Source organism: Ictidomys tridecemlineatus, chromosome 10 (assembly GCF_052094955.1).
Source record: "Ictidomys tridecemlineatus isolate mIctTri1 chromosome 10, mIctTri1.hap1, whole genome shotgun sequence".
In the NCBI taxonomy this organism is placed as follows: Eukaryota; Metazoa; Chordata; class Mammalia; order Rodentia; family Sciuridae; genus Ictidomys; species Ictidomys tridecemlineatus.
The window spans coordinates 5,855,213-5,927,301 of NC_135486.1; the positions used below are offsets into that span (position 1 = coordinate 5,855,213).

The window sequence follows — 72,089 nt, forward strand, 5'->3', positions numbered from 1 at the left end:
AATCATAGAATCATCTCAATAGACGGAGGACATGCTTTTAAAAAATTTAACACCTTTTTCTGACTAAAAGAAAACAAACTCCCAAAAACTAAGTGTAGAAGGAATTTAATTCAACTTACCAAAGGCCATATTGAGACAGCCCATGGGAGAGTACGCAATGGTGCAGAGCTGAAAGCTATCCCTCTAACCTAGGGAACAGGACAAGGTGCCCACTCTTGCCACTTCTATTCAGCGCAGCAGTGGGAAGAAAGATGCCAGAAAAAAAATCAAAAGGGGAAAATAAAAGGAGCTAGAGAGTAAAGAGAGCCTAAGTTTGTGAGTGGAAAACACAAGGTGCCAATGTGGTCACTGACTGCCATAAAGTTGAGTAAATGCACCAAGATGATAAGGGCAGGCAGAACATAGGTGTGACACACGGAGGGAATGCCGGCAGAGGAAAGAGTTCACAGAGAAGTCCAAGGCCAAAGGAAGGCAACAGAGGCCAAGCTGGGCGGAGCCTCAGCCAAAACCTGGAGGTGAACAGGTGAACTGCAAGCACCTTGTTGCAGAGGGCGCTGTCAGTCTGAGTCTAGGCACCACGTTGGGTGTCACAGAAGAGTGGGAGCTGAGCATTCAGACCTCAGTTCTTGTGTCCCATGAAAATCAAGCAAGCAAATTTTATTGTAGGTTAATAAGCACACTCTCCAGACAGAGTACAGGTCTCCAAGCAGAGAACGACCAGGAAACTTTTCTGCTTCCAAACTGATAACTGTCTGGTGTTCACCAGGAGAACCAGAGTCCACCTTCTGCAGCCTTTGCCTGTCAAATGTGTAAAAAAAAAAAAAAAAAGGCATTTCAGAGAAACTCTGCGCCTTGCTGTGCTATTGGTTCATGTTTCACTTCTCATTATTAAACTACTACCTAACAGTGAGACACTCTTCCTGGATTAGAGAGATAGAAAAGAAAAACAATCTAGAATTCTCATGGAACCACAAAACACCGCAAATAGCCAAGGCAATCTTGAGAAAGAAGGAAACTGTAGATATCACACTTCCTGGTTTAAAATGATACTATGACACTCTAGTAATTAAAACAATGTGGTGGTGGCATAAAGGCAGACATAGAGACCAACAGAACAGGATGCAGTTCCCAAAACAAACCCAAAAACACATGGTCGTCTGATAAGATTGCCAAGCATATACAACAGGAAGGAGCCTCTTTAATAAATACGGCCAAGAAACTGGAAATCCTCATGCAAAAGAATGCCTTTATCTTACACCATATAGAAACATCGACTAAAACAGGTTAAATAATTAAATGTAAACATGGGTTAGAAGACTTACTATTGCTAAAATATCCACACTTCCCAAAGCAATCTACATGCAAACAGCCAACTTCTCATTATATCCTTCTTGACATTGGTCTTGGCAATGAAATTTGGGCTATGACACTGTATTAGCCAACTTTGGCATCGCTGTAACCAAAATACCTGAGAAGAATGAGTTAGAGGAGGATACGTTTATCTGAGGCTCATGGTTTCAGAGGTCTCAGTCCATAGATGGCTGACTCCATTGCTCTGGGCCCAAAGCAAAACAGCAAACATGGGGAAAGGACCCAGTAGAGGAGCTGCTCAGCTCATGGTGGGGTCAGGAAGCACAGGTGGGAAGGGTCGCAGGGAAGATGCACCTCCAGAAGCCAAGCTGGGCATAGCCTCAGGACAGCCCCCAGTGACCACCTCCTCAGCCATGCCCCACCTGTCTACAGGTACCACCACCTGTCTGCAGGTACCACCAGTCAGCCCATTCGAACTAGGACGGGTTGATCAGGTGACAGCTCTCACAGACCAGTCATTTCACCTCTGAGCATTCCTGCATGAGCAGGAGCTTTTAGGAAACACCTCACTTCCAAACCATAACAGGTACCAAAAGAACAGGCAGCAAAAGCAAAGCCAGACAAGTGGAACTCCACCACAGTACACGTCCTGCATACTGCAAAGGAAAGGCATCCTGTGGGAGGGAGAAAGACCGCGAACCACATATCTGAGAAGAGGTCAGAAGTCAAAACCAAATAACTGATTCTAAAATTGGCAAAGGACTAACATTCTCCAAATAAAACACACAAATGACCAAGAGGTAAAGGTGTTCAACACCACTAATTGTTAGGTAATGCAATTAAAACCACAAGGATTTATCACCCCACACCTGACAGGATAGCTATTATCATAAACAAAGCTGCACACACCAGGAAGGACGAGGAGACGGCCATGCTCTTGGTAGGAATACAAAATGGTGAGTTCTTATGGAAAACAGTGTGAAAAGTCCTCAAAAAATCAAAAGTATGATGGTATATGATGCACCAATCTCATTTTGGGGTGTACATGCAGGAAAACTGAAACCAGGGTCTCACACCTCCACTCTCCCCTTCCTTGTAGCATTGTTCACAATAGCTAAATATGGTGAACCAATGCCATCAACAGATGAATGGTTAAAGAAAATGTGAAATATACACACCACAGAACATTATTAAGCCTGAAAAAAGGAAATTCTGCCTTAAGTAGGACATGGATGAGCTGGGAGGAGATTATGCTATGCAAAATCGGCTAGTCACACACAGACAGACACAGCATGATTCTACTCACATAAACTATCTAACCTAGTTGAATTCATAGAAGCAGAGAGAAGGGCAGTTGGCAGGGGCTGAGAGTGGCAGGGAATGGAGAGTGGTCAGACTCTTTCAAAATGAAAGATGAAAAAGCTCAGGAGATCAGCTATAGAACACACAGGTAACTAATAATACAGTATTGTGTGCTTCAACAATTAAGATGGAAGATCTCCTGTTAGGTATTCTTAACCCCCCCCCCGCCCCCAACACACACACAGAGGAAACTTTTGAAGGTGATGATTACGTTCATTACCTTTTTTGTTCATTACCTTTTTGGTTTCATGTTTGTATTCAGTCCTAATAGACTCATCAAATTGTGTACTTTAAATGTGCACAGTTTTTTCTAAAAAAAAAAGATGAGGGTGCTGGTAAATGTTTAAGACTGGCTCAGAGTGCAGGCACCCAACCAGACCATTTGCCAATTTTCATTGTGTAAGTTTTCTCACGGTGACCAAAGTCTCTTGATATTCTCAAACTCAGAGTTGGAAGAGGTGTATACATCCTCTCACTACAAGCCAACTCCAGCACACCACTAGGACGCTTTGGACATTCTGCATTTTGTGGAGGAATTTTAAGGTAGACTATATGTTGGACTATATATTAAATTTATATAGACTTTCTTACATGGAGTGTGGAACTGACAATATGATTGGCAGGGCATGTGCCAATTGCTTGTGAGACACAGGCTGAAGCATCTGGATGACACCGATGTTTCCAGATTATTTTCAGATGGTTTGGCAAGAGCCATCGGGGTCGGGGGAGAGCGGTGGGGGGCAGAGCATGGGGGTGGGGGGGAAGCATGTGTGGGTGGTAACCTCTTTTATACATTGTTGTTCCTTAATGAAACAGGTTCTTCAACAGTTTCAACTCTTTATATTTTGCAAAAGAAAAAAATTAATTTGTTACCAACAGATTAACCTCTGGATCTGCAGCTTCTGTTGAGCCTAAAGCCTTGTGAGATTGGCAACATTTATCTAAACTAAATCCACAGGTGCTGCTTCCAGTCAGACTTTATCTGACCCACTTCTTGCCTTCCTGCCTTCTTTGCAATTTGTGACTCCTGATTCAGAAACTTCTAGAGGACTGTGTGGGAAAATGTCCCCAGACACAAGACCTAAGACGGTCTGCAATGCCAGGTTCCCAGCACTGGGTGGAGAGAACAGGAATGCGGGGTACCTCCACTGTGGTCCTCCAGTTCCTCTTGACTGAGTGGATGTCTGAAGGTTGTCTTAGGCTTTCCCAGACACACCTCACCAGCTCCCTCTGCTGACCCAATCTGAAGGATGATGCCGCTGGAACTCCCGGTGAATCCTCAATTTTAAAACCGCACTCAGGGAGTCGGGAAGCGCCAGCCGTGGAACAACCTGATCGGAGCCTCTTGATGCAGTCACCTAAATTGCTCTATCTTTTTCCACCGCACCCGATGCTCCAAGAGGCCAAGTTAGGAGTCAGGGTGAGAAGTTTGTGCGCAGTTGGTTGGGCGGGGGGCTGTCTGGCGCCCCCTGCCGGCGCCCGAGGCCCAGCGCGCCTGCCTCCCGGGCACTGCGCCTGGGACCGCAGGAGGCGCCCGTCCCTCCAATCCCAAGGCCGCTCTCACCGTCGCCCCGCCCCCAGGACCGCGCAGGCCGGACTCCGGTCCCCACCAACTTTTTAGAGCGAACGCTTCCTGCTGTCACCAGCCTGAGAGGCCAGTCGCTTGGCTTTGAGCAGAGAGGGCTGTGGTCAAAGTCAGCCTTAGGTCTCCTCTTAGGACCAGTAACTTGGGCTTCAGAGACAGGGGGAGAGGGACACGCTCTTGGGCCTTCGGCGCGGAGCCTCTGCTGCCTGGATCGAGGTGAGTGTCCGGGGTTTGTTTTTAGGGGAGATGTTCACAGAAGCTGCGTTTGCGGGGGACGCCGTTCTTGCCAAGCCCGTTCACTGGGGAGGAGGGTGACTGGAGCCTCCGGGTGCAGGTCCCAGCAGCACAGTTAGGAAGTCGGGAAGCCCAGGGCAGGGGTCGGGAGACCAGGGTCACGTTGGGGGTGGGGAGAAGTTGTCCTGAGAAGAACAGAGCCCCGGACTGCCGGAGTCCAGCTTGCCTCTGATGTCCTCTTGGGAAGGACAGCAGAGCCAGGCTCTGGAAACCGAGACCCTCCACAGGTGGCGGCGGGGAATCACGGTGCCCAGGAGGAGAACCGCGGCTGATGAGATCCCAAAGCCCACACATGACACGGTGTGCGAACCACCCACACCTCTCCATGTCCCAGAAGACGAGAGCTGGGGGTAGTATGGGGTGCAGATTCCTTCTGGCCCAAGGTCCGGTTCAGAAAGCAGGACTGCAGAACCCAAAGGCCAAGTGTCTTCTCTGATAAGCAGATGCTGATCCATAGTGGGGGGTGGGGAGAAGGGAGGAACTTTGGAAGGTGCCGAGGGGCATCAGGGACGGGAGGGGCGGGGAAGGGAAGGAGCAGGAATGGGAGGACATCATTACCTGTACACACCTGTGATGACACGCCCCTGTGACTGCACCAGGTCCAGCCGGAGCAAGGGAAGTGGTGCTCCATTTGTGAACAGTGTGTCAAAATGCACTCGACTCTCACGTGTAACTAATGAGAACAAATTTTTAAATTTTTAAAAATGAAAATAAAACAAAAAGCAAGGCTGCTTTCCGCCAAAGGACAAGCCGCCTCCGGGCACAGGGTCCCGCTGCGGCTCTCCAGACCACGGCGCTCCCTCCCTTGGAGTTCACGTGCGATTTTGTTTCTGGGTAGATTTTGGGGAACTATTTACCTGGTTTTCAGACACACACACACACACACAAAAACCCAATCCTTTCAAGCTGGAAAGGAATAAAGAGAAAATTGTTTTTTTACAAATGTGAAAACCAGGGCACACAGACATCTGCTGTTCAGTGCCAGGTCCCATCAGCTGGTGAGAGGCAGAAGCCAAGCAGATCTCAGACCTCTGTATTTCAGGTTTGTTGGTGACCTTCCCAAACTGACCTAAAGTATATTTTGAAAGGACTGCCCCTACTCAAAACTGTATAGTTTGTAAATACGAGTTAATTTTAAAAAATACAAGTCCCCAATTTTTTGGCCATCAGTAAGTTCTCTAGTCAACCTTTAACAGACACATGTTCCTGCCCAGTCCTGTTGTATCCCAGGGCCTGCAAGCTTCGTACCCAGAGCATGCTGCTGTCACAGGCCTTCACATGCTGTGTTTGACTGTAATCCTTTCTGCACCCGTGAGGGCCGTCACTGTGGCTTTTTGTTGTTGTTGTTGTTTGTTGTTTTAAAAGACTTTATTGCTTTTATGTAATCACTGAGTCCCACTTGTTTGGGGCCCTACACTTGGGTACCCTGGGCACACCTGTTGAATGAATTCATTTGCCACCTGACTGTTCAGTTCAGTGTGTTTCTCACTTTACCAATTCAATAAATGACTACTTTTGCGTGTGTTGTTAATGACAGAGCACAGCAGAGATCTGCCAGTGCCAGACTTTTACCCAGGGGCCTAGCAGTTTCATGCCTATAATCCAGCAGTTCAGGAGGCTAAGGCAGGAGGATCATGAGTTGAAAGCCAGCCTCAGCAAAAAGTGAGGTGCTAAGCAACTCAGTGAGACCCTGTCTCTAAATAAATATAAAATAGGGCTGGGGATGTGGCTCAGTGGTCAAGTGCCCCTGAGTTCAATCCGTGGTACCCCCCCCAAAAAAAAAAAAAGAAAATCCAGTTTCTTTTTGGTAGAGGCCATTTATTTCCTGTTAGAAGCTGGTGGACCCAAAGGGATCCACAGTGTTTGTCTCTTTGTTTCCAAAGTGTGTTGATGAATTTCTTCTGTCTGAGCTGTCTTTTCTGGGGAGAAAGGAGAGAGGGAGAGAGATGATAATGAACACTGAGTAAATATTTTATGCTAGGCACTTTTGTGTAAATGATGTCACCTTGTCTAATACACAGTCCTTTAGCTTAGATATTTTTCCAATCTTACAAATAATGTAGGTAAGAGTGATTCTGTAGTTTTTAAAGGTTTATATGTCAAGTCAGCAGCAGAGACAAAGTTCAGACCCATCCTACTGACTTCAAAAGTCTACTCTCCTTGCAGCCTACTTGGCTCTCCCAAATAAACCAAGAGTCTGAAAGAAGAGTAAGTTTCGCGACAGATAATGAGCTGGTTATGGAGATCGAAACCTTATGAAGGGCAGAACAACCAATAAATTTGTAACAGACAACCCCAGGAAGTCCCTCTGATTCTCACTGCGAGTCCATGAATCTGCCAGAACCAGTTGAGTCTCAGGGTCTGTGGGCCAGGAGCTTTCCTTGCTCTCCATAATACAGAAGAGACATTGCGTGTGTGCCTGGAGCTTCTGATCTGATGAGGAGGCAAGTTCAAGGACCACAGGGGCAAACTCCCCAGGCCCATGCCAAGTGTCAGCACAAACCTGAACATAGGGAAAGAGGTCCTGCAAGTCACAGGACCCCTCAAGCTCTCTGACCAACATCACGTGCACTTCCTGGCCTCAGAGAAAGAGACCCATGTGTGGAGTGGACTCTGCCTCTCCTTAGCAGGGCAGCCTTTGCTTATGCTGAGGAGGATGCCCGTGCTTCCCCCCCCCACCCATTGCTCTGTGGCTCGATGACTATCTGCTCTCTCGCCCACCCCCCACTACCAAGCCAGACACCACTGTGGCAAGTGGCACATGACTACAAAATCACACAGAGGACACTTAGCCAGATCCCAACTCAAAAAGTATCCTATCTTCAAAGGCAAAAGCCAATGAGAGTATTTTGTAAAGCAGTTAAATACGTGGAGGTCTCAATGACTGCTTGTGTGTTTTCTGAACTGGCCAAGGAAATTGCAGGGAAAAACAACCCTTGCAACTAAGTCCACTAGATGTGTTGAGAGCCTCATCACGACGTGAACCTGGGTTACTGGAATAACTGGTTACCTGAGGGAGGAGAGAAGCTGCACTGAACCCCAGCCACCCCTGCTCCAGTGCCCCTGACAAGCACAAGCCTCCTCGTTTCCACTTGACCTCACCTTGGACTCCAAAATGGCCCATATGGCTCTCCAGGGGGTTCTGTTCTCCAGTATGTCCATCAGTCCTGCCTCTGCACAGGGTTAAGGATCCCTACCCAGTCCATAGGAGTGAGACTTGTCTTTCTGTATCATTATCTCCATTCCTATCCGCCCTCCTGCAAATAAAAGGACTTCATTATTCTTGTGGAGGAGAGGTATCCCATTGTGTATATATGCCACACTTTCCATTTGTCAGTTGGTGGACCCTTGTTTCCATTTCTTGGCTATCACAATAGTGCCCCGAAGAACATGGGAGTGTGGCTGTCTCTTCAAGGTACTGATCTCATTCTCTTTGGATGTATGCCCTGCAGTGGGAGTGCTGGGTCATATGGCAGACTTAGCTTTATTTTTTTTAAGAACTGCATACTGTTTTCCATAAAGCTATGCTGGTTGACATTCCCAACAGTGTGCACATTCTCACCAGATGTATTGTCTTTAGTCTTGAAATATATAATTAACTATTATATATATATATATATATATGTAATACATATATATAGTTAGTTATAGGTGGACATAATACCTTTATTTTATTCTTATGTGGTGCTGAGGATTGAACTCAGTGCCTCACACATGCTAGGCAAGTGCTCTACCTCTGAGCCACAATCCCAGCCCCTGTCTTTAGTCTTTTGGATATTTAGCCATTCTATCTCAAGAGTAGGGTGAGGCGATATTGTGATTTTGATTTGCATTTTCCTGAGAGTTAGTGATGTTGAGCATTTGTTCATCTACCTCTTGGTCATTTGTATGTCTTCTTTTGAGAAATGTCTATTTAGGTCTATTGCCCATTTTTAATTGGTTCATTTGGGGGTGTTTTTGCTACTGAGCTTTTGGAGTTCCTTATAGATTCTCTTACACATTCTGGATATCAACCCCTTGTCAGATGTACACATTACAGAGGTCTTCTCCCACTCTGCAGGTTGTCTCTGCATTATGTTGATTGTTTCCTTCCAAGTGCAGTTTTTAGGTTTATGTAATACCATTTGTCTGGTTTTGCTTTCATATCCTGTGCTCTTGGGTCTTGTAAAAAAATCCTTGCCTGCGCCAATGTCTTGAAGCATACCGCACCGCCCCCCGGGGTTTTTTTTCTAGGAGCCTCATAGCCAGATCTTACTCACACTGAAGTGTTAATCCATTTTACACCGATCTCAGTAACTGGTATGAGACGGGGGTCTAGCTTCTCTCTTCTGCATGTGGATCTCTTAATTTTCCCAGCACTATTTAGTGAAAGGACTGTCCTTCCTCCCGTATGTGTTCATAGCCCCTTGGTTGAAAACTGGATGGCTATAAAAGCATGGCTTTACTTCTAGGCTGCATATTACCTTCTACATTCTTCCACATGTTTGCTTTAATGTCAATCCCATGCTGTTGATGACCAGTACATGTTGAAGTCAGGTAGTATTCTATATGCTGCTTGGTTCTTTTGGCTCAAAATGGCTTTGACTTCAAGGTTTTGTGTGGTTCCATAGAAATTTAGAATTGCCTTTTTTCCTGCCCTGTGAAGAACACCATTGTTTGGGGCAGTGGCTGGTTGGTGGTTTGTTTAATTTTGGGTATTGGGGATTGAACCCAGGACACTTTACCACTGAGCCACATCCCCAGCCCTTTTTATTTTTTTTATTTTTAGACAGGGTCTCACTACTTAGGGCCTCCCTAAGTTGCTGAGGTTGGCCTTGAACTTGCCATTCTCCTGCTTCAACATCCCAAGCCACTGGGATTACATGTGTGTGCCACAGTACCTGGAATCATCGGCATTTTAATATTTTAATTCATTGAATTTATAAATCACCTTGGGTAGTACAAACATTTTAAAACTATTGACTCTTCCAATCCCTGAAATCAGATATCTTTCCACTTTTTTAGGTCCCCTTCAATTTTTTTCATTAATGTTTTATAATTTTCATCATAGAGATTTTTTACCTCTTTGGTTAAATGTATTCCTAGGTATTTGATTTCTTTTTGCAGCTATGTACATTGGATGGTTTTCTTGATTTCTGTATCAGATAGTCTGTCATTGAAAAATAGTAACACTAATGATTTTTGTAGGTGATTTTATATCTTACAACTTTGGTGAACTCATTTATTAGTTCTAATCATTTTTGGTTGTGTTTTTTTGGAGTTTTCTGTATATAAAATCATGTCATCTGGGGCTGGGGTTGTGGCTCAGTGGTAGAGTGCTTGCCTAGCATGTGTGAGGCCCTGGGTTCAATCCTTAGCAGCACATATAAATAAATAAAATAAAGGTCCACTGACAACTAAAATTTTTTTTAAAAAATCAAATTATGCAAACAGTGATAATTTGACGTTTTTTCCAACTTGGATGCCCTTTGTTTTTTTCTCTGACTGACTGCCCTGGCTAGGACTTCCAGCACTATGTGGAAGAGGATGGTAAAGCAGGCATCCTTGTCTTGTTTCAGATTTTGAAAAGTTTTCATCTTTTCCCCATGCAATATAATGTCAACTGTTGGCTTATTATAAATGGTCTTTATTGTGCAGAGGTACATTCCTTATGTGCCTAATTCATTTAGCATTTTTATCATGAAAAGATGTTGAATTTTATTGATCCATTTTCCATAATCACATTTGAATATAATGAACCATCCTTGCATTCCAGGGATTAATCCCACTTGGTCATGGTGCATAATCTTTTAAATATGCTGTCATATTTGGTTTGCTAGAATTTTATGGAGGATTTTTGCATATATGGTCATCAAGGATACTGGCCTAGAGCTTTTTTTCTTTTTTTGGGGGGATGGTGGTGGTAGTGGTGGTCATTATTATTGCGTCCTTGTCAGATTTTGGTGTCAGGATAATCCCAGGCTCATCAAATGTCTTTGGAAGAATTCTTTCTTCTTCTATTGTTTTACATCTTTAAATGTTTGGTGGAATTCATCAGTAAAGCCGGGTACGGTGGCACATGCCTGTCATCCCAGCAGCTCAGGAGGCTGAGGCAGGAGGAACACAAGTTCAAAGTCAGCCTCAGCAATTTAGTGAGGCTCAAAGCAATTTAGAAAGATCCTGTCTCAAATTTTTTTTAAAAAAAAATGGGTCAGGGATGTACATCAGTGGTTAAACACTCCTGAGCTAAATATCTGGTACCAAAAACAAAAAATCAGCAGTGAAGCCAACTGGTTGTGGGCTTCTCCTTGATGAGAAGCTTTGTATTACTGATACCATCTCATTACTTGGTATTGGTTTGTTCATGTTTTCTATTTATTCATGTTTCAGTCTTGGTAAGATTTTTACCTAGAAATTTATCTATTTCTTATAGATTATCAAATTTATTGGCACATAGTTGTTCTTAAAAATCACTAATATCTTTGTATTTCTGTGGTGTCGGTTGTAATGTCTCCCTCTCCATCACTGATTTTGAGTCCTTTCTCTGCTCTTCTTAGTTATAGCTGAGGGTTTGTCTATTTTGTTTATCTTCGAAGAGCTAGCTCTTTGTTTCATTAATCTTATGTATTGCTTTTTAGTGTCTGACTCATTCATTTCTGCTCTGATCTTTATTATTTCTTTCCTTCTACTGATTTTGGGTTAGTTTGTTCTTGTTTTTCTAGTTCTTTGAGACGCAGCAATAGGTTGTTTAAGATCTTTCTACTTTTTTGATGTGGACATTGATTGCTAAAAACTTTTGCTTTTGCTGTTATCTCCTAGGTTTTGGTATGTTGTATCTCCATTTTCATTTGTTTCAAGAAATGTTTAGCTGGGACTGTGGCTAAAGTAATTTCCATGTATTTGTATAGTTCCCAAAGTTTTTCTTGTTATTGATTTCTAGCTTTATTGTATTTTGGTCAAAAGAATACTGTATATGATCTCATTTTTTTTATTTTTGAGACTTTTTTATGACCTATCATGTGATCTGCTCCCTAGAATGTTCTATGCACTGATGAGAAAAAAGTGTGTATCCATCATCTGTTGGATAGAGTGGTCTCTAGGTGTCTGTTAGATCTATTTGGTGTAGGATAGTTTGACTCTATTTCTTTGTTGATTTTCTATCTGGATGATCATTGATGAAAGTGGGGGAGTTAAAGTCCTCAACTATGGTTCTTCTGGAGTCCGTCTCTCTGTGTGTCTGTCGGTCTGTCTGACTCTCTCTCTCTCTAGGTCTATTAATACATGTTTTATAAATCTGGGTGCTCTGATATGAGGAGCACATATATTTAGAATTGTTTTTTCTTTATGCTGAATTGACCTCTTTATCATTATGTGATGACTTCGTCTCTTTTGACTGATTTACAGTCTAGTTTATCTGATATCGGTCTGGCCGCTCCTTCCTTCTTTTAGCTTCCACTTGCACGGCACATCTTATTGCATCCTTTCACTGTCTGTCCATGAGTGTCCTCAGAGGGAAAGTGAGTTTCTTGTAAGCAACAGAGTTGGGTCTTATTTTTGTGTCCATCTGGTCACTTTGTCTTTTAATTGAGGAATTTAATACATTTCCCTTTATGGTGATTACTTACAGGTAAGGTCGTACTAGAACCACTGTGTGACTTGTTTTCTAGTTTTTTTGTAGTACCTTTCTTTATTTTTCCCTCTCTGATAATCTTTGTTGGTGATTAAGTGAATACTCGAGTAGTGTATTATTATTTTACATTATTTTTGGTTTGTTTTGGATTTCTGTTTTTTTTTTTCTTCAGTACTACAAAAATATCATGCCACTAGCTCCTGGCTTACAAGGTTTCTCCTGCGAAGCCAGCTGTCAGATGAACTGGGGCACCCCATGTGTCTTGAGAAACTTCTCTTTAGGTTTTGCTTGAGAGGGCTTGATTATAAAATGTCTTGGGGTAAACTTGGGTGAGTTAAATTTGACTGGTTGACTTTGACCTTCCTGTTCTTGAACATTTGTATCCTTCTCTGGATTTGGGAAGCTTTCTCTGAATATTTCTTTGAATAAACTTCCTACAGGACATTTCTGAAGGACATTCCCAAGTCCTCCCTGAACCCCAGGAACCTTCATATTTGCTCTTTTTTAAAAAGATTTTTTTTAGTTGAAGATGGATACAATGCCTTTATTTCTATTTATTTATTTTTATGCGGTGCTGAGGAGCGAACCCAGGGCCTCACACGTGCTAGCACTGAGCCCCCGCCCCAGCCCAGTATTTGCTCTTTTAATGCCGGCCCAGGGTATAAGCTTTCTTCATGACTCGTCACTTTTTCCTTTTTTCTCCTTCAACTGTGTATTTTCCATGACCTGTCTTTGAGCCAGTTCTTTCTTCTGTTTATTCTATCCTTCTATCGATACCTTCTATCACATTTTTACCTTCACTGAGTGTAATTTGTCAGCTCAATAATTCAATTTTTTTTAAATTGCTTTCATCTCTTTGTTAAGTTTCTTAGAGTATCAAAACTCTGTGATTTCCCCCACACTGGTTACTGCCTGGTAAGTTTCTAGCCCCTTATTCTGAGTACCAGGTGAGGCCATGGTTCTCTGGAAGCTCTCAAAGCTTGTTCGTTTGTGGGATCATCCAGGTATTGAAGATCAGATATGTATTCTGTCTTCCCGGTCAGGCTTTGTTGGTGCCTGTCTTTCCAGAAATTCTAAGCCATCCAGGCCCAGGTGTAACCCAAATACCCTGTCGGTGTGTTGTTCAGAAGATGAGGCAAGACCTAGAGAGAGAAGCCTGTCCCACAAGCCTCTCCCTGGGTTGGCCTGATGCCCTGTCCACAGTTACTGGGCCTAGGGTCAGACACTGCAGGGTTCTGCCAAGTTCTGTCAGTCACCATGGATAGAACAGCCCAGCTCCTGTCATACCTATGGCCATCAAAGCCACCAAGCTTTGTCAGACCATGAGCCCCCACAGCCCCCAAGACTAGCACAGCACTGGAATGGGACCGAAACCCCTGCCATCAGCCCCAGCTGACGCTAGCTAGGAGCCCAAGAGAAGGGGGCTCTGGCTTCCCCTGGCTTTGGAGCAGTGGCGGAGGCTCCATTCACAGGCAGCCCTCAAGAAGGGGCCATTAGGACCTGCCCAGCGTTAGTTTCCCCTGCAGCACGAAGTTCCATGGCTAAATCCTGTGCTTACCACCTGCCTACCCCATCGAATGGAGTCTGGCCTCATCTGTGCTGCTCAGGGCTGGGGTGGCACTGGTAAAGGTGGTCCCCTGGCCACCTGGGCTGATGCTCAGCTGGGCATAACTGAGTCTCACAGCCACAAGGCCCTGTGCAATCCCAGAGGTGCACTAAGGAGCATGCCACAGTGGGTGGTGACAGAGGCCACAACGTGCATCAGTCCTACGAGGCTCAGTTCTCTTCGGCTGCCAGGTCGATTCTGGAGCCCATATATGAGCACTGGCCTAGTGATAGCTGTGCTGCCCCAGGTCGAGGGATGGGAAGTGGAGATAGCCCCTTGTCCACCAGGGCTCACACCTAAGCCTCAAAGCCACAGGGAGCGGGCGCTCTCTGCATTAGCCTATGAGTGTCATTTACCATTATCATCATCATCCCCATTTCACAGATGAGAAAAGGCACAGAGAAGGCAACACTTAGCCCAAGGTCACACAGATAACAAGCAGTGTGAAGCTAGGAGGCAGCCCAAAGCAGCCTGATTTTAGAGTCTGCATTTTTAATCAAATTGTGATTCTGCCTCCACTCTAAGGTGAAAAAAGAGTATTTCAGGCACTATAAAATTCCTGTGTCAAGGGCTCCCTTTCAACCTCGTCACTTGAAGAAGCTCTGCTTGACCTTCCTCCAACCCCATGGCCAAGAGAGTTGCAGTGATTGGAGCTGGTGTGAGTGGCCTGTCCTCCATCAAGTGCTGCTTGGATGAGAACCTGGAGCCCACCTGCTTTGAGAGAAGTGATGACTTCGGGGGACTTTGGAAGTTCACTGTGAGTGGTCACACCCTTCCATTTCCATCAGTCACACTCTGGCCACCGGCTTTGTTTCTGGTCAGACATGGTGGCTCTTGCCTGCCTTGGTGATCAAGTGAGGGAGTAGCTCGCTCTGTCCACAAACATGTGCATGGTGCAGGGATCGACACTGTGCAGGACACGGTCTCAGGGAGGAGCCTCGAATGCAGGCAGAGGGTGGCTGGGGACAGGGAAGAGAAGGGAGGAGACTTGAGTCTGATAGGGTATTGGGATGATTTCTGAGCCGCAGACATTCTAAAAGTAGCAGAGTGTCCCATCAAGTAAGCAGAGCAGCACTGGTGAACAGGGATACCTCCCAGCTAGGGAGGAAACCAGCATCAGGCGGTGGAGGCACAACCACCAGGTATTTTTCAGGTCTTTAGGAAGAAAACCTGCAAGAGTGAGGCAGGATCCCAGGCCTTGGAAGGTCTGGTGGGTAGGGGAATAGCTTTTGCATTATCAGAACAGAAAGAAACCAGGAGCTGACCAGTCTGTCTTACGAGTAGAATATGCTGCGTGCAGAGCTGTGCTCAGGGTAGGTGACTTGAGCATCAGAAAGTGGGTCTGGAAGTGGCTAGATACCTGCCTTAGGCCAGGAATGGCCCTGAGGACCATTGGTTACAGGGAGTAGCAGAGTATTCAACAGGGACTAAGGGAGAATAAGAAGGTGTCAGAAGATAGGATCCAGGAAGGACCAAGTACTCAGCGTTTCAGGGGGAAAAGCAAAAGCAGCATCCATTCACCTGCTATGAAAGAGGAAACCTTCGAGAAAGAGCTGGCATTTGCCCAATCTTTCATAGATGGTGGAGAAAATAGAAAATGCAGCAGGAGTGGTCCAAACCCTAGGGGAATAGGGTACCAGGGGGAAAGCAAAACAACATCAGCAACAACAACAACAACACCTTTTTCTAATACAGTCTGAGCCTCAACAGGACACCACGATTGGTTTGATTTCTTTCTCCTAAAGTAATACAGGTTAATTTAAAAAAATAATATTGAATTGAACAAAAGGAAAAATACAAATAAAATATAATAATAATGCCCACATGTCAGCACTATTAAAATTACAATGTTATTCTTCAAATCACAATGATAATCTTAATTTTCATTCATTCGATAATGTCCTTCTGCCAGGACACAGACAGGGACCCTGCCCTCCTTTGTTGAGTGGAGAAATAGAAACAGCAAACAGATCATTGCAACATGGTGTGACCAGTTCTGTGTTAGAAGTGCAAGAGACTTCTTAGGTAGAGTTAAGGAGAGACTGGAGGGAAAGATGCAGGTTCGCCTCAGCCACAAGAAGTTCACCGGTGTTTTTAGATCTTGTTTTGCTGAGTGATGGAGACTGAGAGCGGACACAAGCTGAGGGACGCGGGAGAACACAGAGGCTAATGGCGATTCTTTCCTGCAGATTGAGAAGGGATGAAGAGAGATGGGGTAAAGGGGACATAGGTTGTTTTCTGCTGATGGGAAGGAGCCAATAAAGAGACAGTGATTGAAAATATACATAGACAATAATTAGGAATATCAGCTGGGGTTCCCTGCTCAGAAAGGACTATGGTGGCTCACGCTTGTAATCCCAGTGGCTCTGGAGGCTGAGGCAGGAGGATCATGAGTTCAAAACCAGACTTGGCAAAAAACAAGGCGCTAAGCAACTCAGTGAGACCCTGTCTCAAAATAAAATACAAAATAGGACTGGGGATGTGACTCAGTGGTCGAGTGCCCCTGAATTCAATCCCCGGTTACCCCCACAAAGGAGGACAATAACCAGAGCAAGTGTGCAAGCAGTAGCCATGGCAAGGGAAGAAGGAAAAGACTGAGGATGACGTTGGTCTTGGGGGGCCCTGTTACCTTTCATCAACTTCTTGCAGTTTGAGGAAGATGCTGTATTCAATTACTCCAGTCGTGCTACTGCTTCCTCATCATTACAGCATGGGGACCCAATGTTGGGTTTCCTGGAACTCTTCAAAATGACAAGTAGAACAGTAACTGCTGTGGCGCCCTCTCAGCTGGGCTAGCACGAGCCACCAAGATCTCTGTTCTCTTCCGCCTGTCTCCTTCATTCTGTCCGACTAACTCTGCCTTCACCGCAGGAGGATTCCAAGGATGGGATGACCAGGGTCTATCGGACGTTAGTGACAAATGTCTGCAAGGAAATGTCATGTTATAGTGACTTCCCTTTCCAAGAAGATTATCCCAATTTCATGAGACATGAGAAATTTTGGGACTATCTACAAGAATTTGTTGAGCGCTTTGACCTCCTGAAATACATTCGGTTTAAGGTAAGATATGTTGGGTTATGCAAGTTTAATGAATGAGAGCTGGTCTATCAGGGGTGTTTAAATGAACATTTTCTTGATTTTTACCTCTGTATAAATAAGGCAGATAACAATGTCTCCTCCTGCTGTTCTTGTTTTACTCAGATCATTAAAATACTGAATATCCTGATTTTTCCTCTAAATGCTGAACTCTCATTTGGGATGAAATTAATTTATTTTGGGGGGGAAGAAAAGGAAAGTAATTTTGTTCACTAAACCCATTAGGAAGAAATGACTAGAAGTCTGAACCACAGAAATTACAATGGAGCAAATCTCATCTTCCTCAATCTTTCCCCTGCATCGGGGATTGCAGTTCATTTCCTTCCCACCAGGATTAAACACTTGCAATGGAAGCACTCCGAGGTCTTGGGTCCTGGTCTGGGTGCCACTTGGGGAGTGTGCACACGCTACCGCACTCCTCCCTTCAGTCCTCACAGGCCCCTGCGGGAGGGCCTGGTCCACTTCACATAGCAGGCCTGGGGGCCGAGCCAGGCACTGCCACGCTCAGAGGCTGGGGCAGGGAGCCAGTGTTTGTCTGTCACTTGTAGACCACTGTGTGCAGCGTGACAAAACGTCCAGACTTCTGCGAAACGGGTCAATGGGATGTCGTCACAGAGACGGAGGGCAAGCAGGACAGAGCAGTCTTTGATGCTGTCATGGTGTGCACAGGACACTTCCTGAGTCCCCATTTGCCTTTGGAGTCCTTTCCTGGTGAGTCGTTTTGACCCACAACCATGCCTACTCTTTGGGGTTCCTCTAGAAGAAACATTATGGATTTGTAGTTGAAATTGCCACGATTATAGACAACTTTCTATTTACTCTAAAAAAAATGTACAAAACTACTTTGAAAGGTACAAAGCACTGTGCAGATATCAGGGCTTATTATTTACTTATTAATATAAGTGTCATTGTTTAAGCTTTATCATACATTTCTAATTCAAGTTCAGTGATTAAATAAGGTTCTGAACTATTAGGTCTGTCATTAAAAAAAAAAAAAAAACAGGTTTTGATTTTGGAGGTTGAATGGCAGGACATTTGAATCAAGACTGCCTTGTAGCTCAAGAATTTAAGTGAGTATCAGGAAGTCTGACAGATTGTTTTAAGATGAAACAACCAGAAAATATACATGAAGAAGAATCTATTCACCCTTCAAAAGTCACCACAATAATGATCCATCCATTATACCTCTTAGATCAGGGCCATCCATATACAGGAGGTTTTGAAACTCCTTTTTGGAAATGCTTTTAACTCCAATAGCACATTCTTAGTATACTCATGATCAGCAAATCTCTGTCTCCAACCTTCATCTTTTGAGATCAAAACTGATTATTTGGGAAGCTCAAACCTATTCAGAACTAGGCATTGAAAACAAAGTCAAATGAGAATTACTAAAATGTTGTAGAGCTACTCTTCTGTCACTAATGGTTCTAAAGGCAACTGAATAAGTATTGAAATTTTTTGAGGGAGTGAAACCACTTAGAAGGAAAGGAAGTGTGTGAATAATAAAACTTGTTGATCTTGGCAACCAAAAAATGAAATATGAATATCATAAAAGCAATCATAATTAAACAGAATGTCCTTAACAATAAAGTGAGAATTCAATCCAGGCTTTAGTAAGAAGCAATATTGTATCTGTGGCTTGGGCGTAGGTGGCCCTGGAGGCTGAAGGAACACATAACGCCTCTTATAACAATGTTTCCATGGGAAAATGTCTGGCAAGTGCCAGACAACCTGTTCAGAATCTCAGGGCTGTTCATGTGGTGCAAAGTCCCTTTCAATTCCCAGCAGACTGGCACTCTCCCACAGGCCATCACCTGGTTCACATGAAATATGGGAGGCAGAGTGAGAAGATCACAGGTTCAAGTCCAGACTGGGCAACTTAGCAGGACCCTGGCTCAAAATGAAATTTTAAAAAAAGGGCTGGGGGTGTAGCTCAGAGGTAGAGTGCTTTCCTAGCATGCACAAAGCCCTGGGTTCAATGCCCAGTATTACAAAGGGAAAAAAATTAATGTGTAAACATTTTATGTACATAAATCACATTCTTTTTAAATTGTTTATTTTTAATGAACACATAAAAGTATACATATTTGTGTTCTGATAAATGTGTACAATGTATAACATTCTCTGAGGGTAAACATATCTATCTCCTCTTCATTTGTTAGTACTTTGTGGCTAAAACATGCAAAATCCTTTCTTTTAGCGTTTTTGAAATACATGGGGTGTTGTTATTTATAATTACCTTGTGTGAGAACATCAGAACTTACTTCACTATGCCTCCCCCTTCTCTCTTGCCTTGGATAACCACTATTTCTACTCCCAAAATCTAGGAGATAAACTTTTCTTACATTCCACCTATGAGTGGAATCATGCAGTGCTTGTGTCTTTGTGCCTGGCTTAACTCCACTCGCCATGAGAACCCCCAGGCCCCACCACGTTTCCTCACATGGCAGGATCCACCCTCCTTTGTGGCTGAGGGGCACCCACTGTGTGTGTATATATACAGCGTTTTCTTTGTCCATTCATCAACTGATGGACACTTGGGCTGTTTCCAGTCCTTGATCATTGTGAATCATGCTGCAATAAATCATGCAAGAGCAAATGTCTCTCCAATAAATCAGTTTCATCATGTATTCCTCTGGTTACACACCCAATAGAGGGATTGCCAGATCATGGGGCAGTTCTACTTCTCAAAACCTTCACACTGTTTGGCACAATAGCCACCCTAATTTGCCTTCTGCTGACAGTGGGCAAGGCTCCCAGTCCTCCACACCCTCACCAGCGCTCGCTCTTGTCTTGTTTATCACTGCCCTCCTAACTGCAGTGAAGTGGGATCTCGCCATGGTTTGACATGCATTTCCTAATGATTAGCAACTTGAGAATTTCTTTCCAGAAATTAGCCATTCATAGATCTTCATTTGATAGATATTTAGGCGTATTGCCCTTTTTTAAAAAAATCAGATGATTTGGTTTTTTTGTTTGTTTTTGCTGCTGAGTTGATGAAGTTCCTTATATATTCTGGATACTAACCCCTTGTCAGGTGTATATACTGCAGATATTTTTCCCATGCTGTAAATTGTCTTTCACTCTATTGTTTCTTTTGCTGTGCAGAGCATTTTAGTTTGATTTGTACACACTGACTTGTGTTGCCTATGCTTCTTTTTTTTTTTAATCAAAAAAAAAAAAAAAGAAAAATCCTTGCCCATTTCAATGTTGTAAAGCCATTCCTTTTGTTTTCTTCCAGTACTTCATGGTTTCAGGTCTTTTTTAAGTGTTTTGTCCATTTTGAGTTGTTTTTTGTGTATGGTGAGAAATCTGGTCTAGTTTCATTGTTCTGCATGTGAATATCCATTCACTGAAGAGAATGTCCTGTCTCTGCAGCATGTCTCTTCAGCACCTCTGTTGAACTGTGGGTGTGTGGGTTTACCTCTAGACCTAGTCTGTTCTGTATGCCAACCATGCCATTTTGATGACTGAGTCAGCTTTGTGGTATGTTTTGAAGTCAGGTAATTTAATGATGCTTGTTTTGTTTTCTTATTTCTGTTTCTAAGATTTCTTTGGCTAACTGGGAATTTCTGTGGTTCCAAATGAATTTTAGAAGTATTTTCTAGTTCTATGAAGAATGTCATGGGTGTTTAGATGGGGATTGCATTGACTCTGCAGGTTGTTTTTAGCAGTGTGGACATTTTACCAACGTTAATATTTTAATCCACGAACATGACATCTCTTTCCATTTTTTAAATGTCCTCTTCAATCTCTTTAATAATCAGTGCTTTAGAGTTTTTATTGTAGAGATCTTTCACCTCTCTGGTTAAATTTATTTAAATGGGACTGTTTTATTGATTTCTATTTCAGAGTATTTGCCATTGGCATATAGCAATGCTACTGATTTTTATTTGTTGATTTTGTATCCTCCAACTTTGTAGAATTCATCTATTATTTCCAATAGTTCTTCTGTGAAGTCTTTGGGCTTTTTTTAATATAGATATATAAAAGCATGTCATCTGCAAATGTGGACAATATGACTTCCTCCTTTCCAAACTGGATGGAGTTTTCTTTAGCCCGATTGTCCTGGCAAGGATTTCCAGTAGTACAATGTGGAATGAATGTGGTGACAGTGGCATCTTAGTCTTGTGCCAGATCTCAGAAGCCCTCAGCCTTTTCCCACTCAGTATGATGTTAATTGTTGGCTTATTATATATGGCCTTTATTATGTTCAGGTATGTTCCTTCTCTACCTAATTTGTTTAATCATTTTATCATGAAAGGAAATTGAATTTTATCAGAAGCCTTTCTACGTCTATTTAAATGATTAGGTAATTTTTGTTCTTTGTTCCTGTTGATGTGTTGTATTGCATATGTTGAACCATCCTTGCATTCCTGGGGTGAACTCTGCTTGATTGTGGTGAATAATATCTTTAGTGTGCTGGTGAATTCAGTTTGCCATCATCTTCCTGAGGATTTATGCATCTATTCATTTATTCATCAAGGACATTGGCCTATTGGCCTCTTTTCTGTTGTTGGGAGCTTGTCTGGTTTTGATATGGGGCCTCACAGAATTAGTTTAGAAGAATCTCCTCTCTTCAGTTTTTTGGGATGGTTTAGACAAGTGTTGGTGTTCATTCTCCTTTAAATGTTTGATAGAATTCAGCAGTGAAGGCACCTTGTCCTGAACTATTTTTGGTGGGAGACTCTTTATTATTGAGTCAGTCTTCTTACTTATTAACGGTCTGTTCAATTTTTCTATTTCCTCATGTTTCAGTCTTGGTAAGGTACATGTACCTGGGAATTTGTCTGTTTAGGTTTACTATGTCTTCATAATTCAGTCTTGATAAGGTCTGTGTGTCAACAAATCTGTCCATTTTTTTAGGTTATCAAATTTGTTGATGGATAGCTTTATATTTCTGTGGTCATTTGCAATCTCCCTGATATAAGTCTTCTCTTGTTTCTTAGTCAAGCTAAGAATTTGTTTATTTTCTTTATTCTTTTGAAAAACCAGCTCTTCATTTCATTGATCATTTAAATTTTTTAGTCTCCCTTTAATTTGTTCTAATATTTATCATTTCTTTCATTCTATTAATTTTTGGTTTAGTTTTTTCTTGTTGTTCTACTTCCTTAAGGTGCAATGATAGATAAATAGATCTCACATAAACAACCTATCTTTCTTTCTTTCTTTTGGTACTGGGAATTGAACCCAGGGATGCTTTACCACTGAGCTACATCCCCAGCCCCTTTTTATTTTGTGACAGGGTCTCACTAAGTTGCTGAGGCTAGCCTCAAACTTTTGATCCTCCTACCTCAGCCTCCCAAGTAATAGGGATTACAGGAGTACACAACCATGCCCAGCCTTCCTATTTTTTTGATGTGGGCATTGATTGCTATAAACTTCCCTCTTAGTGCTGATTCTGCTGTATCCTATAAGTTCTGGGGTTTTTTTTTCCATTTGTTTCAAAAGATTTTAAAATTTCCTTCTTAATTTATTCCTTGATTCACTGGATGTTCGGGAGTAAGTTCTCTATGTATTCATATAGTTTCCAAAGTTTTTCTTGTTATTCTAGTTTATTGCATCATAGAAAAAAAGATACTTTAATAAGATTTCAATTATTTAAATTTGTTGAGACTTTTCTTGGCACCTACAATATGATCTACTCTAGAGAATGTTCCATGTGATGTTAGAATAATGTTCATTCATTATTGGTTGATAGAATGTCCTGTAGATGTCTATTAGATTCATGTGGTCTAACTCTGCTATTTCTTTATCAATTTTCCATCTGGATGATCTGTCCAGTGATGAAAGAAAAAATGTTAAAAAGTCCCCTACTATTATTGCATTGGTCTGTCTCTCTCTCTCATATATATTCATTCATATTCTCTCTCTCTCTGTATATATATATATATATATATATATATATATATATATACACACATACATACACATATTTGCTTTATATTATATTTAGTGCATACAATATTTGGTACATATATATTTATAATTATTTCCTCTTGCTAAGTTGACCCTTTTATCATTATACTATTATGTATGGCCTTCTTTTTATTTAGTCTACTTTATATGAAATTAGCATAACTATTCCTGTTTTGTTTTGGATTGTCATGCAATATCTTTTTCCATCCCTTCACTTTGAGTCTTTATGTGTCTTTAGAAGTGCATTTCTTGTAAGCAGCATATAGTTGGGTCTTGTTTTTATGCATTCAATCACTCTTTTAACTGGAGAATTTAACCATTTAAACTTAAGGTCTTATTACTGCCATTATTTTCTAACTTTATTTCAATTCCTTTTTTCTTTCTCCCTCCCTCTCATATAGTCTTCCTTCGTGTATAAGTGATTCACTCTAGTAGTGTGTTTTTATTCCTTTCTTATTATTTTTGATACATCTATAGTAGATTTTTGCTTTGCTATTACAGTGAGATTTACAAAAAAAGAATTTTGTGATAATAAAAAGCTATTTTGAAATGAAAATAACTTAACATTGATCATAAAAATAGGGAGAGAAACAAAAAGAGAGAAGAAATACTAATTAAAAATTCTACCTTGCCCTCCATTCTTCTCTATATTTTTAATTTTTGTTATCTTATTTTCTATCTGTCTATATTGCCTATTTCTTAACATATTGATAAGGTTATTATTTTTATTTATTTGGGCTTTTAGTCTTCACATGAAAGATATGAATGGTTTTTGCATTATCTACTTTATTAGAGCATTCTATATATGCCATCACAATTACTCTTACCAATGAGTTTCTGATGTTTTCTTCTTACACATTAGCACCTCTTTTAGTTTAGAGAACTCCCCTTAGCATTTCTTGTAGGACAGATCTAGTGGTGATAAACTCTCTTTTTTGAGAATGTCTTTATGCCTCTTTAATTTTTAAAGGATGGCTTTGTTCGGTATAGTCTTTAAAATCACAGTCCTTTAGAATATATCTTTTAGGTAAAGTAACATACATCAACAACAACCTCCTTTTTTTTTTTTTTTTTTTAGTTTGAGATGCTTATTCAGACTCCTAAAGAAGAAGATGTTAATTACATAGTTGGATATGAGTGTAGCACTCATGGGAGAAATTATAATTGAGTATAATAATATAGAAGGGGCGTCATTATTGGGGACTAGAAATAACCTACTTCTTCCCTAGGATGTTCAGGAGAGTGCATGGGACATTTCTTACTATCTGCAAAGAGTTTTATTTCCCAAATTGCTTTGAAAGGGAATGCATACGTGGCAATATATGATCCAGTGCATTTCTAACTAGGCAGGGTGCACTTCAGGTACATCTGGGCTAACTGCATCCCAGGAAACAGGAGCATCATAAGCTTGTTCTACTTCCTGCAACTAGTGGCAGGAGCAAAGGGCTGCCATATTTCTGGAACTTCCTTTTTTTAACGAACCCTGTTCCTGCTTGCTGGGGAATTACAGCCTGCGGTATTTTAAACTGTCTAATCCCTTCCTCTCCTCAGGAATCCATAATTTTAAAGGCCGGATCCTGCACAGTCAAGAGTACAAGAGCCCAGAAGGCTTTCAGGGGAAACGCGTCTTGGTGATTGGTCTTGGGAACACTGGAGGAGACATTGCGGTGGAGCTCAGCCGAACGGCAGCTCAGGTACCACTTCTGAATCAGTGCCCTCCTCCCGTCTTCATCCCTGGCGTCCAGAGACACTGTTCTCAAGACAAGAACGCCTGTGGGCCAGTTCCTAATTGTGCTGACGTGGGCAAGTGAAGAAACTGAAAGTCTTCAGGGCCACTCTTTTAGAAGCCAATTAACAGAACTGAACCATCTCCAAAGAGTCTAGGAAGGGTGTCAATGCCAGGCCACAGGCATTTTTCAGAAGAGCTCCTTCAGGAACAAGACCAAGTGGGCAGAATGCTCCAACCCAGGCAGTTGTCCTGTTTTTAACTCACTCTGCAATTCCGGCAAAACCCCACATAAGACTAGAAAGAGGAGGTTGTTTTCTGGATGTCTCCAAGTTTTCTACTAGAAACCAGATTTGTACCTTGGTTTAAGATAAAAGCAATCTTTTCTTTGCCTAAGAAGTATATATAATGATTTTAGAAAGCCCAAACATAAAATCACAAAAATCTAAATCTATTCCACTTCAGCATAAAGTATAAGATAATGATTAGATGTAGAAAGAATATGTTGGCGCTTAATTCAGTTAAAATTGCTTTTCCAAGCCCTCATCTAAAATTTTATATTATTTACAATATAAATACCGTGTACCTCAAAACATTCTAATCCTATTCTTATAACTCTATAAACATAATGAAATTCTCAACATAACTAAATCGGGTAAAGTGCTTTTTAGAACACTGACAACAGGAATATGTAACTCATATGTAGATATATGAGACAAATTTATAAAAACTCTGTTAGAAGACCAGAATGCTGTAAGACCACTTAAAACACAGTTGAAAAAAAGTACTACAAAATGATGACCCGTATTCATCCCTATTGCCTTACTTTCTAGGTACTTCTCAGTACTAGAACTGGCACCTGGGTTATCAGCCGCTCTTCAGACAGAGGCTACCCTTTTAACATGATGATCACGAGAAGATGCTATACGTTTATTAACCAACTGCTGCCTCCATGTTTCGTAAACTGGCTTCAAGAGAGGCAGATGAGTAAAAGACTAAACCATGAGATTTATGGATTGAGTTTTACAAAGGGGTACTTCAATTCTTTTATTTCATAGAAAAATTTTTATTTATTTATGTTCTTTACTTTTTATTATCATGCAATAACTGCAATGCTGATGGGGTTCGTGGTGATATTTCCAGATAGATAGATAGATAGATAGATAGATAGATAGATAGATAGAGATATCTCCACACACCCTCTTCCCAATCTCTCTGAATCAATGTTCTACTTTCAGATTGACATTTTTAGCTTCTATGTATGAGAACATATGGTTCTTGTCTTTCTGTGTCTGGCTCATTTCACTTAACACAATGTCTTCCAGTTCCATCTGCTTCAAATGACAGCATTTCATTCTTCTTTATGACTCAGTAGTACTCAGTTGTACACATATATGCATTTCTTTTTCCCTTCTTCTATTGATGAACACCTAGGCTTACTCCATACCTTAGCTACTGTGAAGAATGCCAAAATAAATGGGCATGCAGGCATTGCTTTGGTATGATAATTTCACTTCCTTTAAATATGTACCCACAACTGGGGATTAGCTGGAGCACATATGGTAGATCTATTTTTAGTTTTTTGAGGACCCTTTATACTATTCTCCACAATGGCTGTACTCATTTACATTCTCACCAACAGTGTATAAAAACTCCTTTTTCTCAATAGCCTCACCAGCATTTGTGACTTTTTTTATTACAGCCATTCTAACTGATAAGGTTATAGTTTTTATTTGCATTTCTCATGGGAAATATTTTAAATCAATATTTTTTCTATATTATTCAGAACTTGAGATGTGCAATAACAAAAGTAGGAATTCAAGAAAATGAAGGGTGCTGTCATTTGCAGCTAGAAAATCAGAAAATTTAGATTGGCCCTGAAGACCCTTGAAAATGCTGCCATGTGAAAAATACAGTGTGGCAGCATCCGTGTGTGCAGCTGCTCTGTTCTCACCAGTCTACAATGAATGTTCTGGCAGAGTGAGGAGGAGGTCTGCACTCACAGTAGCATTTCCTGAAACGATGTGTGGTGATGCACCTCTGCACAGAGCTGCACACTGCCCGGGGGGGGGGGGGGACTGAAATGGGTGTAAGATCATTAAAATGTCATTTTTATCATGTGATGACCCAAATATTCTTTGGTAAGATACATTTCAACCTTCAACTTATTAAAAAAAAAACAACTAATGGCTCTTGATTTTATTTTTGCACTCTAGGAGTCTTATTACAGAAGTCAGGGCCTAATCCCACGTGATGAAGATTTGGGTCTACTTTTTCTTCTATTAGGTACAGGGTCTCTGGTTTAATTCCTAGGTCGTTGATGCACTTTGAGTTGAGTTTTGTGCCTGGTGAGAGACAGGGGCTTAATTTCATTTTTAAGAATTAAAAAATGGGATGGATTTAAACTAAAAGTCTTCTCAGCAGAAGAAACAATCAATGAGGTAAATAGAGAGCCTACACTTTGGGAGTGAATTTTTACCATATGCACATCAGATAGAGCCCTAATCACTAGGATATATAAAGAACCCCAAAATCTTTTTGTTTTTTCTTTTTCTTTTTTTTTTTTTTTTGGAAGAACTCAAAAATCCTAACACCAAAAAAAACAAATAACCCAATCAATAAATGGTCCAAGGGACTGAACAGACACTTCTCAGAAGATGATATACAATCAATCAACAAATATATGAAAAAATGTTCAACATATCTAGCAATTAGAGAAATGCAAATCAAAACTACTCCAGTCAGAATGGCAGCTATTAAGGATACAAACGATAAGTGTTAGCGAGGATGTGGGGGAAAGGCACATTCATACATTGCTGGTGGGACTGCAAATTGATGCAGCCGTGGTGGAAAGCAGTATGGAGAATATTTGGAAAACTGGGAATAGAACCACCATTTGACCCAGCTATCCCTCTCCTGGATCTATACCCAAAGGGCTTAAAAACAGCGTACTACAGGGACACAGCCACCTCAATGTTTATAGCAGCACAATTCACAGTAGCTAAATTGTGGAACCAACCTACATGCCCTTCAGTAGATGAATGGATAAAGAAAATGTGGCATATATACACAATGGAATATTACTTAGCAATAAAAGAGAATAAAATCATGGCATTTGCAGGTAAATGGATGGAGTTAGAGAAGATAATGCTAAGTGAAGTCAGCCAATCCCAAAAAACTAAATGCCGAATGTTTTCTCTGATATAAGGATGCTGATTCACAATGGGGATATGGGGGAACATGGAAGGAACATGGAGGAAGTTTAGATAGGGCAAAGGGGAGGGAGGGGAAAGGAGAGGTGGAGGCAGGAAAGACAGTGGACATCCATCCGAAGTATATGTATGAAGACACTTTATGTATAACCAGAGACATGAAAATTGTAAATGAATTGAATTGCATTTTGTTGTCATATATAACAAATTAGAATAAAAATTTTTTAAAGATTAATATGATAAAAAAAACTAATGGCAAAGGATGATCAGATGTGTAAATCTAATAAAGACAGCATGTCTGATGATTAGGCAGAATGGTGCTCACAATGAAAATACTTATCAGCATAAGTAGACTCAAAGTTGGCATTGAAAGAGTTTCTTAGTAATGTCCTCTTTGCCTGATGTCATTCCTAAAAGTATAGGTGACACGAAACCCCAAACTTGTCATCCAGTGATTTGTTATATACTCAGTGCTGATACTTTAAGAAAAAAAAAAGCTCTAGAAATTAATTATAAGAGAGAGAGAGAATTGTAAATTGAGTCAGGAAAGAGTGGGGTTATTCATTTTCCACGTGTCTTCTACTGAGAACAAGAAAAGAAAACATGTTATAAACAGTAACCAGACAACTGTGAATTAGACATCGTGACGGATGAATAATTGGACACTCATTTGTTTGGCTTGACAGATAGTTTACCTTAACTGACTGAATAAATCATTGGCTAGAGTATTTCACAACTATAACCACGATGAATATTTTTCTCTTCTGTGTCAAAGGAAGAAAAAAAAAATTATTGTGAATGACGAGCTGCCAACCTGCATCCTCTGTGGGCTGGTCACTATGAAAACCGGTGTGAAGGGATTCACAGAGACCTCTGCCATCTTTGAAGACGGGACAGTGGAAGCCAACATTGATATTGTGATCTTCACTACAGGATATATATTTTCTTTTCCCTTTCTTGAAGAACCTCTCCAAAGCCTTTGTAGAAAGAAGATATTCCTACATAAGTGGGTCTTTCCCTCAAGCCTGGAGAGAGCAACATTAGCCATCATTGGCCTTATCAGCCTTAAGGGGTCCATCTTATCAGGCACAGAGCTCCAAGCACGGTGGGCCACACGAGTGTTCAAAGGTACCTTGACTCTAATATTTAGAGTCCTGTATGATCAGCCAAAATCATCTCCCTGCCGTTTAGCTAAAATCAAACAGATCCAAGCCAAAGTGATATAAATATTATAAAAAATTAAATGAGCAATTAATCATACATATGTATAGTGGTATAATGAGTGTGTATGTCACTCCATCTGACTGAGCAGAGGAGATTCTGACTCTGTAGATGGGATAAATTTGAACAGAATGTAATCAAATTTCTCAGATGAACTGAACTTTTTGGAAGCTTCAAGAGCCTGTTCTATTCTAGTCCAGTCTGTTTACTTCCAAGTCTTTCCATTTATTACTAGAAGTAGAATTTTAGATCACTTTAAAAGGTACTGGAGTAATGCATGCTGTGGATAAAACTGAGGTATGAAGAGACAGCGACCTTTTAAGTGCTCGTAGCAATTCGGTAGGCCCTGGGCACTCCTTTGGGCAGATCCCACAAGAGCACCAGTGCAGGAGCCAGGGCTGGGGGGTCCAGAGCCACTGGGCAGGGACCCTGTGCACCTCAGCCCCTTCATCTGCAAAGTAAGGATGGCAGACCCTCTTTCTCAGGACTTGTTAAAATTTACAACGTCTGCCAAGCCTCAAGTGGCACACTTGACACAGGAGAGGCCTATTAAGTGACCACTGTTGCCGCTTCTTGCCATTCCCAGCATGCCTGCTACAGAGAGGAAGATTTAGATGAGTGAGCGTTCCAAAGAACTGCAGAGTGTGATCTTTAAATATAAACAGCATTCATGGTTGGACCAACCAGCTGTCCTTAGTGAATAAAAACATCCACCAATAATTTACAAATAGCATATAAGACAGTATTAAGTGGTGATGACTTCTAGCCCACTGTACAAATGCAATAGATATTAACCACACCTAAAAACCTGTGCCCTCAGCCAAGCACAGTGGTGTAAGCTCCTAATTCCAGCTACTCAGGAGGATGAGGTAGGAAGGTCATAAGTTCTGAGGCCAGCCTGGGCAACTTAGACCTTGTCTCAAAATATATATATTTTTCTTTAAAAAAGCTAGGAGACTGGGCATAGACTGCATGCCTATAATCCCAGCAATTTGGGAGGCTGAAGCAGGAGGGTAACAAGTTCAAAGCCAGCCTCAGCAACTTAGCAAGGTGCTAAGCAACTTAGCAAGACCCCATCTCAAGATAAAAAATAAAAATAAAAGTGGCTGGGGTTGTGGCTCAGGGATTTTTGCCCCAGGGATTGATTGGTTAAGCAATCAATCCCTGGGGCAAAAATTAATTAATTAATTAATTAATTTAAAAGGCTGGGGTGGGGGGGGTGGGTAGCTCAGTAGCAGAGCACTTGCCTGGCATGCACAAGGCTCTGGGTTCAACTCCCAGGACCACAAAAAAAGAAAAGACCTAAGTATTTGTAGCTGGCAAACATGCTATTCAAATGGCAGAGAAAGTGTTTAGAAGATTTTCACCCTATTTACATTACAGGAAAAAAAATCCATCCCCCTTCATTAAGTTACCACAAACTTGTATTTCTTTAAGGACAATGCAGTGCCTTCACAGCTCTGTCCAGTTAAGTGAAAATCAATCGTAGAGGACTTAAGTGCTGGTTTGGGAGGTCTTTTTATAGTGAGCTCCAAACTGCTCATTAGGATGATAAAGCCAACACCACAGTAGGAGTAGCTTCACGATCCCCAGACGGCTTCTGGGAGCCACCAAGTCTTGCTAGTTCTTCAGGATAACGTGGTCCTAGCAGGAAGTGCACCCGTGAGCTGAGTGAGACCTCTGGTGTGGACCCAGAAGCCCACTCCTGGGGCTGGCCTGTGGTACCCAGCAGGGCAGGACTGGCCAGAGTGGGATGGTGAACAGGGAGAGCCCAGTGCAGGGGGGTTCACGTGAGAGCAGGCCTGGACACACCAGGAACCCAGAAGACCCAAAGGGGTCTCAGTCGGGAGCTATGGGGCAACTGCAGAGGGGGGCCAGAGTCCACGCTGTGACGGCAAGAAAAAGGCCAAGTGTGACACTGAGCACAAGGCCCCCGCACAGCTCAAGCAGGCACAGCCTCCGTGAGACCCACGTGCTGCCAGCACCTGTCACTCTTGAGGATTCCCGTGTGCCAAAGCTGCGCTGGGAGGCGGGGTCGTTGTAAGCGTTCCCATCAGAGCTGGTAAGAGCTCTAACACCCACCCAGGTGCCTGTGCAGGCGTATGTGAGTGAGAGGCGGGAGACACCCTAAGAGCAGGTGCAGAGGGACGAGGGACGGGGCCGGCAGGTGCCACAGCAGGTGCTGCCGTCTCCTGGGTGGTGCAGGCTGAGGCCGGGCCAAGGTGCGCCCTCTCGCCGTCTGGCGTGTCCTGGGCTCTGCAGCCCCACTCAGCCCTGGCTGTCTCACGTCCTGAGGGTGGAGCCGTGGGAGATCAGAATGAGAGGGAGGAAAATTTAAATAAAGGAAAATCTCGTGGACTTCAGTGTGTTTCTGATCTTTCTCACAGGACTCTGTCAGATCCCTCCACCCCAGAAGCTGATGGCCGAGGTCACTGAAAAGGAGGAGCTCATTCAAAGGTAGGAAACAGGTTGCCACAGGGTGGACTTGCCAGTGGATTCTGTTACAAAGGAAAGCCACAAGGATTCCCAGTTACTGTGAGGGCCACTCCAGAGGCAGTAGGGAGGAGGGACACACCTCTGCCACCAACTGGACTGTGGCCTCAGACATGTCATGGGGGCGCCAGGTCTTCTCAGTGGGACCCAGTCCTGCCCTCACTTGGCCGTGAAACCCACTGTGGGTCTCCTTCCGCTTCTCAGGCTGCGCTTTCTCTTCTTGCTGGTGTCCCCTCTGGCTCACTCCTAGGCCTCGCTGGGCCCACCCCTTGGTCCTCAGCAGTACTCTCACTCCAGCAGGGCCTCATCCACCTTTAAACACCTCAATCCTGTGGCTCCGAGCCTTTCCTCCAGCTCCTCTGGATAGCTCCCTGCACATCTATAAAGGTGCCTCAAATTTGATGTCTAAAAGTGAACATTTTGGGGCTGGGGATGTGGCTCAAGCAGTAACGCGCTCGCCTGGCATGCGCGGGGCGCTGGGTTCCATCCTCAACACCACATACAAATAAAATACAGATGTTATGTCCACTGAAAACTAAAAATAAATGTTAAAAATATTCTCTCTCTCTCTCTCTCTCTCTCTCTCTCTCTCTAAAAAAAAAAAAAAAAAAAAAAAAAAAAAACCTTTTTTTTTTTTTGAGATGAGGTCTTACTGTGCTGCCAGGCTGCCTTGAACTCTGGACTGCAGGCGTGACCAACACGCCCAGCTTAAGAACAAACTCCTCAGGTCCTCTCCACCGCTCCGCCCTGGCGGTGCGCCCCTCTGACCCTGCTCCCCTCAGTGACACCCGCTCGTTCTGGCTGAGTGGCACTGGAGCAGTCCTCCTCTCCTTTGCTCTCACACCTGTGTCGGCAAACACTGTCAGCCTCTGCCTTCCAAAGGAATCCAGGACTCGGACACTTCTCGTGACCCTGCTGCTGCCACCTCAGACCAGGCCTTCGGGACACTTCTGCCCCTCACCTGTCTCCCACTCTCTGCTCTGACTCAGCAACAAGCACAAGCTACACCTCGCTGCTTTCTGTTCAAACCCTGGGTTGCCTCCCTTTCCCCCCAGTCCCCGGGGCACCCTCAGTGCCCACCCTTCCCTGCCCCTGCCCCCCACACCTCCGCCAGGCCCAGCATCACCCTCCTGAGCCCTCGCAGTTGGTCCCCCTCTGCCTGAAGTTTCTCCCCAGGCACCTGCATGGCTCACTGCTCAAATGTCCCCCGTGAGGGAAGTCTTCCTTGTCAACATTGCATCTCCGTGTCTGGCTCCGTCCTGGTGCCCCAAGCTGTGGCCCCCCCTGCTCGCAATCACATGAATAAAAATGTAGGTGCCCATGGCCGCGGAGCCTTCTGGCCCTCCTCACCCATAACCACGGCTGCGTTTGGACCACCACACTTTACCCTCCTACCAAACGCCAGGAACAAAAGCGTCTCCTCCGAGGGCCTCCTCTCGCCTCCTCCTTCCACAGGCGAATCGTCCTCTGAGGGCGACTCCTTTAGCCTTTTCTGTCCGACCTGGAAGCACATCTCCAAGACATGGTTTGATCCCGAGGCAGAAGTAACACCCAGGAGGAGGGTGGGCTCTGTAACCCAGGAACGCGGGGCAGGGAGGATCGCCAAACCCATGCTCCCTTCTCCCCACAGGGGTGTGATCGCGGACGCCGGTCAGGACAAGCTCGACTACATCCTCTACCTGGATGAGCTTGCCGCGTGCATCGGCGCCAAGCCCAGCCTCCCACTGCTGCTCCTCAGGGACCCCAGACTAGCCTGGGAAGTCTTCTTTGGACCCTGTACCCCTTACCAATACCGCCTGGTGGGCCCCGGAAGATGGGAAGGAGCCAGAAATGCCATCCTGACCCAGTGGGACAGGACCCTGAAGCCTCTCAAAACCCGAGTCCCTCCCGACACCCCCAAGCCTGCCTCCACGTCACACTGCTTGAGAGCTTGGGGTGGCCCTGTGCTGCTGGCCTCTCTCCTACTAATCTACAAGTCTTCACTTTCCAAGTGGATGCAGGACAGACTCTCCCCTCGGCTAGGGCTGAGCTTTGGGTGTGCCCCCTGGAGTTCATGGGCTGGCAGACTGGCCTCCAGCGTGGCAGCACTGAGAGGTGGGGACTAGGGGAGGGACTGGGGTCATTCAGACTCTACCTACCCTCATAAACGGATCAATGCCACTCACAGAACTGGATTAGTTTCCATGAGGTTGTTATAGAGTGAGGCTGTCCCTTGTTTTCTCTCCTCCTAAGGCACCTGCTTGGGAAGCAAACCTCCCACCTTTCAACATGTTATGAAAACACAGTTCTCACCAGAAGTTCCCCTAGGCCCTTGGACATCCCAGCCTCCAGAACTGTGAGCCAAAGAAACTTGTTTTCTTTATAAATTACTAATCTCAGGTCTTTTGTTACAGCCATGGAAAAATGGACTAATACACCTAGTGTTTGGTGAGGACGAAGCTGATTGGTTTCAAGGGTCAAACCATGCCATGATGATCCTATCTTCAAGTGTCCTGTGTATCCCTTCTATCCTTCCACCGTAACGTCTACAATCCAAGTTCAGGTCTAGTCCTCTCTTAGCAGATTTATTATATTGTGTATCACTCTTTGGTCTCAGTATCTTTCTCTTTCCAGTGCACATTCTATCCTGCTAGCTAAGCAGCTCTCCTAAAATAACAGTGTGATCATCCTTGCCAAACATAAAAGTATGAGCATTCTTGCCTAAAATTAAAATTATCATCATTCATATCGGGGTCCTGAGAGGAATAAGATGATGATACTCAAATTGAATAATCTGTGGAAATTTAATATAGAGATTAATCAAAAAGATGTGAGCATTGCTGGAAAATTGTAGGGATCGTAACATGCCCTCAGGCGACAGTGAGGTGGCTGACTATCCCCAGACCACAGCAGGCCAGGAAGAAGAGGAATCACCAACGAAAGAAGGAAGGAGCTTTGTACAACAGGAGCCACGGCTTTCAGCTGCGCGAGGAAGGCGGGCCTGAGGGCCCCAGAGTGGGAAGCTGAGGGGCAGACGGTCTGTCCTCTCTTCCTTCCCTCGTTCACCTCCAAAGCCAGCCAAGAGCCTGAGGCGGGGTGCCAGCTGTTGTCCAGGAGTCGGCCTCCCGGGTCGGTCACCCTGCTCTGTGCAGCTGAGACGACTGGTCAAGGTCACTCCCTGGAGAAGGAAACGTGGGTCATCACCTGAACTCTGGTGTCAGCCATGAGGCCCTGGCCAAGGAGCCTTTCCAAGCCTCAGTGTCCTCACCTGGAAAGGGAGGGTGATAATGGCACCGAGTGCAGGGTGAGCAGGGAGAGAGACGGTGCAGGGCGTCCATGCAGAACTGAAAGACATTTTCTGTTCTCTGCCTTAAGGGGCTGTGGGGTCACCAGGAGGCTTGGCCTGTACAGCTCAGTCTCTCTTTTGTCCTTGTGTCCCCTCCACCCTCAGATGGACTCTCCTGAAGGCAGCAGGTGAACATTAACAAAGGAGGGTTAGAAATCGCCATCCTGAAACGGCCAGTGAAGGTGTCCGGCTTTACCTGTGCTCCTCGGTGGACTTCAAACCCCACTAAGGCAGACCCACAGGAGCAACGTCCAGCTTAAGCTAACTGCACACCTGTTCTTGAGGGAGAGAGTGGAACTGAGAATGTCTCTTAGTTCATCAGAACTTAAACTTATAATGTGCTATTTTTTCAGTGCAGTAATTTTTAAATAATGAGTCAAACACTCAGAGAAGTAATTTACTTTGGTTTTCACAGAAAGGAGGAGACAGAACAGGGATTTTAAACCAAATATATGCAAACCCTGAAGCCACTAGCTGCCTTGGGAGGTAACTTCCCTACTCGTCTCAAGCCCCTTCAATTGGTCAGTGAAGCCCAGACCTTTTCCACCTCTTCCTCCAGGAAGCCTGCGCCTGCCCTCCTGCGGGCTCCCTCCTCTGCACTGCCTTCCCACCCTGAACAGACTGGGAGCATTGGGCTTGGCAAGTCCATGACTCTAGGCCTCAAAGAACACCCAATACCAGGAAAAGCCCAATGGGAGTTAACCCATTTTAAATGAGAATCAAATTTTCATAGTAAATATTAGGGGAAAATACTAGGTTTGATCAAGACTTCATTGAGAAATGAGATCAGAATTTTGAAAATAAGTTTGCTTGGTCTTTTTAAATGTCTTTTGCTAATATATTAATTTTTTAAATTTTTTTCTAATCAGTCATACATGACAGCAGAATGCATTAGTCTCATTGTACACAGAGCACAACTTTTCATTTCTCTGGTTGTACACAATGTAGGGTCACACCACTTGTGCAATCATACAGTACATAGGGTAATGATGTCCTTCTGATTCTTTCCTACCCACACACCGTCTCCCCATCCCTCCCCTTTGCCCAATCCAAAATTTCTCCATTCTTTCCATGCCCCTCCCCCATTGGGGTCAGCATTCTCTTAACAGAGAGAACAAGGCACACTCATACATTGCTGGTGGGACTGCAAATTGGTGCAACCACAGTGGAAAGCAGTACAGAGATTCCTTAGAAAACTTGGAATGGAACCACCATTTCACCCTGTTATCCCACTCCTCAGTCTATACCCAAAGGACTTAAAATCAGCATACTATAGTGACATAGCCACATCACAATTTATAGCAGCTCAATTCACAAAAACTAAACCATGGAACCAACCTAGATGCCCTTCAATAGATGAATAGATAAAGAAACTGTGATATTGAGATATATTACTCAGCACTAAAAGAGAATAAAATCATGGCATTTTCAGGTAAATGGATGGAACTGGAGAATATCATTCTAAGTGAAGTAAATCAATCCTAAAAAAACAAAGGCCAAATGTTTTCTCTGATACGTGGATGCTTGGCCTTTCGTTTAGCCAAATTTGGATTATAACTGAAACCATCTTCTAAAAGGAATTGCCTAGTTGTGAGAATTTACATGACAGCTAGATAAAACACCTTTATGACTTCCTTTACTACATATTCAACTTTCAAAACTAGACTATAAGTTAGCAATATTTTAATATTCAAGGTTTTCATTGATTTTGCCAAGGAACTAAAATTTCAATCCTCTCATATTTATACAAATCTCTTTTGAAACTCCTGTCATCACACATGCCAATCATCTCTAAGCCTTTCTTGAAATGTCTTCCTGGTTTAATGCTGCTAGATCCAGAGTTGCCATGGCTTAGCAGTCCTCCAGTATCACCTTCAGCAATTTTCTTTTGAAATCCTTATTTTGCAATATATGTAATTTCACTTTGTCAATGATTTGCATTAGAGTCTGCATGATCAGACAATCACCAGAGTCTGACCACAAAGACATTGGCGTCCTGAAGAGGCTGTCCTGTAGAACAGGCGTGTGGGTTTTAGAGAAAATGAATTTTAAGTGCTCAGTTAATTCATTCATTAACTCAACAAATATGCATTGAGCACTTACTGTGTTCCAAGCACTCTTCTGGACTGGGTAACCATGGTCAGTAAAGAGAAAGTCCTTGATGTCATGGAACACATACTGCACTGTGACAGGCAGGGATGTGACGACTGCCGGGAAGACCAACCATGCAGGCTTCAGAGAGGGTGGGGGAGCCAGCTGGGACGCTCATACAAAGCTTCCCTGAAGAGGTGACACCTGAAATGTTGCCAGTGGAAACTGGGTAAAGTGAGAGAGTGGCCCCGGGACAGTCTCACGGAAGGCGTTGTTTCTCTCAGCAATCATTAAGTGGCCTTGGGGCAGGCGTGTTAGAACAGTGGCCACCAACCTTGTTCACACCATGATGCACACAGAAAATGAAGACAGTCTTTGTGAGCCACGCTAAGACAAGCTGATAAGATAAGGGGAAGGGAGACCGATGTGACCACAGGGAAAATCATCTTTTCATATTGAAGTAAAACTGCTTAAGCCAAAAAATAGCGAAATATTAAATATAGAATTTATAATATACTTCCAAACAAAATTTCACAGGTTTTGGTTAAAACTTGAATTCATTTCTGGGGGTTTTCTATAATACTTGTTATTCTACATTAATTTCTAAATAAGATTTTTAAACAATGATCTCTTTATGTTATTACAAGTTGGTATAAAAATAATGCAAAACCATTTCACAGCCATTCAAAAAAAATTGAAACCGTTGAAATATTTTCTTTCATCAATAAATGTAACATGGAAAGTTTTTTGTGTTGTGAGAAGGGATCCAAGTCCCATCAAACTTGCAGAACAAGCAATTCAAAGTGAGACCAAGCTTTAATAGTGAGAGGCGCTCCCTTGGCTGGCGCACTCACCCTGAAGCCGCTGGCCCAAGAGGGCACAGGACTGTCTCCCTCGGGTGAGGACAGGAGCTCCAGGCTGTGTGCTGCGCCCACAGGAACCTTCCCTCACAGCCCCTGCCCCCTGCCCCCCAACACCCCACCCACCATCGCCACCAGGCTCCCTCACACCCTCCAGCAAGGCCCAGCTCCTGTGGACAGCGAACGTTCTGCAGGTCGGCCGAGGCGGACACCCGGGAGTTTCCCCACCTTTCTGACTTTTCGACCGAGCCCCTGGAGAAGCAGGGACTGCAGGACTCAACAGGCCAGGCTTCTCCTGGGGCCACGGGAGCTCGAGGTGCTCCTGCCAGCCCCAGGGCACAGGGTGGGAAGCTGCTGCGTGAGAGAGGAGGAAGGCGGGGGAGTGGAGGGACCCGGTGAACCCTGTGAACAGCATCAGTGAACGGGCTGCCTGAGACAGCTTCAGAAATACAGGTTCTAGGGAGTCTCCTTGCGATCATTTCTTCACGTCTCTTCTCAGTAGTGCGCTCTAAACACAGCCTGACAGCCAGTTCATAAAGCTGCCCACCACGCGGACCTGCGTTTCTCCAGGCCAACAGGCTTCTGAACGTCTCCCTGATTCATTAAGTCCTGGGAACCGTGTCATGCCTAGAGCTGTGGGTCAGGTCTTTGGGGCTCTCAGTAGTTCTGACACCTGTGCCTCCGGGAATGAAGGATGCAAAATCCCAAATCCTTACATTCCAAAAGTCCTCCCTACCCAGTAGGTAAGACTACACATGCTCTCCAGAAGCTCCAAGAGACTTCCCCTGCAGTAGCCTGATGACCTTCTAGACTCCCCCTTTATCTGACAGACAGTTGCCAATTAGGGAGCAAGGACCCAAAGACTCCAACATTACAACTAGAAACTTGTCACTGAATTGTCCCTCTAACTCCCATCTCCTAGCTTTTCCTTTGGAATCATATTGCTTATTACTATACCAGGAACATGCCCAATAAAGGGGCTTGGGGCATAGCTCAGTGGTAGAGTGAGCACTCAGCATGTGTAAGACCCTGGGTTCTCTCACCAGCTTATATATGCACACAAAATATGCACAACAGAAGCATCCTTAAAAAACCAAAACCAAAACCCTCCCTTTCTACTCCATTACTCCTCTTCTCTCTGTTGGGTTGCTGTTTGTCAGCTTCCTACCCCAAGAAGCCATCAACACACAGCAGCCAACAGCTGGACTCCCTCTTCTTATGCTGGCTACCTTGCAAGCCCAGACTGGCCAGCAGTAAAAGCTGACAAGTCCATATGCTCCATCACCTCTCATGCAGATAACTGCACACAGGCCTCCCAACTTCTATTCTTACCAGCCTCTACCCATTTATTCTCCAGGACACAATCATCTTTCCGGAGCACATTACACCCTTACTTAAAACCTTCCCACTGCACGTCCAACAACAGCCACGTTCATTACACAGCCTACAAAGTTCAGCCTCCTGGCCCCACCGCATGCCACTCCCCCCATAGCCATCCTTCCATTCCTTTGACCTAGGTGGGTTCCTTTTCATTCTTCAGGGCTTGGCTTAACAGCCTCAGGGGGTCTTCTCTGATGAGAATCGTTAAGCAGAATCCTTCTCCACACTGTCCCCATGAGGGAGTCGTCACTGCATTTATTCGTTTCCTTCCTTCACACCCCGACATTAAGGAACTATCCCGTGTCCCTTGTTAACTTAGTCATTTATTCCAGCCCCCTCCTTAATGGTAAGCCATATAATAACTTCTCTGTTTTATTCTTTTTTAATTTTTTAATTTGTTTTAATTAGTTACCCATGACAGTACAATGATCTTGACATATCATACATTTGAATCAGATGGGATATAATTTCTCATTTTTCTGAGTGTACAGGTTGCAGAATCACATTAGTCATGCAGTCACATAGATACACACAGCAATAACAAATGTCTATTTTATTCTGCTGTCCTTCCTTCCTGGTTTGCTACCTAACAGTTTCAGGCACATAGAAACCCCTCAGTAAATATTTATCAAAGGAAGAACAAATGAATGAATAATGGATCATTTCTGAGACAAGGATATGACTAAGAGGTCCCCCATACCTCCTACAATTGGCATTTTTACTGCACCCAAAAACACATGCTCTACAGAGGCTCCCAGAGACTCCCCCTGCAGTAGCCTGATGCCATTCTAGATTCCCCCTTTATCTGGCCTCCTGGTGGACTCCCTAATCAGAATAAATCCTTCCGAGGAGTCCATGATGGTTGTAACATGGTCCCGATGCACATGGTGGCCACTTTAGCTGACTGACTTAATGAAACATCCATTCTGCACAGGTGACAAAGATCCTGTAACTGACCACAGACAACGAAAATGGACCACAGTCCACCAAAAACAATGTTTGGTGTGAAAATCTGGGGGAGAGAAGATGGCTTTCTTTTCAAACACAGAAGCCATGCACAAAAATAGTAATGGATAATCAACCCATTGTGTGAATTATTTGAAACAAATATTTTTTTAAAAAACCACAAATATTGAAGTCTAAGAAGAACTCTTAGTTTCTATATTGCTGCTAAAATAGTTTCAATCCACTGCACAGAGTCAAAAGTTTTGTTTTACACATATATCTTGCTTGCTGTGCTGACCTTAGGAATCTACAACTGCCTTTCTTGCTCCTTCATTCCATCCCCGTCCAAGATGCACGTCCAGGTGCAGCTGGGTAACCTTTCTCTGGATCAGGATATCTTCTCCCTTTGAGTCTAGCTGATCAAAACTGTGCAGTTAGAGAAGAAGACTGCATAAACTCTCACCCCAGTCAAACTGTCTGCATCAGCATTCCCACTGCGACTCTCTGTCGCTGATGACCCGGGTTTGGACAGACTGCACGGCTTCGCTCCGCAACTGAGCCGGTGTCTTCTCGTTGCCTGTGCGTGCCCTGTGTGTCTGTGGGTAACACCCTTCCACGCTGTCTTTGTCCTAAGTCATGATGCCTGACATTCAACAGTTGCCCCTTCGTTCTCTTCTGATTTCAGGATCTAATTTTCAACACATACCATCTCTCTTCCTCATGACCATTTGAGAAGTGTGCTTAGTGTGTTTGAAGATGATTATCAAGTACTTAGAGTGTGGCTCCAAGGCACCTGTTCCAGGAAAACTTCTGTGTGGGTTTGTATCATCCCGTGCCGTCTCTAGGCCCTGACTGGTACACTGGCGGAAGGGAACACCAGTTCACGCTCTCTGGTAAGCTCACTGAGCAATTCCTGAGTCCCCAGCTCCCTCTAGGGTCCATTCTGCTGGGCCACACAGCCCCTCCCGGCTGCCCCTGCTGCCACTCCCCTCCTGCATGCAGAGCGCCCTCTAGGCTTCGGGGCTGCTGTGAGTGCACAGTGGTACACTACAGCAGATCTGGCCTTCATCAAGGCCACTGGGCTGGAGGATGAAAGCAGAGTCCTGGACTTCTGTCCTGGACATCCTCGACACTCTGCACCGCAACAGATTTCCCAGATGATACTCAGACACAGCCCTTACCTGTGGCCCACACTGCTCGAAGCACTTGACACACCGCTCACCTGACCCTAATAGCAACCTTTGAAAGAAGTGTTAGAGATGCCCTCACCTTACAGATGAGAAAACTGAGGAAGAGGTTATCTAATTTGGGAAGGTCGCAGGGATACTAAGAATGGAAGCAAGATTCCAACTGGGGCAAAGCTTTGCTCTGGAGTCCCTGCACGGAACCCCCCACAGCTAGAGCGTCACAGACGTCACAGGTTAGAAGGGAGGTTGCCTGCTCAGACTGCCCAAGAGCAACGCCACGGAGCATGGATGTAAGGTCTCTGCCTGACCGTCCGACCAAGGAGTGTTCTTCTCTTTAGGGGAAGTGACCATTTTCTGAGTTTTCTATTATTAATAATTAGGAACTCTGTGAAGCTGTACTGACTTGTAGATTTATGACTAATAAATATGCAGTAGGAGATATATCAGGAGTTTGTGGTTTTCACTATCAAACATTAAACCAAGAAAACTTATTCTAACATTTCTTTATTAAATTCTCTATAAACACCCTCAAATGCTCTTCAAATCAGCTTCATGTCACACTGTCTCAGTCAGTAATTAATGAGATGCCAGGCGTGGTGGCACACGTCTGTAATCTCAGGGCTCAGGAGGCTGAGGCAGGAGAATCAAGAGTTCAAAGCCAGCCTCAGCAATTTAGTGAGGCTCTAAATAACTTAGTGAAACCCGGTCTCTAAATAAAATATTTAAAAAAGGCTGGGGATGTGGCTCAGTGGTTAAGCACTCCTGGCTTCAATACCCAATACCCTCCCCGCACCCAAAAAAAAGAACATTAATGAGAAAAAATTTTGACAATTGTTAACTCTATGTTTGCAAACAAAAAACTTGTTTTAAAACTTCTGAAAATTATACTTTCATGCTCTGGGAGTAAATTACACACAAGGGCTCTCATGACACATACAGTCTTTTTCCCAATTAAATCTGGTGCTGTGGTTTGGAAACTGCTTGTCCTGAGGGGTTCTTGGGGTGAAAGCATGGTCCATGGTGTGGACTGTGAAAGGTGACAGGACCTTTGAGAGGTGGGGTCTGGTGGGAAATAATTAGGTCACAGGTGCATGGCCCTCCCTCTAAAGGAATCAATCTGGTTCTCAGGAGACCCTGGTTGTTACCACAGAGCAAGGCTGGCCGCACCCTGCTCTCTGACTTCCTATCTCACCATGCAATCTCCTTCCCTCTCAGGAATTCCCGCCTTCATGATGCCATCTGCTGTCAGGCCCTGGGCAGAGGGGACCACAGCCAGCACCGTGTTGTTTGGTGCTGTGAGCTAAACAAATCTCGGGTCCGGCTGCCCAGCCTCAGCTATTTTGTTACAGCAACAGAAAGTGGACCAAGACCTCTGGGGAGAACCACATGTCTAATGCCTACAACTACTCAAAAGTCACAGGCAGCATCATGCAGAGAACGGGGCATGAACTTGGAAGCCAGACAGACCTGGGTTCAAGCAGCACTGTGTCTACTTCCTAGTTTAACCTGTAATTTACTCCTTTTCTCTAAGTCCCACTCTACATCCATAAGATGAGGACAGGTGTTTCTACCACCTGGGTTAGTGTGACACCCATGAAGTCATGCATCCAGCATTTACCATGGTGCCAGGGGCCCTAGCGGGTGCTCAGTCACCCTCCCTTTCTCAGCAGGGTGCCAGCAAATGCTTAGGAGCCAGCTTTCCAAATGAGAGCCTTGCCTGTGCTGTGTGCAGATTCCCAGGGTACAGACTCTCCCATCACGGCTGCCTCCAACCACCTGCCTGGCCCAGAGTGGGAAAGAAGCATGCACAACCATCCCTTGGGAGCCTGCAAAAGCTTCTCTTCCTCCCACCCTCCACCTGATTGCTCCTCCCCTTTCAGATTGCAGCTCAAACACCCCTTCATTGCAGAGTTGCCCCAACTCCCCAACCAGGTCAAGTGTCCCATTTTTTTTTTCCTCACAACAATCTGTATGTTTGTTTCAAAATCCTTCTCAAAATTCATAGTCATCAGTCACTTTATTGCAACCATTAGATTTCGAGTGCCATGGAGACAGAACCACACCCATTTTCCTCTCCAGTGCATCCCCAGATCCCCAGCACTAAGATGGGGCTCAATAAGTCGGTACTGAACTGATCAAGCAAATGAGCAATTGAAGATGGAAAGGTAGGTGGGTGGGTGAGTGGGTGGTTGGATGGATGGATAGATGGTTGGTTGGAATTTTGTCTCTCTTCCAAACTCTGAGAGGCCACTTCTCTAAGTGCTCAGTTCTTCCCTGAACTCTCTGGAACAAAACTGCTCAAATTCTATTTAGAAGTTAACTATTTTCTGATGGCTGAAGATCACGGCACAGGGGCAGATTTCCAGGGTCATGTGAATTCCAAGGACCACATGTCACGTTTTACTCTTCAGGGTTCAATTCCATCAGGGATTTGGATATTCTGATGCTAACGACTGCTTCAGTTGAGTGAGCGTGGACTCACTGTGCCTCAAAACTTGGCCTCTATAATCAAGATAAATCCCCAAGGTCTACTTTGGAACTTGGGTCCACATACCAACTTTGTTTTCTTCTGCATGTTTCATAACACTACTGATATATAATACCAAGTGACAGACTAGGATCAAAATCCTCAAGGGCTTGACTCTTCCCAGGAAATTATTTATAACTAGAAATATTTTCTCATAGTCAGAATTAGCACCTCTGCTATGTAGAGATTTACTTTTTTATGATAATGGATTTTAAATTATGAAAACGATTCAAAGGTATGAGATATTATTACTATTCACTAGGGACTGTCATGGTTTAGATGCAGTATCCCCCAAAAGCTCACATGTGAGACAATGCAAGAAGGTTTGGACGAGAAATGATTGGGTCATACTCTTAACCTAATCAGAGAATTGATCCCTGATGGGATTAGTTGGGTGGTGACTGGAGGCAGGTGGGGTGTGGTGGGAGAAAATGGTGAATTGCCGGCAGGGCCAAGGGTATATATTTGTATCTGGTGCGTGGAGTCTCTCTCTGCTTCCTGACCACCCGTGTGAGCAGTTTCCCTCTGCCACACTCTTCCACCACAATATTCTGCTTCATCTCAGGCCCCAGGGAATGGACCCGGCCTTCTGTGGACTAAGGCCTCTGAAATCGTGAGCCCTAAATACCTTTCCTCCTTTACACTTGTTCTGGTTGGGTCCTTTAGTCACAGCAGCAAGAAAAACTGCCTAAAACAGCACCTAAGAGGTCTCCTTATTCCTGTCTCCTATGCAATGGGCTCTAACTTATACAAATACGGGAGAAAAGATGTCAAAAATTAAACAGGTGAGGGCTGCAGCTCAATGATAGTGCCCGCACCTAATGTGTGACGCCCTGGGTTCAAGACCTAGCACCGGAAAAATAGAAACTACAGATAACTCACATAAGAGGTCAATTAGGTATGCCTGCAAGTCACCTAGGTAAGAAGTTAAGGGTGACTCATCACATTCATGAGACTTGTTAAATTTTCCATCTGGCACTTCAGTATTCTTTCTGGCAAATTTTTGGATTTTAAACCATTTAGCACAGTTATAAGCAAAGTTTGACCTCAGGCCATAGACTGCCCACCTACGCTTGCAATGCAGCTTAGGATCCAATTTCAGGAATCCGTTAATCTTAATAACAGACAAATGAGTTCCTCTCAGAGAACATCACCCCTAGCTGACTCCTACTGACGAAGTGCTTCTGACAGGGAAGAACCAATCCAGTGCAGCAGGGTGAGCTGATGTGTGTGCAGCTCACGGGGGAGGGGTGAGTGGAAATCCACTCTGGGCCTGGTTTTGGACATTTATAAGGGAACATTTCAAGCAGAAGCTAACACAGTTACAGAGCAGCAACTGCATCTTTCCATTTCCCTGCTTAATAGTGAAAACACAGGGCCAGGGATACAGCTCAGTAGCAGTATGCTTGCCTAGCATGAAAGGACCTGGTTTTGATCCAGAGCACCACAGTAAAAAAAAAAAAAAAAAAGAAAAGAAAAGAAAAAAAGAAAGAAAGAAAGAAAAGAAAATGAAAATGAACTAGCTATAAAAGTCTCTTGCTCAATAATAAAATGTGTTTAAAGCTCAGCATTATAATTATATACTTCTGTTATGCAATCTCTGAAAATTTATCTCCTGGAAAGGAAACCCTTCAAGTGAAAGAATAATCATTTTTTTTAAAAGGCTAAACTTCAGATACTGTACTTCCGAGTCTAATAATAATACATATAGTAGGTAAAGAAAAAATAAAGTTCACAGGCATTGCTTCTACTTGGACTACCCTTACGATATATGTTCTAACACATCCACCTTCCAAACTGTGCCACGTGTTTGTATTAGTTAGCTGTTCGTGTCAGTGACACAAATACACAACGAGAACAACTGAGAGGAGGAAAGGTTTATCTTGGTTCACAGTTTCAGAGGACTGAGTCCATGTTGGCTGGCTCCTTTGGCTCTGGGCCTGACGTGGGAGATCATCTTGGTGGAGGGCATGGCAGAGGAGATGTGCTCAGCTCCTGGCAGACACAGAGGAGGGAGGGAAAACAAACGCCTCCAGAGCACACCCCCAGTGACCTCCTTCCTCCAACTGGGTCCCACAAGCTACCAATAATCTATCCAGCCCTCCATGGATTAATCCACCTATGAGGTCAGAGCCCTCGTAATCTAATCATCACCTAGAAGCCTCATCTCTGAACTTTGTGGAAATGGGACCATGCTTTCAACACATGAGCTTCAGGAGATATTTCAGATATAAACCACTCAAACTGACTCAACTGTTCTTGTTTCATGGATGTAATACTACATGAGAATAGTAATCATGGCACCTGCCATTCACTGTGTGGGAGAGATTCAGAAACATACCCACATTTATGCTTGCATAGAGTTCATTTGAGCTTATTTTACTTATACCATGCAATATGGTCTCCCCAACCACTCAAGTATTTACCAAGCACATGAAAGGTGATGAACAATAGTTCAAAAAGATAGATGTAATGCTCCACTGGCAGTAGCAAAAAATAATACAGACAAAAACAGAAGAGGAGGAACCAAGAGGGAAGACAGGGAGAGGCAGAAAATCCAACTAGAAATGTAGAGGCTTCCAGATCATAAGAAAGAATTAAATGACTCTCAATAACCCTGGAGAACAACACCAATTAAAAATACTGTGTGAATTAACATCAAAAGAACTATGATCTATGTCCTATGGGAGACAAAGTAGTATTACATCCATGAAACAAGAACAGAATGCTGTTACAAAAGGAAAAATAGAACAAGAATTAGCTTGCAGAAAATGAAAAACAGGAATGAAATAAAGTTCAGGAATTCTCACAAAAAAAGAGAAAATGATGAACAACAGAAAAATTAAGAAAATTAGGATGCACATGTAGGAATTGATCATCTAATAAGAGAACTTTCAAAGGAAAAATCAGCAAGCAAGATAAAATTATCAAAGAAATAATATCTTTTTCTCCAAAAACCTGAAAACCCAGACTAAAAATGGCTCGATGAGCACGCAACACAATGAATCAAAAAGCCTCAAAGATGAGCATGATGGAGTTCTTTTTAGAATATTAAGTTTAGGTGGCCTGTTGCAAATACCAGTCAAATCTCATGTATATAAATAGGAGCCCAGAGCTAATATTATGTGAAGAAGTCAAGGTTAGAAATATAAATTTGGAGTCATTTATATCGAAAAATATCTGAAGTCAAAATACTGAATGAAATAAAGTATGGAGGTAGAAACGGGGAAAAGAATAGAAAAACAGAGGTCAAAAAGTGGAGAGATTGGGGCTCCAAGAAGAGACAGGAAGGAGGAGGAAGAGGTCGGGGAGGAGATGGGAGATGACCAGGTAACTAAGATGTCCCAAGGGACCAGAAAGACAGACTCTGGGGAAGGCAGTGAGGCCACTGGGTCACAGGCCACCCGGATGAAGACAAAGGATCACAGTGAAGACAAAGGATCACAGTGGCCCCCGTTACTACAGCTTTACTTTCTAGGCTTCAATAATCCACGGGCAAATACAACCTGAAAATATTAGATGAAAAACTCCAGAAATAAATAATTCATAAATTTTATTAAAATATTGTTATATTTGTCCTATTTGGGTTTGTATAATTATTAATTTCTTCTTGTGCCTAATTGATAAATAATTTATCACAGGTGTGCACATATAGGAAAAACAAGTATATAGTTGGCCCTCTGTGTCCACATGTTCACATCCATGGCTCCAAGTAACTGTGGATCAAAAATACCCAGAAAAATGTTGCCTCTCTCCTGATGTGTCCAGGTGTTTTTCCTTATCATCCTTCTTTACACAATACAAGAACTATTTCCCCAGCATCTGCACTGCGTTGACTAAGATGGTTGAAAGCATATAGGAGGTTGCATGGGTTATATGCAAATACTATTCCATTTTACTCTGAGGGACTTGAACACCCACAGATTTCAATACCTGTAAGGGACTGGTGGGGGCATTCTGGAAACAGTCCCAAGGATTTGGAGGGACAACTGCATACAAAGTTAGGTATTATCATGGTTTGGAGCACCCAGGGAACAACTTAGACCAAATGTGTTGGGAGCCGGCAACCGCACCCTGAAAATGGCGCTGGCCTCCTGCTTCTGATGACTTAGCGGTTAGAGTTGTTAGAGGTAAACAACTCCTTGTAAGGCTGTGGGGCTGGGCTCTGGCCTGCTTCCGCTGCGCTTACCTATTAGACTTCTCCACGTGGTGCTAGTTCATTGGCGAGGCTGGGTACTTAAGCTAGGGCAGACCGATCGCTCGCGCTCTTTCCTTTCTTGTTCCTGTTTTCTCATCATGATTCAAAGGTCCTGAGTAAACTGCTGAAAGAAGAATCCTGTGTCGTGTTTCCTTTGCCGGCGAGGGGTCGTGACACAAATGCCCCCAGGATAGGGGCAAGGGGTGCGGCACAGGAGAGAACTTGTGGTTGGACCCCGTGAGATGGAAAGCACTGCCTTGTAAGAACACACACCTTCCAGAAGCATCAGTTTAACTCAAAGATTAGAGTCGGAGTCGGGTGGGGTGGAGATGCAAGATATTCATCATTGCAGTACTGTTTTGGCACTTAAAAAAAAATGGATATTTTATGGAGCAGAATACAGTATTTATATTGATTTTTTATCAGGAGACTTCAAAGAAATTGAGCCTGTCTTGAGCTCTCTTTCCATATGCTCCTCCACTCCCAACCCACACAGAAATGCTTCACTCAGTGCCAGAGCTGCCCAGACTTTGATGATAATTCGTTAACAGTTCTAGAGCCAGGGTGTAGCTCAATGGTAAAGTGTGTGCTTTGCAAGCATGAGGCCCTGGGTTCCATCCCCAGCAAAACACACACACACACACACACACACACACACACAATTAACTGTTCTGTAGGAAAGCACCAGGAGCCCCACTCAAAACATGTGAACATTCGCAAACAGCGCCCCCTGCTGGCCCAATGTCTAAAGAAGCTTTGGAAAATGTGGAGACTGGACTGACGGACAAGCCAGGACACATCTGGTGAACCCTCCTGGACCACTCACTGGTTCAGCTCACAGGGTTCATCCTGCGTTCCCTGGGTTCAATCCCCAGTAACTGGGGGGAGGGGGGGAGTTCATCCCAGTAACCTCCTGTCGCTGTACTCAGGCCCTGCTAAGGGTCTGAGAAAATGATCCACTCTGCCTTCCTGAGGAGTCCGCTGCAATGTGAGGGAGATAAGTACCTGCCAACTCGGAAGAGGTAGAATCAGTAAACGAACTCAAGACGGAATCACTTAAGGCACTATGACTTCAGAGAGGGCCATGTAGCCTGGCTTTTCCTACAGAAAACAAACCATAAAGCTTCTTTTGGGCTGGGTGCAGTAGAGCGCACCTGTAATCCCAGCAGCTCAGGATCGCAAGTTCAAAGGCAGCCTCAGCAACTTAGCAAAGCCCTATTCAACTTAGTGAGACCCTGTCTCAAAATAAAATAAAATAAAAAGGGCTGGGGATGTGCTCCATAGTTAAGCATCCCTGGGTTCAATCCCTGGTACAAAAAAAAAAAAAAAAAAAAAAAGATTCTTTGGGGAGTCTTGTCCTTCACATACCAAGACTGGAAAACAGCCCTGCCCACCTGCTAACCAGAGACTGAGCATTGCAATGAGCCTGGATAAAGGACCCACTGGAGTAACCCTCATCTCCACTGGCTTCCACGCCCCACCCACACCTCTCCAGTAACATCCCGGAACTTCCTACCCTAGTTCAGAGGTCCCTCTGTCCAACCATTTCTTCACAGATTTATTCTTCATCTAAAAAGTATAAAATCTGTGGCTCAGTGGTGGAGCCCTTACCTAGCACGTGAGAGGCACTAGGTTAGATTCTTAGCACCACATATAAGTTCTATGAACAACTAAAAAAAATGTATTAAAATTTTTTTTAAATATAGAAGCATGGTTTGGTAATTTCTTCAGCCTTGACTCCCTTGTAAAGATTCCTATGTTTATGTAAATTAATAAAACTTCTGTGCTTCTTTCTTGTTAATCAGCTCTCATATTAATCTGGCTCCTGAAGTCACCCAGAGATCCCATATAAGAAACAAGGGGGCCCAGGCATGATGGCAGCACCTGTAATCCCAGTGACTTGGAGACCGAGGCAGGAGCATACCATGTTCCAGGCCAGCCTTGGAAACTTAGGGAGACCATGTTTCAAAACAAAAAATAAAAAGGGCCGGGGATGTAGCTCAGTGGTAAAAGTGCTGCTAGCATGCATGAGGCCCTGAGTTCCATCCCCAAGTACTACACAAAAAGAAAGGAAGGGAGAACAGAGAGTAGAGGAGAAAGGGGAGTGAAGGGAATCTCTCCACCCCTTACAAATTCTGCACGTCATTAAATGGGTGTGCTTCCGTTTCTCAACAGAGGATGCGGCAGTGCCAGACAAAGATCAGTGGTTATTTCAGATACTACCTCAAAGGACCAAGGACACTTGACTGGGCAGAAAAATGACAGTAGGGCTTCTCTCCAACCTGACCCACACTCCTGCTTTTTATGTTTTATATGTTGATACACCTACTTATGTTTTATAGGAGAAAATAATACTCTGCTGAAGGTCTGTAAGCTGCTCAGTTCTACCAACCCTAATAGAAAGGGATTCTACACACCAATCTAAACTCAGTCATCTTGTCTGCCCTCATCCCAGGCACTGCATCCAGGAGACGGCTGGATATTCAAGTCTGCAGCTCTTGAGAGACAGGGGTTCTCATGAAGAGAGCACCAGGTGGTGCGGAACACGGTGTTGCTACAATCAGCTCGCAACAGCAGTGTGTCCTATGATGTTGTTCTGTACATTAACTGAAGGCACAATTCTCTAAAAGCAATTCCAGGAAGGACCAAAATAGCCCAGGGTGAGCAAGATGCCCCTGATGTTCTGAAAGGACTGTACATCCTTTAGAAATCTCCCCTGAACATTATTCTTCTCGAGTGAGCTTTTGGTAAGAGTTCAGGTCCCCGCAGGTATGTGGTCAATCAAGGGAACATCTCTCTGCACTCTGACACTCAGTCCTGCCCTCATGGACAGAAACATTTGGACAATTATGAGAACCCAAAATTCTGTACCATACAGCTAGCTTGCAGTAACTTTAGCCTAGAAGATTCTCTGAACTGACGTTATAGTTGCTTCAACTGGTGAAAAGAAAGTGGAAAAAATATATATATACAAGTGTTTTAATTTTGAATGTAGCAGTGTACTTTGCGGGGAACCCTTTTAGATATTCTAACTGCAGCATGTGGTAATCCTAGGTAATCAAATGAATTAACCTGCTGTTTACTTTGTATAAACCCACACAATGTCCGAAGATACCTACTGAAAATGGACCCATGAAATAGGCATATCCCTTCTCTCACAGAGTTTATACTCAAGTGGAAAGATGGAAATTACACAAATCTAAATATGTAAACTAAATATGTAGGTACAGATTGTACAGAATGCCTTGAAGGAGGGAGCGAGGGACAGAGTGGCCTAATTTAAGCCAGGAGGAGTGTGGCAACGAAGAGCCCGGTGAGGAGATGAAGTTCAACCCAAGACATTAAGGAATGGTAACAGCCACTGGATGAAGAGTGGAGGTCACGATACTCCCGGCAGGAGGGAAGCAGGTCCCTGAAGTGAAGGGAGACAGCACTTTGCTGGGGAGCAAGGACATGGGCAGGAGAGGAGTCCAGAGAGAGAGGCCAGAGAAGAAGCAAAATACAGCAAGGTCGTACGACCCTGTCAGACGTCATCCAGAGCAGGCGTTGCACACAGACAGGTGACACGGTCTGACTCCTGTTTCTAAAGCACTCCAGGGATTCTGCACACCCCATCGCAGGACAGATGACCTGCCTTACTATTCACCCACTTCAAGCACAATACAGTCTGATGCATTTCAGTAAACTGCCATCACCGCAGTCACCCAAAAAAGTCCCCCTGGGGCCCTTTGCACTCCTGCTCCCATGGCTGGCCCAAGGCAACCGTCATTGATGTCTGTCTCTATATACTATGGTTCTCCTGCTAGAGGCTTGGCCCCCAGGGCAGGGGTGTTGAGGGGGCCACTCGTGGAAGGCAGTTGGGTCAGGGAGGCACTGCCCTCGCGGAGGGATTAAGGCTGTCTCTCAGGAGTAGACCAGGCCTGGTAGGAGTGGCTTAGTTCCCAAGAGAAGGACGCTGTAGAATGAGGCTGGCCTCCCTGGTCTCTTGGTTCCTGTCAGCATAGGATCTCTCCTCTTCACAGTCCTGCCACTGGGGTGCAATCTGCCCTGAAGCCCTCATCAGAGCCAAGCAGAGGTCAGTGTCATGCTCTTAAACCTCTATAACTGCGAGCTAAAAAAAAAAAAAAAAAAAAAAAACCTCATTCTTCTTAAAGTAGCCAGCCTCATGCATTTTGATATAGCAATAGAAAACTAATGAAAGCATTATAGTTTTGCCCTTTAGAAAGGGAGATTTCTTATAGGTGGAGTCATACACTGTGTAGACTCCTGTGTATGGCTTGTCTGATATTCCACAATGTTCTTGAGGATCATCAATGTTATTGTATGTACCAGTAGTTTATTTTATTTTTATTACTGAGTAGCATCCCACGCTATGTACATAATACATGCTGTTTATCCTTTCCAAATGAGGGACATCTGGACAGTTTCCAGAGGCAGGTTATATGGATCAGGCTACTATGAGCATTGTTATGGTTGCTACGAACATTATTATAGTTTGGATCTACAAATGTCCCCCCAAAATCTCATTTTTTGAAAGCAGATTCCCCAGAACAGAGAGGTTCAGAGATGGAGCTGTGAAGCAATGACAAAAGCTGTGACCTTGTCAGGAGATTGATCCATTTGATGGGTTAATAATGGACTACTGGGTGGTAACCACAGAGGTGGGGCCTGGCTGGAGGAGGGCAGTCCCTGGGAGCAGGCCCTTGAAGACCACACCTGGTCCATGGCCTGCATCTCTTCCCTGCCTCTCCTGGCCCACTTCCTCTTCTCCTTCCATGGAACTGCCTCGAGCTCAGCAGCTCTCCTCTGCCACACCCTCTGCCCTGATGTTCTCTCACCCCAGCCCAGAGTCGTGGAGTCGGCCAACCAAAGTAAGTTAGTACAACCATTCGGGAAAACAGTACGGAGAGTCCTTCAAAGACCAAAAATGTAACTAGCGTATGTTCAGAAACCCCACTGCTAGGTTCATTGTGGCACTATGCACATTAGCTAAGAAATAACCTAAATGTGCATCAGCTGATGAATGGATAAAGAAAATGGTGAACATGTACCAAATGGAATACCATTTTGGCCATAAAGAAGAATAAAGTGCTGTCCTTTGTGGCAATGTGGATGGAACTGGAGGTCACTATGCTAAGTGCAAGGAGCCAGACACAGAAAGACTAGTGCTCTTTGCTCTCATTTGGGGAAAACAGAATGTCGATATCATAGAAGAACATGATGGAGACTTGGTCCCCAGTGTGGGGTGTCAGAGTGGTGGCACCAGAAACTAGCACAGGTGGGAGAGGGGAGGGAATGCAACGCAGCTAGATAAGGGACACCCAAACAGAATCAGATGGGAAGAATTAATTCTGGTTTTCCATGGCACAGTACAGCAGCTACCATTCACAGCAATCTATGATGGATTTCAGAATAACCAGAGGAGTACAAAGGTTCTCAACACAATGAAACTCTTAATATTTGAGGACATGGAAGTACTTAATACCCTGATCTGACCACTACACATTATATGCATATCATATTACTGTTATAACAATGTAAAATTATTATGTCTAATAAAAAATAAAATTTTGCAAGTTATAAAGCTACTGTCCTTTATAGGCAAAATAGGTTCAGTGACGGTGGAGAAATGACAAGTTTCAGACATGTTTTGAAGAGCTAATCTATAGGACTTGGTAATGAACTGGACACACGATGTGAAGAAGGTGTCAAAGATATGCCTGGAAAAAAAGAAAGAAAGAAAGCTAGCTCTGCCTGGTTTCCTGGTGCGAAAACAGGCTGGACATATGCATCAGCCTAAAAGGAGGGAGACAGGTGAGGCTCAGGTTGGAGATCGAGAAGATCAAAAGTTGAGTTTAAGATAGCTGGGCACCGTAGTGCACACCTGTAATCCCAGCAGCTCAGGAGGCCGAGGCAGGAGGAACGAGAGTTCAAAACCAGCCACAGCAACTTGGTGAGGCCCTAAGCAACTTAGTGTGAACGTGTCTCCAAATAAAATATTAAAAAGGGATGGGGATGTGGCTCAGTGGTGAAGTACCTCTGGGTTCAATCCCTGGTACCAAAAAAAAGTTGAGTTTAAGAACAGAAAGGCAGGAACCAGGCATAATGGCACACACCTGTAATCCCAGGAATTGGGGAGGCTGAGGAAGAAGGATGGCATGTTCAAAGCCAGCCTAAGCAACTTAAGAAATGAAGTCAGTATGTTGAAAAGACACCTGTCGTCCCACCCCGTGGCTCTACTTCCCAGTTGGACAGTTTGAGATCAGTAATAACAGGAGCTCTTTGTGCTTCGTGAACATGAGCCTTCGCCGGTCATATGTGGTGCACCCTTTTCCTCCCAGGACACCACCTCTGGTCTTACTCTGTTTACAGTACTTTTCACCAGGAAAACATGGGTAGCTTTATGACAGCACACCTACTCACCTGTTTCTTTGTGGCTTCCAAGTTTGGTATTTTGCTTGTTGCTTCCCCTCTCAACAATCACTAGGGTAAGCTTCTGTTTTGGAGTAGCACATTGGAGGATGGATTTTTAGGCTTCAGCCTCCAAACTCTTTAAAATTTATATAATGCATATTATGAGATAGGAATGAGCTTTCTTCTTTTTTTAATAACCGATTTTCTCGGTAGAATTTATTGAATACCTCACTGCGTACTCAGGTTGATTTGAAATGCCACCTTTAATATATTAACTTTCCAAAAATAGAAACGCCAGTGTGATGGATTTTCTAAAGTTGATCTAAGACATTCTTTTTATTTTCAATAAGGAAAAAAAAATACAGTAAGACACTACAGTAATTAGTTCCTGGGAATAAAATCATGGTATCAGCGTCTGTGTGCTTATCTTTCCAGCAAGGGGTCAGGAGCCCAGCTCAGAGAGATAGGATGTCAAACCATGTTGTTTCTGAGAGATCTTCACAGCGACACAGGAGCCAGGCCACGGCCAGTGGTGGAGGAGCAGCGTGCCGACCTCTCCTGCTCCTCCTGAAGACTGCCTACCCCAGAGACCTCAACTGGAACGTGTGCAGCAGGCAACACGCCAGCAGCACTTTAGGTCGAATGCCTCGTGATCAGGGTCTAAGGTCTGTAAGGAGTGGAAAACCGACCTTAAAACATGGAAGAAACCCCTGTACATCCCACCAGATGGGACATCTTAATGGAGTTGAACTCCAGCAAGTGGTGCCAATCAGAAACCAAAATTACTCCTAGCCTTGAATGTCCCAGAGGCAGGGCATTTCCATGAGAGCCTTCACTGAAGCCACGCTACATGAGAGAGGGTTCTCAGACTCAGGCAGAAAAAGGCTTGGGGTCAGTTTCCTTATTTGTTTTCTCTTGTTGCAACATATCTAGGAAAAGAAGAGCTAGGAGTGAGACGAGTTAGTTCTTCTAGGGCTCTCATTCAAACCTGAGAAATTTACTGGAAACATTCATTCATAATCCATGATATCAAAATAGCTACCAATTATTGAGTTGCTTTTTGTGTATACCCATCAACATCCTAAATGTTACCTTGTTCTCGCCAACATTTACAACAACCCTATTAAAAAGTACCCCTGTCTGCCTTTTGCAGATGAGAAAACCCAGGCCTCAAAGTTAGATGATTAGGGGCTGGGGATGTGGCTCAAGAGGTAGCGCGCTCACCTGGCGTGCGTGTGGCCCAGGTTCGATCCTCAGCACCACATACCAACAAAGATGTTGTGTCCTCTGAGAACTAAAAAATAAATATTAAAATTTAAAAAAATAACTCTAAAAAAAAAAAGGTAGATGACTTAAAACTCATGTACAACATGGCCATGAGTCAGATCTATGTCCAGCTGACTCAGGGCTCCTGCTTCGAGCTGCTGTGCCATCCAGCCCAGAGCAGGGGAAGGGCAGGAGCGCTGAAGGAACAAGGCAGGCGAGCTCAGCTCAGCGGGCAGGGCGGAGTGCAGCAAGGAACCCACCATAAATAAGAGCTGATGCAGAGTCCTCTAGAGAGAAGTGACAGGAAGCAGTCTTTATTTTTTACAAACCCAGGTATATGAATCTTCCTACAGCTGTGGTGCTTGCTTTAACAAGTCAATTCTTAGTAATTGTATGCTTTTTTACCTTGTTTTCCCCCTCTTATACAACAATAGGCCAGCTCATTAAAACAGACTAAGTTGACAACAATTTGGTCAAAATTTTCACCCTCCCACCACAAATGCCTCAATTTAGTTTAAACCATAATTGGAAAATAGATCTTTTTCTTCCCATATTACAGTGAACACAGAATAAACGTTAGTTTATGTTGGCCCAGGCTAGGTTGTTTATTTGAAGCAAGCATTCTTATGTAAAGGTGTGTGCTTGGTGTATGGTCATGCAAGCAGCAGACACAAGCTGGAGGCAGTAACCAGATCAGCTGAAGCAAGCTTGTCAGTTACAAGGGTCGGTGCAGGCAACAACACTCAAGAGTGTACCTGAGACATCTGTCTATGTCTGTATACACTAGCAGCTGCAGTGGGTGGAAAAAGAAATATTTTGTGAAGGAGAATGATTTTTAAAACACAAAATGAAATCCAGGACTGTCTATTAGATAAAAATGCAAAGAGGGCTGAGAAAATAAAGCAAAATGTCAAGGCAGATCAGCTTCCATAAAGTAGCTGAGCAATTCCAGGACAGGGCCCTGAGCCGTCAGGATGAAAGTAAATCCCTTATGTAAAGGCAAAGCCCTTGAGTACCAGGAGAACGTCTCTGTGCCCTGCAGAGTAACCCAAACTTGACAAAGAGAAGGAGGTTTGGACGTATACCCCCAAACTGAATCTAGTTACAAGTGATTTCATTAATCCATTGCTTTTCTAAATGAGCCAAATATTCAATTCAAACTATCAAATCATATCCATTAGTGTCCGAACAATGTAAGGGAGGAAGAGACTGCAAGAGACTGGCTTCATGCAATAAGCATAAGGGGATTTTTATTGAGGATCCAGATTCAGTGCACTGAGGCTCCAGGCTCACTCAGGAAGATAGAGCAGCCCAGAGCCCAGAGCAGAGGCTAAGCAGAGTTTAAGTACACTTTTGGGGGAGGGCGGGGGCTTTGCATACATCAGAACAAATCAGCATGAGGCTCGGGAAAATTGAACAACAACTCTCATACATGATTAGCACATTCATTGGCGGGAACAGGTCGGGCGGGGGTGATTGGTCACTCCTAAGGATGCCGCAGTCTGGCTGGGCACAATTCAGGAGCTACTTGTCAAAAGAAACTAACTTTATCTTTAGAACCACACAGGCCAAACAAAACAGCTCCTCAGGAAAAACCCTCAGAGCTCAACTGCCACCACCGGCTCCCACAAGCCTCTCACCCACACCAACCTCTCCACCTCCCACAATCCTCCTACTCTTGAGGCCGATTGGCTGGGTTGTGTGGGCGGAGCCAAAGAAGTCCCCCAATGAGCAGCTCCGTGGAGGAGCCAATCAGCTAGATGTTGCTGGGGCCGCTGTGAGCCAATCATCAGCTGGCAGTCTGAAGGGCAGGGAAACAGCCCAATGAACATCACCGCAGAGGAGCCAATCAGCTAGATGTTGCTGGGGCCGCTGTGAGCCAATCATCAGCTGGCAGCTGGAAGTTTGCTGGCAGCTGGAAGTTTGCTGGGGCCCCTTTGGCTGTGGCTCTCAACATCTCCCCCTCTCTGTTTAAACAACTGTTGAGAGCCACAGCCAAAGGGGCCCCAGCAAACTTCCAGCTGCCGGCTGATGATTGGCTCACAGTGGCCCCAGCAACATCTAGCTGATTGGCTCCTCTGCGGTGATGTTCATTGGGCTGTTTCCCTGCCCTTCAGACTGCCAGCTGATGATTGGCTCACAGTGGCCCCAGCAACATCTAGCTGATTGGCTCCTCTGCGGTGATGTTCATTGGGCTGTTTCCCTGCCCTTCAGACTGCCAGCTGATGATTGGCTCACAGCGGCCCCAGCAACATCTAGCTGATTGGCTCCTCCACGGAGCTGCTCATTGGGTGACTTCTTTGGCTCTGCCCACGCAACCCAGCCAATCGGCCTCAAGAGCAGGAGGATTGTGGGAGGTTGAGAGGCTGGTGTGGGGGTGAGAGGCTTGTGGAAGCCGGTGGTGGCAGTTGGGCTCTGAGGGTTTTTCCCTGAGGAGCTGTTTTGTTTGACGTTTGTAGTTCTAAAAATAAAGTTAGTTTCTTTTGACAAGTGGCTCCTGAATTGTGCCAAGCCAGACTTCGGCAAACAACAACTATGTGGCTTGGGGACCGTGCCTGCCTTAGGTTGTCCAATACTACATATGGTCCTTACCCGTCTTCGGATGAGCTGACCTCAGGGCGTCAGCCTCCTGTCTTAGGTTGGTACCATTGTAATTGGATCTTACCCATCATTGACTACAGGTCCAGTATACAGCCACATCTGTGGAGAGGTACCAGCAGGGGGGGGGAGGTTCTTTGCCTCACCTCTGTTGGCCCCCAAAATTTAGCTGAACGATCATGACAAGCAGAAGGGAGGAAGATACACCAAGTCAATTGACGGCTCTTGTTGGAAAAATTGTACCACTCCATCTGCCAAATATGGTTAGGTATCAATCCTCTAGGATTGACTCCAAGATTAACTTGTGGTAAAAAGGTCACACAATTTTGACATTGCTTTATTATTTGTCTAGCTTGTTCCTTAGTTATTTTAAAACGCTTTTGTAAAGTATTAGCATTGACATGGAACCTTTTACGAAAATTTATAGCTTCTTCTAGTGTAGAGAAGATATGTATGTCATGTGTAGTTTTATCTGCTAAATCATTGCCCAAACTAAGGGCTCCAGGCAATCCTGTATGTGCCCTGATATGTCCTATAATGAATGGATCTTTTCTGTCCCAGAATAAACTTTGTATAGTGGAAAACAAAGAGAAAACAGTAGAAGAAGGGGAAATCCTACCAGCATCTTCAAGGGATACTATAGCATTAACTATATACTGACTATCAGAAAATAAATTAAATACAGAATCTTTAAACATCACAAAAGCTTGTAATATTGCTTTAAGCTCTACCTTTTGAGCTGATTGTTTGGGTACTAAAAATGTAAAAGTTTGATCAGGTGTAACTATTGCTGCTGTACCATTATTTGACCCATTAGTGAATATATTTGGAGCATTCATGATAGGTGTTTTTTTTTTTTGTCATTTTTGGAAAAATTACAGGATGCAATGACCAAAAAGACAATAAAGGATTAGATGGTAAGTGGTTATCAAATGAAACATTAGATTTGCACATGATTATTGCCCAAGTATTTAACTCATTAGCTAATTCATCAATTTGATTCATAGTATATGGAGTAATAATTTTATTGGGAGAAATTCCAAACACTCCCTTTGCTGTTTTTATTCCTTTGAGTATTAATTGTCCTACAGCCTCAGGATACCTAGTAAGAATAGTGTTAGGAGAATAAGATAAATGTATCCATAATAATGGACCTTCTTGCCAAATTACTCCTGTAGGAATATTTTTTGTTGGTAGTACAATAAATAATAAAGGCAAACTTATATCAATTCTATCCAAATGCATATTTTCCATATATGTTTCAATGATTTTTAATGCCTTTCTTGCTTCAGGCATTAACATTCTGGGTGAATTTGGATCTGATGGACCTTTTAGGATATCAAATAAAGGTCCCAATTCTCCTGTTGGAATACCTAGATAAGGCCTTATCCAATTTATGTCTCCTAATAACTTTTGAAAGTCATTAAGTGATTTAAGTTGATCTACTCGTATTTGAATTTTTGGTGGACGGACCATGGTTGTGGATAATAGAACTCCTAAATAATTAATTGGAAAATTTAATTGTACTTTATCTATTGCTATCTCTAGATTGTAATTTTTTAATAAGTTTGTAAGTGTGGCATAATATTCTAGCAATGTGTTTTTAACTTTGTGTGCTAATAATACATCACCCATATAGTGAAATATTTGTAGTTCAGGATTTTGATTTCTAAGTGGCTGGATTACTTTGTTAACATAAATTTGACACATAGTTGGGCTGTTAGCCATCCCTTGAGGGAGTACTTTCCATTCATATCTCTGATCAGGACCTTCATGATTCAGTGCAGGGATAGTAAATGCAAAACGTGGACTATCCTCAGGATGAATTGGAATTGAAAAAAAACAATCTTTAATATCTATAACTAAAACATACAAGTTTTTGGTAAAGCAGACAATTGAGGAATCCCCGATTGAGCAGGTCCCATAATGACCATTTCATTATTAATGACTCTTAAATCTTGCAATAATCTCCATTTACCAGATTTCTTTTTGATGACAAAAATGGGAGTATTATGGGGAGATACAGAAGGTTGTATATGTCCTTCCGCTAATTGTTGTTTGACCAGATCATGGGCTACTTGTATCTTTTCTTTAGTCAAGGGCCACTGAGGAACCCATACTGGTCTTTCTGATTTCCATGTAATTTTTATTGTCTTAGTGGCCCTTTGGGAAAATCCAACCCATGTCTGTCTGTTCCTTGATCTATTTGTATTGGTGTTGCTATACCTTGTTCTTGTTTTTCTAATCTTTTTCCTTTCTTAAAACCTTGTCTAGCCATAATAGTGGGTGCATTTTGATTGATATTATTTGTTAATGTCAAACCTAATTGATCTAGGACATCTCGTCCCCATAAATTTACGGGAAGATGATCCAATACATATGGCTGTATTGTTCCTTCACATCCTTCAGGATCCTTCCAATCTAATCCCATTGCACTTCTATGAGGATTAGTCACCACTCCTAGGCCTCGAAGCGTTTGAGTGGCTTGTTGTAATGGCCAGTGTTTTGGCCATTCTTGACGAAAGATGATGTTAAGGTCTGCACCTGTATCCAGTAGCCCATTAAATTCATGTCCTTGAATATTTAGTTTTAGCATGGGGCGAGAATCTAAATTTAAAGAACGCATAGCCCAATCTACACCTGTGGAGCCTAATCCCTTGGAACCTCTTTCTACAGCATGACTGGAAAATTTATCATGTAGGCTGGGTATTATTAATAACTGTGCTATTCTATCTCCTGGTGAAATTACTGATATACCCTTTGGAGAACTGGCTATAATTTTTATTTCACCTTCATAATCGGGATCAATTACCCCAGGACTTATCAAAAGTCCTTTTAGAGTAGAAGAGCTGCATCCCAATAATAAGCCTACTGTTCCTTTGGGAGGAGGTCCTTTTACCCCTGTGGGAATGATTTGAACTCCCATCTCTGGAGTTAGTACTGATCTGGCGGAGGCACAGTTGTCCAACCCTGCACTCCCTCTGGTTTATCTGATGAGGGATCTGATGGACAATGTGTCCTGGGCACTACCCTGATGGGGTTGCTGGGTTCCTCCAGTGCTCTGTATATTTGTGGTTTGGGGCCCTGGAGCATTGGGGCCCCCTGTCCATTTTTTGGCAATGGAGCCCGATGCCTTTCTCTATGATATCGTGGATAAACACCTTGTCCTTGTTCGTTTTTTGATAATGGAGTACCCTCTATGGTGGTTTGAGAATGGCATTCATTAGCCCAATGTCTCCCTCTACGGCATTGTGGGCAAATACCCAGTATTCTACTCCTTTGATACCTAGTTTTGTTAAACCCTCCTCCTATGGGGCAATTCCTTTCAAAATGTCCTGTTTGTTGACAATTGTAGCATGTTCTTGGCCTGGTATATAAAGCCTGTTTTACTGCTGCTGCCACAATTTGCCCTTGTTCATTAATGTCTCTGGCATCTAAAGCCTGTTTTACTGCAGCTGCCATGACTTGCTCTTGTTCATTAAGGTCTCTACATAATTTAATATATGTGTTTAAATCTTCCTGTTTCCATGGTCTAATGATATCTCTGCACCAACGATTCGCTTGGTCATAAGCCAGTTGTTTTATTAATGGCATTGCTTGTTCTATATTCCCAAAAATTCTGGTAGCTGTTTGAATAAGCCTATCTACAAATTCAGCGTAAGGTTCATTAGCTCCTTGTATTTCCTTAGATAATTGACCTTGTAAACCTCCATGTCCTTGTAAAGTCTTCCATGCCCTAATCGCCTCTGCAGCAATTTGTGAGTATACGCTAGGATCATATGCAATTTGTTGCTGCTGATCCTCATAAGGTCCCTTTCCTAACAACATATCTAGATTTCTCTGAGGATAACCAGCTGCTGTGGGGGGGTGGGGTACACATTCAAACTGATTGGCTCGGGCCCTGTATGCTTACGTGACAAATTGCACAGGGCCCTAGGCTAAATGGCCAGTAGGGTGTTGTCTTAACTATCTCAGGAATTTCAGGTTCTGGGTGTAGCAGAGGAACTTAACAATACCTGGTCTTTTACATTTTAATTCAGGCTTTGCAGCTTAGAAACTTTACCCTTTCACTGGAACTCTGCTTCCCATCTATAAAAAGTTACATTGAATGATATCTTGGACCAGTCTTGCTCAAAAACCATATGTCCCTGTAAATATGAGACTATAGGAAGAATTGGCACAATAGCAATTACTGAGAGGGGAAATGTCCAAGAAGAATTATTTTACCATAGACTCAGAAGCAAGAACAGGTGGACAGATGTAAGAGTAAGACCTAAATCAAAGGCAGTAACAGGTTAAGGGCACTTTGTACCAGTCCACACGCAGAGCACCAGATTCTGTTCTAAGAAACATCCTAACAGTGCTACTGACAAAGAAGAGCATAACCAGGAAGGGTGGCGAGGATGGTGAGGCGTCAGGATGGCACTGCCACCAGGAGGAGCCTGAAAGGCAGAGAAGGTTCACAGGGAGCTCCTAGTGGGGTGCTCCTCCCGCATCCACACAGCTAGAAACTGCCTAGAAACTGCTGACAGTCCAAACCAGCAAAAGAGGAAACAAATGAATGGGTTATCCTTGTTCTCTTAGGAAATCAAGGATGACTTTAGCTTAATCTGTCTGGGATGCCATTTACACTTAAGAGGAAAACGTAATTTTAAGGAGAAAGTTTTATAGCATGCCTGGACTGCAAGGATAGCTCGACATTCACACATCAATATACATGGCCCATCACAGCAACAGAATGGGAGATAAAAATCAGTCTGAGCATCTCAATAGATGCAGGAAACCCATGGCAGAATTAAGCATCCTTTGATGACACGAACTTTTTTTTTTTTTAAAGAGAGAGTGAGAGAGTTGGAGAGAGAGAGAGAGAATTTTTAATATTTATTTTTTTAGTTCTCGGCGGATACAACATCTTTGTTTGTATGTGGTGCTGAGGATCGAACCCGGGCCGCACGCATGCCAGGCGAGCGCGCTACCGCTTGAGCCACATCCCCAGCCCATGGTGACACGAACTTTCAACAAATTAAGAAGACGTGCACCTCGACACAGTAAAGGCCTCAGCTTTGCACAGAGCGCTCTGGGACCAGCAAAGGAGAGGAGATGCTGGACTCTCTCCCCTCACCCCTGAAACAGGATGAGAACAGAGTTGGTTACAAGAAAACTTAAGCAGCCTTTCACCAGCCCACAGAGTGATCATTTTAAAATGTAACTCTTTAAACTCTCCTGCTTAAAATTCTTCAGTGCCTTCCCATTTTACCCAATACCCTCCTCCATCAACATATTGGGATAAGTGCAGATCGTTTTTTGGTATTTTTTGGTTTTCCTTCTTTCTGCACTGGGGTTTGACTCCAGGGGTGCTCTACCACTGAGCAACATTCCCAGCCATTTTTTATTTGAGACAAGAACTCGCTGAGTTTCCCAGACTGGCCTTAAACTTGAGATCCTCCTGCCTTCGTCTTCCAGGTAGCTGGGATGACAGGCGTGTGCCACCATGCTCAGCTAGGAACTGGGGTCTTCCTACGACGGGTGACAGGGAGAACTCACCAAGTTAACCTGGGGTCTCCCCATTCTTTCCCCTCAAAACCCTCCCATCCCTCCTCCAAGCTTGTTGGCATCACCAGAGGAACTCAATCCTGCAGGACAGGGCCTCCCCAGCCCCTCTCCGTTCCCACCTGAGAAGCCGAAACCTGGGTGCCCTCACCAACCGCAGCCCACCTGGGGCAGGGCAGGCGTGTGCAGCCATGAGCCCGTACTGTGCAAACACAAGGAATCAACAGCCCCAGGTGGGAACACAGCCCCAGAGATCCATGGCTTGGGCTGCAATCTTTATTGACCACTTGAAGCTGCTCTTATACGGAGCCTCAGCTTCTTGTAAAATGGTACAGAAGCACGACATGAGGGCTCTTTTGATAATTAAATGTGATGCCTAGCACACGATTAAGTGCTAAATAAATGTCAGCAGTTATTAGTATTAAAATCATAATTCTAGAAGCTAGTGCATAGCCTCTCTTCCCTCCCACATACAGGAAAATGAAGCACAGATAAAAGTAAGTGATAAAATCCAAGTCAGAAACAAACAGAACAATAACCCTAGTTTCTTCTGTTCTCCTAACTGTGATTGTGTAATAGCAATTATAGACTCAGTCAGGAAGTGGGAGATTGTTTCCACCACCCCTCCCCACCCCCTGTGTGTTCCTCCCACACTCTGGAACTTCCCACCTAGTCCAGGCCCCTCCTTCTCTCCTGGAGGAAAGGGAGTCTTTAGTGGTAGGGGTGTCTCCAGCAACTGAGACCTCAGGCACGTCCTGCAGCTTCCCAGTCACTACACATGGCCTGCAATGGGGTCTCTAAATGCTACCTCATCACTCACCCAGCCCCAGATGGCTTCTGTTCTTTCCCAACCCTCCACTGTCACTGGTTGTGTGTATTGCTGCGGGCGCCTGGTGGTAAGCTTGCTACCCCCAGCCCTACCTTCTCTCTCTCTCTCTCTCTCTCTCTCTCTCTCTCTCTCTCTCTCTCTCTGTGTGTGTGTGTGTGTGTGTGTGTGTGTGTGTGTGTGTGTTGTGGGGGTAACTGCAATTCTTAACCACTGAGCCACATCCCCAGCCCTTTTTGCATTTTATTTAGAGACAGGGTCACACTGAGTTGCTTAGGGCCTTGCTAAATTGCTGAAGCTGGCCTCAAATTTGTGATCCTCCTACCTCAGCCTCCCAAGTCGCTGGAATTACAAGTGGTTGCACTACACCCAGCAGCTCCACCCTTTTTAAGGCAGAGATGGAGCTGTTTCCCAGATCCTTCAGAGGCTCTCCAGCAGTTCCAGGCTGTCCTCTGCAGACGGGTTCCAGGCTTGCCCATCCCGTCCCCATAGACACCAAACCTGGGGATACTTGTCCCCCATATAAAATGGCATAGTACTTGCAGATAACCCATGTACATTCTCATATGTGTCTTAAATACTCTCCACACGACTTCTACCTCTGCAACGTAAATAAATGCTTCATATGTAGCTGCCACAATATTGTTCAGAGATAATGACAAAAATATCTGTACATGTTGAGTGCAGGCACAATTTTTTTTTTTTGAGTGAGAGTGAGAGAAAGAGAGAGTGAGAGAGAGAATTTTTTTAACATTTATTTTTTAGTTCTCGGCGGACACAACATCTTTGTATGTGGTGCTGAGGATCGAACCCGGGCCGCACGCATGCCAGGCGAGCGTGCTACCGCTTGAGCCACATCCCCAACCCAAGGCACAATTTTTTAAAAAAACATTTCTGGTCCAGTGTCACTTGTGAAGTCCCCTGATGCAGATGGCTGACTGTATATATTTTTTGCTCATATCAAGCTCCTGACACAGAATTACAGAATTCCCAAATCCCTTATAATTTCCTGAGTGATTAGGAAATGGAGTATATTTTATTATAAAATTTGGTTGTTGTACAGGGCTCCTAAAAGCCCTTGGAATTTCCAAAACTGGGAAAAGACACCTGGGAATGTCTCTGTTATCTTTAAGGAGCCCTCTGCACCACATCTGAATTTATGCTGACGAGGTAACTTCAGGCCCCTTGGCCTCAAGATGGGGCTGTCACCTGAAAACACAAGTGATGGAGGGCAGAGTCTGAACTTTCCACTTATCTCCAGGAAAGGGGGCCACACTAGAGAGCAAATGCAGGAGCACCCCGCCCAGGGGGGCTCTGGGAGGAGGCGAGCCTAGGAGGCAGGTCACCCCACCCTCTCTTCATCTGTATCTTCTATGACAATGTGAGAAACTCGCTTCTGCCCAAACCCAAAGGCCCGACTGAGGACAGCAAACAGGAGGCTTTACTGACAGTGAGCAGGCGCACCTGGGCTGTCTCATCAGCATTTTACCCCCTGGAGTGCAAGGTCCCTCCCCTCCTCCCTGGCTGAGTGAGACGGTGGTGCACAAGGTCACCGAGGTTGCACTGCCTCCTGTTGGATTATTGAAGGAACTTACCTTTAACTGTCCCACCCCCCTGTGTCCTCTGGGGACTCAGAAGGCCCTTCTGGGACGAGTGCATGTTGGCACCTCTGTTGCTCAGGCCCCTTCCCCTCACCTCCTGTCAAGGGGCTATTAACACGCAGGTGTTAGCCGTTGGCAACCATTAGTTCTATTTCCTCTTCTGCTGATTTTCTCACATCCTGAGTAATTTTACATTTAGGGATGAATATTGTGCTCTGAAAATGGATCACTGTACTTTCTATTTCTCACAACAACCTTTACAGTAAGTCAGAAAATGCAGATTAAGTCTTTCCCTGAGTTCTGTGAACTGCTCTGGCACATCAAGCAAACCAGAGAGGGTTCTGGGAACCCTGACTTTCAGCCGTTCTGTCAGAATCGGGGAGCAGGCACACCCAGGGTTACAACCTGGGACTTGAATTGGCATCTGAAGCCCTAAACCTGTGGGATCTGACACTATCTCAGGTGGAAAGTGTCAAAGGTGAATTGAATTATTGGTGTAAAAACAAAAGGGAAATTACAATGAAAGTCACATTGAAAGAGCTTTCAAAACAGAGTCAAAGGCTGTGAAGGGAGCAGGACTCACATGCCACCCTGGCTGCTGCTAGGAACCTGAGCTTTGGTCACCTCCACCTCTGATCCCAGAAACCACCGGACAATACATTGTGCCCAGAGACTCAACATGGATGCAGAGAGGTTGCTGGACATTTCCATTCTGCATACCTTCCTTTTCCTCACCTTTGCCCATCACATGGCCCCTGCCCTGTTCCAGCTGAACATCCAACAGCCGAGCTGTGCTTCCGCTCTCCCAGCCGTCTTTGGAGCACTTATTGACAGCTAGCTGAACCTGTGGCTTCCTGGTGCAACTCCTCAGGCCCCAGGGACAGCCCTTTTCCACGTTTGGATCGATGGGCACAGGACACCTAGCTGGCCTGTGCTGGGAACCGCTTAGTGTGTGGGGTGGGGATACCCACACGGCAGTCACAGAAGTGTGTGTTGAGAGAGACAGAAGTAGTTGGGTTTTTTTCTTTAAATCCAAAGAATCCATCTCTCCGCCTCTTCCTGAGGCCCAGAAAGCCCACACTGAATCTCTGTGGCACCCCTTCCCCAGCTGCGTCCCTCCCTCAGCTCATCTCCAGGCTCCTGGGTGATGCACTCCCACACAGCATCACCAGCTTGGACAGTGTCCACTTTATGTTTTGCCTAAAGCCCTTACTGCCCCCCACTGCTACTTATTTTTAAAATGGACATGTTTATTTCTTTCTCTCCCTGCTCCTCCCTAATCTCAGGGAGAACAGGATCACCTTTCTCCCCTCAGCTAGGTGACTGATCTGTCCTTGAGTACACAACTACCACAGGAAGGAAGTAATCCAGACCTTAGGGACGGTTCCACCAGATCTCAGAAATGACTTCCTCCCAATTAACAAGTGAATTTCGACTGCTACAGAGAACACCTGGAATGTGGCCTTTGAATCACTCTTTAAAAGCCCCCTGTTCCTGCCGAGGGGCAGAATCCCAGCCTCTGGGGGGGAGTCCCCTGGGCTTCTCCTTTGTTGGCAAAGCCATAAACCTCCTTTTTCCTTTTTCTCAGAACCATGTTCTCCCTCGTTATTGGGTTGGCATTGGGGACAAGGACTGACTGAGCTCTCCTTTGGGGCTCAAGCTAAAACTGTAGTCGTCACAGCCTTCATTGGTCCAGCTCCTCAACGTTTAGCCCCTTTCCTCCAGGAGTTTAGTCACCCTTGTGATTTTGTAAAATTAGTCAGTTTACCTAAGACTTGAGGGACCACCTCACCCAGGGTAGTTCTCCTCCATCTGGTGCCTCCATCCTCTTGCCCCCAGCTCCAGGCCTCTCTCAATCTGCTCCCCTGCCCTGCGCCGAATAGAGGAAACCGTAGGCCCAAATCCTCACCATGTCGCATGAGGCCCCGACTTCCTCATCAAGACTCCTAAAGCGCAAGAAATAAAATCAAGAATTAATAAATGGGGTGGACTCAACCTAAAAAGCTTCTTCTCAGCAAAAGAAACAATCAATGAGGAGAACAGAAAGCCTACATTTTGGGAGCAAATTTTTGCCACATGCACGTCAGATAGAGCAGTAATCTCCAGGATATATAAAGAACTCCAAAAACTTAACACCAAAAAAACCAAACAACCCAATCAACAAATGGGCTAAGGAGCTGAACAGACTATTCTCAGAAGAAGATACACTCAATCAACAAATATACGACCCACCACACTGTGGCCGAGATCCCCGCCCACCACACTGAGCCCAAGATCTGGAGGAGAGGCCAGTCCCTCACCCAGAGACACACAGTGGGCCACCCTGAGCTGGAGTTCCTTATTCACCAAAGTGTGGCTCCACAGCCAACATCAGGGTACATATAGGCTTGAGGCTGCCACCACCACAAAACGAGGATGTCGCCGCTTCTATCAAGGGACAACAATAAGGACCTGTTAAGACTCACCGAGGTCCCTGTGGGCCTGGCTGCCCCAGAGGTTTCTCTACTAGGGGTGCTAAGAGTTATCCTGCTGCTGAGGTGACAGGGGGTCTTGCATGGGGTTGCCTATCTCTTGTTTCTCCTACCAACAGCCAATTTCTTATGATTCCCCTCTCACTAGTCATATAATCTAATACCTCCATATTCTAACATTCTTCCTCATAAACAAACCAGCCAACCCTCTCAGAGCCCCCTTCCACCATCAGAAACTGCAAACCATTACACAGACCTATTGACTATAAGGTAGAAGATAACTGAACTCATCATTTCTGATTATAGTGACAAAACTGTAAATGTAAGAATAGAAGGTAATTGATGTATGGCTGCTCATTGGGTACACTGAGTGCTGTAATATTGATCTTTCCCTTAAAAGTGAGCTTTGTAACTTATAGGTGTTAGGTGCAGGACAAGCTGAGTAAGCTGTCTGCAGGTCATGCCAAACAAAGTTAGCTGCAGGATGACCTGGCCACTCAAACCCTCTGTCTGATTCTTTATCACCTGTTTGCTTCAAGCCCAAACGCCCAAGCCCCCGCTCAAGGCTGAACACATAGCCCGCCGCTCAAAGCCAAGCAGTTAACCCCCTTGTGTGCCAACAAGGCAGCTTGCAAACCCAGAGACCCTGTTAGATTTAGACAGCAAGCAGAAGGGCTATAAAAGCCTTCCCCTGCTGCCCCCCTCCCACTTCTTTCCTTCTTTCTTTTCTCTTTGTTGAACTGCTGCAATAAAGATCTCTTGGTTGCTCCGAGTGTTGTGGTCACTTTTCTTTCAATAGGGACCCTATAAGACAATAGGGCAGAAGCTGTAGTACCTCAGATCTACACTGAAAGAGAGGAAGACTCATAGACATCTTGAAAAAACAAGGAGGAAAGTTCTCCAAACAAACCAAGACACTACAACAAGAGAATCCATAGATAGCACAGTAGGTGAAAGGTCAGAGAAGGAGTTTAGAACATGCAAAACTAAAATGATTTGGGAACTAAAGAACGACCTAAGAGAGCAGATACAGGCAAAAAACGATCACTCCAACAAACAGATAAGAGAACAAATATAGGTTGTAAGACATTACTTCAAGAAAGAAGTAGAGATACTGAAACAAACAAACAAACAAACAAACAGAAATCCTTGAAATGAAAGAAATAGAAAGCTGTTGTGGGCCACAACCAAGTCAAGATGGCGCCTGGCAGTTTGCCAGGAGAAGTGGTTTGTGAGGCAACACCACCAAGCCATTAAGATGATGGAGATTCCTTATTGGCTGATTGCTGTATCTAGATGATGCTAATTGAGTCAAGTTGTGTGTAACCAGTTAGGTATATATACCTCTGCTGTCCTGCAATAAAGCGGCTCTTGCTACCTTGAGTGCCCGCTCAGTTCCCACTGAGTTTCCCTGCAATAAAGCAGTTCCCGCTTCAACCTTCAAGTTACTTGTCACCTCCCAGTTATTTTGCCCAGCTGGACTGCGACAGAAAGCCAATTTAAAAACTCAATACATAGCATTACCAACAGACTAGATCATCTGGAAGTCAGGACCTCAGACAATGAAGACAAAATATACACTCTTTAAAATAAAGTTGACCTCACAGTGAAGATAGTAAGAAACCATGAATAGAATATCCAAGAATTATGGGATACCATCAAAAGACCAAATTTAAGATTTATTGGGATAGAGGAAGGTTCAGAGATTCAAATCAAAGAATGCACAATCTCTTCAATGAAATAATAGCAGAACATTTCCCAAGCACAAAGAATGACCTGGAAAATCAAATACAAGAGGCCTATAGGACACCAAATGTACAAAATTATAACAGATCTACATCAAGATGCATTATAATGAAATTGCCTAGCATTCAGAATAAGGATAGAATTTTAAAGGCCACAAGAGAGAAAAATCAGGTTACTTATAAGGGAAGACCAGTTCGGATCTCAGCACATTTTTCAACCCACACTCTCAAAGCTAGGAGATCCTGGAACAACATACCACACTCTAAAAGATAATGGATGCCAACCAAGAATCTTTTTTTTTAATATTTATTTTTTAGTTCTCGGCGGACACAACATCTTTGTTGGTATGTGATGCTGAGGATCAAACCCGGGCCGCACACATGCCAGGCGAGCACGCTACCGCTTGAGCCACATCCCCAGCCCCCCAACCAAGAATCTTAAATCCAGCAAAATTAAGCTTCAAATTTGATGATGAAATAAAAACCTTCCATGACAAATTAAAAACTAAAAGAATTTACAGCAAGAAAGCCTGCACTATAGAATATTGGAAAATATTCCAAACAGGAAATGAAAAACAATGAAAATCTGCAAAGGGAAGAACTACAATAAAGGAAAAGTCAACCAAAGGAGAACCAAGTCAAGCTAAATAACAAAAATGAACAAAATGACCATGCAATTCATGTCAAAAGACCAAATGTCTCTTTCAACCCTTTTGGATAAATTTTTACACACAAAAATTTTAACTACAATATCATCTAATTTTTCAGGTTTTTGTTTATTTGGGGGTTTTTGTTGTTGTTGTTGTTGTTGTTGTTTTCCATTTCTCTTCACAAAGTTACACAAATATTTTCTTTAAAAGTTTTAGCACTTATATTTTAATATATATAATTAATCTGGTATGTGTTTATACAATGCCTGTGATATGAGATGAGGTATATTTTACTCTCTTATAATTAAAAAGCCATTATCCAAGATTCAAGGATAAAAAAAAAAAGATCAATCAGAGTAAAAATTGTTTAATAAGGTATTCATAAAGGTAAGGGCAAGGATGAGGGAAACTAAGGAATTTTGTGAAGCACCTTTCCTTCACAAAATTGGAGAGGTAGGAGGTGAAAGAAGAGAGAACTATTATGAAAACCTTATAGGAGAAGGTGACCTAACTGAAGTTATTCCCACCAAAACATACAGAAACCAACTCACAGTCTAATAGAGTCTTATAGGGAGGAATAAAACACCTCGCTCTACTCTTTTATATTCTAAGTTCATCTCTTTGGAGTTGTGATGGAATTCAACAAGGAACCACATAACAAGGGGACTTATCATTCAGCCTGCAACATATGTCTCACCAAAAGGTGAAAGATGGAGAAAGAAGCCAATATGGCAGCCACTGGTTACATGAGGCACTGAGTATTTGAAATGTGTCTAGTCTGAATGGAGGTGCGCTATGTGTTAAATAGACATTAGATTCCAAAGAATTACTAGGTAGGATAAAGAAAATGAATATGAAATATCTACTAACAATTATTTTCTTTGCAAATTATGTTGGTAATCCATTGGGTTAAGTAAAAATATATCAAAAATAATTTGTTTTAAAAAAAGAAGTAAAGGAGATCAAGGTAACATTCTGTATCTTCACTGTAGTACTATATATCTATATTTATATGTTATCA

At 43.8% G+C, this 72,089-nt stretch overlaps 1 protein-coding gene across 3 annotated transcripts; it reads left to right on the forward strand.

Annotated features, from left to right (window-relative positions):
- Positions 1 to 4,232: 4,232 nt before the first annotated feature.
- Fmo4 (flavin containing dimethylaniline monoxygenase 4) lies at positions 4,233 to 37,213 on the forward strand. 3 transcript variants are annotated; one of them, XM_040277582.2, is made up of 9 exons: positions 4,233 to 4,474; positions 14,293 to 14,524; positions 16,639 to 16,827; positions 17,412 to 17,574; positions 24,334 to 24,476; positions 25,342 to 25,541; positions 28,496 to 28,848; positions 31,329 to 31,398; positions 31,639 to 32,005. In XM_040277582.2, exons 2-9 carry the CDS (start codon positions 14,393 to 14,395, stop codon positions 31,682 to 31,684), a joined length of 1,296 nt encoding a protein of 431 aa, XP_040133516.1. In that variant the 5' UTR covers positions 4,233 to 4,474; positions 14,293 to 14,392; the 3' UTR covers positions 31,685 to 32,005. The 3 variants fall into 3 exon arrangements, with proteins under 3 accessions (XP_040133516.1, XP_005319935.1, XP_040133515.1); XM_005319878.5 differs by lacking the exon at positions 31,639 to 32,005 and adding an exon at positions 33,065 to 37,213 and having other exon boundaries at positions 4,235 to 4,474; XM_040277581.2 differs by lacking the exon at positions 31,639 to 32,005 and adding an exon at positions 33,065 to 37,213 and having other exon boundaries at positions 4,235 to 4,474; positions 14,337 to 14,524.
- Positions 37,214 to 72,089: the final 34,876 nt, after the last annotated feature.

Bases quoted from the DNA above. Each gene is read 5' to 3' on its own strand.
- Fmo4 (XM_005319878.5), top strand. From the start codon at position 14,393: ATGGCCAAGAGAGTTGCAGTGATTGGAGCTGGTGTGAGTGGCCTGTCC. The intron at 14,525-16,638 runs GTGAGTGGTCAC...CCTTCACCGCAG, and splicing joins GGGGACTTTGGAAGTTCACT to GAGGATTCCAAGGATGGGAT. The intron at 17,575-24,333 runs GTGAGTCGTTTT...TCCTCTCCTCAG, and splicing joins GCCTTTGGAGTCCTTTCCTG to GAATCCATAATTTTAAAGGC.